At 40.7% G+C, this 72,089-nt stretch overlaps 1 protein-coding gene across 1 annotated transcript; it reads right to left on the reverse strand.

Moving 5' to 3' along the window:
* Positions 1-878: 878 nt before the first annotated feature.
* Positions 879-48,064, reverse strand: STX7 (syntaxin 7). The gene is made up of 10 exons (XM_040965601.1): positions 47,949-48,064; positions 40,331-40,473; positions 14,178-14,247; positions 11,154-11,247; positions 10,354-10,491; positions 9,497-9,549; positions 8,635-8,731; positions 6,862-6,934; positions 3,735-3,817; positions 879-2,203 (listed from the first exon to the last, which is right to left on the reverse strand). The coding sequence occupies exons 2-10, from the start codon at positions 40,413-40,415 to the stop codon at positions 2,111-2,113; spliced, it is 786 nt and encodes a 261-aa protein (XP_040821535.1). The 5' UTR covers positions 40,416-40,473; positions 47,949-48,064; the 3' UTR covers positions 879-2,110.
* Positions 48,065-72,089: the final 24,025 nt, after the last annotated feature.

A 72,089-nucleotide genomic window follows, 5' to 3' on the forward strand; every position in this document is an offset into this window, starting at 1 on the left:
AGACATAGAAATAAAAATCACAATGAGGTTTCAGTTCTCCCTGCATAGACTGGCTATCATGCAAAAACCAAAACACATCAAATGCTGGAAAGGATTGGAACAAAAAGTACCCTAATCCACTGCTAGTGAAAAAATCCTTGCTTAAACTCTTGAGGAAATGTGATCTTGCTACTTTTCACTTGTTCAATGTTACAGTGGCAAATTAAGGCTGTGAGTATAAATGGGATTAAAGTTACTGCAAAAACTGATGAGGAGAGGGTAATGAAGAGGAGAAACTCAGGAGAAAGGGCGGCAGGGAGAGAAATGTGATTGTCTGCTTGGAACTACATCTACGGAATGCATGAAATCCGCTCTCTTTATACTAACGAAGACAATTTAAAAATGAAGATAAAAAGCAGAATAAACCTTTTATCATTGGGACTTGCATGTAATTGAAGATGCTGGTTTAATCATGGGAAAAGAGCAGGTGCTTTTACGAAGAAAGACTATAACGGAGTAGGCCTGGTGGTCTTGTGCTGATCATGGAAGAAGTGGTGCTGCTGTGATTTCTCCCTGAATGGCCCATCTGCTCATTAAAGCAATCAGAATGTGGCAACACCACATCTCAAAGTTCTAATTACACACACACACAAGTTTGTCATGGCTCCTTTTGGGGAGGATTCTGTTTTGTTGACACCCAAAGGAGCTTTGAGCAATTAGTTCAAAACTTGTCCAGATCTCTAAAATAAGAATTGTAAGTAAATAAATCAGATTGCAAAAGATGCAAAATGGTTGCTGTGCAGGTGGCTACAACTCCAGTGTTGAGATTTCAGGGAGCACAGAACAAGTGAGGTTAACTGTCGGCAACTTCTGCTTCATCAAAGAGATCTATGGGGACATCTTTCAAATCACCTTTATTGTGGTTGCAAAGACACAACGAACTTCCTTAAGTTTTATCTTCTCCCATTTGAAGTTTCAGCTTGTCATTTTAAACTGCCTTCACTATGAAACTGCTATATAAGAACATTATAAAATACAAACCAGAAGCTAAGCTAATTCTCTTTACAGTATTCAGATTAGTTAAAACAACATTGATTATAAGGATGAGGGAGCTAATTTGCAAACACCCAATTCCTTTTCTAATGAAGGATGGCACAGGTGACAAACAACATTAACACTAAGTTTCAAGCATTAGTTGTCCAATACTAATTAACTGTGGGAAAGTTATTTCCCAAAAGTAATTCTGACTCACAGATTCGTGGCTGTCATTACATTACAGTCCTTGCAGGAAGGTAAACAATAGCCTACAAGGGCATGTGACAGTGTTCAGGGTTTAGTGGACTACAAGACTGGATTCCTTAGAAGTGAGGCATAGTAAGTATTGGTATTAGTTTCATTCTCTTCCTCCAAATGACATTAAACACTCACAGTATCACTATTTCCTCTGCAAATATCACACTTGAGCATATCATATATAAAAACAGTCTGTCCTTAGTATCTTTACTAGGCCATCTACAGCTAATGCTTACTATATACACATCAGGAGTATGAGATACAATAGGACATTTTTCACTGATTTCATTCAGAGTAATCAGGGGCCTCAAAAGAAAACCAACAGTAAAAGAATGAAAAAGATCCTCCATGCCGTTTGTGAGCCAGACCAAAAGTCACAAACAGACATGTAAGTTCTAAGAGGTGTGGAGAGTATTTCTCTATTGGTCCAAATAAAAAATTAAAAGTGAGATTTTTAATTAAAGTGACACAAATTTGGGTACATTTTATACAGTGACAGACAGATACACACAAAACACTCACAGCTTTAAACTGACAAATTCCAGAAACTGAATCAAACAGGATAAATAAATTATATATGAAAAATCCATACAATTTGCGGGAAAAAAATAGCAGTTATGAAAAACCAAAAGCCTGGGAATTACACCAGCAATATTTAGAAAAACTTTCATTATTAGAAAATACTGGATTTAATGCAAAGGAAATTATCCCCACCCTCCATAAAAATAACAAAAGAATAGCTGTCCTTTATGCAACAGCTTTGAAATAATAAAAATATGGTTACGGGACTTTCCCCATGCGACCAGACAATGTAGTGCAAAAGTGTGCTTCCTGGCCACTAGCTGCTCAGCTTCCAGATGACGACACTGACAATCACAGCGCCAATGACGAGGACAAGAATGATGATGCACATGGTTTTTCTGGATTTCCGCTGCAAATACAAACAGAGCCACAGGTTTAGTGAAAAATCTCTACATACTGAGTTCATATCTGCAGTAAGTCCAATAGCTTATTGCCTTCAAATTGAGGGAGAGCGGTATAATTTTTGTTTTTCAAACATTTGTCAAAATACATTAGAGCACTATTTCAAAAATATTCTTCTGGATTTAATGCTATAACTGAGTAAATTTTTCTGAGCGTGTTGGTTGGGTTTAACAAGTTAAAGGGATTATAGTTACTGATTAAGCAGTAGATTGAGGTAACGTAAAAATGCTCAGAACAGCTTGAAAGTTTCACTTTCTTAAACTTTTATCAAAAAGTTACTATTAAAAACAAGTTCTCCAAAAAATGCTAGTAGGTATATATCTTTGGCAACATTTTTCTACAGTAAATTTAGCTTCCAAAGTCATTTCTGTTGTTTAGCATTAACAGAAACTGCCCTAAAAAGCTCAACACACAAGTAAAACTACACAGCTAACAAGGCATTCAGCTGGTATTTAAAACACAAAGATTAGGACCTTTGTCCATTCTCCATCCCTGGCTCCACTTTAGGTTTCTCTCTCTGTTTTAACGCCTTGTATTCCTCTCACCAACATGTAGAAGTTGTTTTTACTTATTAAAATAGAAAAACTTGCACATTTACGTTGTCAATTAGAAGTTGCACAAAATTTACTAAAAGATAGCACTTATAACTCTTTAATTATCCTGAAAACCACCAATACTTTTAGACTCCACCTATTCACCTGCTTTTCCACTGAATACTCTCTGCACATTAAATACAATTTCTCTAATGTTTTAATGTCGTCATGTGTAACTATTTTCTCCCAACTCAGTTAAACAGCAAACAGGTAATGTGCCTTTCTGAGAAATCCCAGGTGTGCCACTGTCATCTGCTACCGAGGGACACTCCCCTGGCACTGGGTAAGATTAGGGCCTTTCCTTTCTGCTCGCAGTTCATCCAAACTAGAAGGATCCATGGTTTGCAGAAGCTAAGGTTTAGTAAATTTAAAACCCAGGTTTCCAGGTAGAAATACTGGAAAGCTGCCTCTTTGCTAAGCACTGTGTTGTCTTACTCTCCTCTCACACTAATTCTCCAAGGCCTCTGAAAATTTGCTTAATGGGCAAGCCCTGGTCCTAGGGTCCAGGATCTGCAAGGAAGAGAAAAACTGAAATCTGGATATTCATCTACGGCCTCCAAAAATCCAAAAGCAAAACAAAGTCACAGATCAGCCTCACCACCGAGGAATCCTGGTTTCAAGTAACTAACAACCTTAGGACTCCAAACCCTGAATTTCCCAATCCTTTGTACTGCAATAACTCTGGTTCAACCCTTAAGGTTATGCAGATGAAAACCAATCTTAAATTGACTAACATATTGCTGAAACCTTTCACAAGGTATTTTAAAACTTAACATCTCCAGGCACCTTAAATGTGCTTATACACATGGACGCTCTTGTGCACTCTCCGCTTGTTTCTCTCCAGCCCCTGAATGCCTAGCAAAAGGCTAATTTACAGGACCTTACCTGATAATCGGCTGCCCTTGACAACTGCTGATTGGCTTGTTGAACGTGCACCTCTGCATTTTCTACATTGGCTTCTATACTATCTTTAAAACAAAATGCACATGCACAAAATTGTTAAATACTGATGATATCCCAATAATAGATCACTAGATTTCATTCAAAGTAAGATTACGTATGCTTACCAAGTTAATGTTTTACTGTATCATAAGGCAGATTTGTTTCCATCTAGCAATAATTTTTCTCTAAACTATTTCACCAGTGACTCAAACAACATACACAGCATTTGAAGGAAAGAAACCTGATGATCTTCACAACAATGCCAACTACGGTTTGACCTGGCAACCCCTGGGAAGGTACTGTCAGACTGCAATGACCAAGCCAGAGTCAGCACAAAGACTTGTCTTAGTCAAATATTACAGCTTGCTCCATGTCAAGACCAGTGTGCAAAATCTTCCCACCACCAAAGATTTTCTTCACCATGTAGGAAAAAACAGTATTTTGACTTTCCAAAAACATTATTTCCTCAGAAGAAAACTGACAAATAAAAAAATCTGAACACTAAAACTTGGTCATTATTAAATTATCATCTTGTTCCACAAAATTTCCCACCCTGGGTCTTTGGAAATGCAATCTATTTTAAATGCTTAGAACATAATACCTGTGTCTTATCTAGTTTGCATTCCCTGATGGCTAACTCACTACTAGGCTTCTGATGACTATCATCAGAAGTACCCCATTACTTTTTCACTGTCCATCACAAAACTCATGACCTAATTCCCACCTGGCCTTAGACAAAAGAGCAACTGTTTCATTCATTCATGCTTTTTCCTCTCTAATCTAGCCACACTTACATGACAAAAACCTAGTTAGCATCCAGGTAGCTGAATATTTATGTACAAAATAGCTTTATGCCTACTTATTTCACTGTATAATCATGGCTGCCAAGTCAGCATCATTTCTGTAACTCCTGGAAGACTGGCAACACTTTCTCTTTTTCCCTGCATCCTTTGTATGCCTTCTAAAGCATTATAACTCTGAGTCAGCATTTTGATTTCCAGCTCATTTAAACAACATGAATGGGGCCCACATGGTGGCTCAACAGATAATCCCTCACCTGTAAGCGTAGACATCCCATATCGGTGCCAGTTTGTTTTCCCAGCTGCTCTACTTCCCAATTAGATCCCTGCTTATGGCCTGGGAAAGCAGTGAAGGACAACCCAAAGCCTTGACACCCTGCACCTAAGTGGGAGACCCAGAAAAAGCTCCTGGGTTTGGATCAGCTTAGCTCTAGCCGCTGAGGCTATTTGGGGAGTGAATCAGCAGATGCAGGATCTTTCTGTATCTCTTTCTATCTGTAAATCTCTTTCCAATAAAAATAAATAAATCTTATTTTAAACAACTTCTTCTTCTCCTCCTCCTCCTCCTTCAGCAACAGGAACCATCAGAAGGTATTTCTGCACTCTCCTAAGGATCTCCTTTACCAACGGCTGCAAGGTTCCTGTACTCTGATTTCTTTCCTGCTGTGGGGAACTTCCCATATCCCCAGCAAGAGTTAATCTCTCCACTATATATTTCATCGCAATCCTTATCACTTAACTCAAGGACATCAGCCCATTAATCTTCTCCACCACTTATCATTAAACTGACATACCCAAGAATTATTGATATATATACTCATCCAGACTTGCTCTAGCTGCAATTCTCCATCTTGGAAATCAAATCCACCATTTCAGAATGGGTCAGGTCCTTAAAGTAACCCTTCAATTAACTCTCTCTCATGTACATAGTTACCCCCAGCTCGTCATCCTTTCGGGCTTTATACCTTTAAAGATACACACAATTCCTTTACCACTTTTAAGTTCCTAATCAGATGTAAGAATCACTGATCCAACATGAATGTTTACCTGGATTACTGCAACAGCCATTTAAGCAGTCTCTTCACTTTTAAGTCTTGCTATCCCAAAGTGTTTTCTCAAGCCAGGAGCCAAGGGAATTCAAGTTAGCTCACAACAGTCCTGAACCTACATCCTTCTATGGCTTCCCACTCATAATCAATAACCACAGTCTTCTCAATAGCTCAGGTTGCTACATGATTCCATTCCCTCTGATCTACAGACATAAGCTCCATCTCCTTGCTCTACTTAATTTGCAAACTGCCTCATGTGCTTCTGCCCAAGCACCAGAGGCCTTTGCCCTTGCTGATTCCTCTGTCTGGAATGTGTGCCTGTGCTTTGCCCCTCACCTCTCTGAAGACTTCAGCATTCTTCCATCTTCCAAGACTTTCCGTCTATCCTACATAGGCAGCAACTCCTCTACCCATAATGCCTAGACACAACAGGTCCTTAATAAACATCTCTTGGATGAATGAATAAATTGAACTTTAAAATTTTACCTTGTGATTTACTGGGGCCATAGAGAATGCTCAGAATGCACAAGTAATAATTGTATTAAACTAACAGAGCATGAGCTTCAATTGAACTAAACAATATATTTGAGTTAGATGTGCCCAGAGAGGTATCTTCACATTTCAAAGTGATAAAAATGAGCCAGATCTTGATGCAATTACACATTAACAGAAAAACTATCACATTAAAAACATAAACGGATTCTGAGTTTTTCTTTTCAAAAATACTTTCAAAAAAGAACTCATAGCATCTAAATAATAGTATTAAATTAATCTACCAAAGTCTATTAGAATAAAAGATGAAATGATTAAGTATTCCTTAGAAACTAAGACAAGACAGCATACAACTACAAAAATTACAGGTTTCTCCAACTCTTTGGTGCAATGACAATTAAATTGGGATAAAACTGAAACTAGAGATTCTGGAAATAAGCTGAGGTTATGTTACAGGGTTCCTCCCCAGGTCTCCACAGTGGTGGACCCTGATTAAATTTGGGGCATCTGAAATAGAGCTGGTCTTGTCAACGAGGAGGAGCCAACTCTGAGGTCTGGCATAGATTACATCCAGACTGATGCTTTGTCTGCAGAAGAGACTATGCTTCCGACTTTAGAGAATTGAAAACAGCAAGAAAAGAAACAGTTATTCTTACTTGAAACAGTTGCCACAGGTAAACTGCAGGTTGCTTGCCAACACCCTGCGAAATCTACATCAGTACAACTTACCTATCACGTCTCCCTGCTCATGAATCATCATTCCCAGATCCTTAAATATTTCATTGATATCCATGATATCAGCCTGAAAGAAAAAGGCACAGTGTCACCAGAAATTCATTCCCTGCTCCATCAACAGGGAAAGTCCAAACTGACACAAGGAAATGAGCATGCATCTAACTCTAACACATACATTGTGAAAATGTCAGGAAATTAATTTATCATGCAATCATAAATAAGCAAACTTTGAACAAGAGTTACCAGTTCTGTAAAATTAATAACAATAACAATAATAAAAATAAAGAACCTATCAGCTGAGGCAGGGTGGAAATAAAGTTTTTCCAGAGAGGAATCATGGGTGGCTGAGTTTATTTTATGCAATCCCATAATTCTGTTATCACAAGCATTTCTGCTTGTAAGAGTATCAAACAGACTTATGACACCCTTCTGTAGGGAAAAATAACCCATTAGCTTGACAACTGAAAATAATAAAATCTTAGGTATAAATTCAAAGTTTTATATTACAAATTCAAACATGTCTGTGTGAGCAGTGAGGGCAGCACTTTGGTTCAAAGGGCTAAGCTGGTGTATCAAAGCACAGGTTCGAGTCACAGGTGCTCTGCTTCTAATCCAGCTTTCTGGTTACCACGCTCAGGGATGCAGGGAAGGATAGCCCGGGTACTTGGGAGAGTGCCACCCATGTGGGAAACCCAAACGGAACTCTGGGTTCCTGGCCATCACTCTGCACCCTTAAAATAAAATAATAATAACTGACTATTCAATAGATTATACTGAAGTCATAAATGTCACTGCTGGATAAGGAAATTAAACATTCTCTTTTCTTCAATACATGATAAAGCTTTTCTTTCCCCAGTTAAAGAGTAAAGTTCAAATGTTTTCCTCAGGTAGGTCATGAAATCCACATATTCATCACGTGCCCGAGTCTCCCCTCTGTAAAATGGCAATGGTAATGACATAGTGAACTACAAGGAACATCGGTTTTAAAAGCTCATGAAAATACACATTATTTTAAAAAAATCCATAGACTTCAAATAAATTTGCAGCAAAAAACATTTTAATTCCATTCCTTCATGACTGTTTAAAGTCCTGTCACAGTTCATAGTTCTTATGAGTGAAGGAGTTAATTAATATAAAGAATCAATCATATCCTGTCCGGCACAGGGAAGATTCTTGACAAACTGTAGCCATTTCATTTGTTCTTAGATCACCTTCTAGGACCTAGATAGGACACAGGAACTGTGACCTTAATCTCTTGGTTGCCCACCCACCCACTCCACAGACCAGAAGAATACAAACAAAAGAAGAACATCTGTGCCACCCACCTCCCTCCATACTCCAACCCTCCCCACCCTAATCGCAGACCCCTCTCGGCTATGTAAACAATATTAAAATACATTTTAAAAATATGATGTCTTAAAATCCCCTGGATAGTTTTATTTTCACTGTTAAGAGATGTATCATGTTCCGACGGAGATAATCAGATTAGACAGACTGACATCCTCTCAACACTGCGGTGACTTGAAGATGAGTAAAACTAAAAATTTTAAAAAGGTAGATGGGGAATTATACTCTCTAACCTCAACACAAATACTAAAGAGATATTTTAAGAAGAAGGTATTATTCTAATTATATATTAAAAATACCACAAAACTGATAAATTCATTTGATTCGCTTTCTTGATTCGTCTCCCAGCATTCCTGAGGAATCCAGAAAACAACTCCTGAACAGCAGAAGAGCAAGCCAACCTTACAATGCAAGTCTTACTTCAAGTCGCCTGATAGAAGACTCTCTCTCTTGAATCAAGTGCAGGTCATCCTCGGTGATATCTTCATCCTGCACCTGCACTTGAGGCTGGATTTGGCTAGTAAAAGGAAGAGAATATGGAGAAGGAAAACACTAGTTTCCAAAACAATGGGACTTAACCTCTTTTTCAGAAATACTCACTAAGTAGAATACTTTGGTCTTCAAAATCAGATATTTGCTCACTTAAGTTCTCTAAAAATATAACAAATAACCAAATACTATTAATTTTCATTCCACTAATATTATCTTATTACAGGTTTAGAGTAATTTAATTATTGAAAGCTGTACTTTGCCAATTAGGTTTCTTGGCTGACTTAATTTCTTATGCAGTAATAATCTGATTAAAAATTAAGCCAGGACTGGCACTGGGCCTGGCAGTTAGGACATCTGCACTCCAGATCAGACTGACTGAACTTGATTTCTAGTCCAGCTTCCTGCCTTGGTAGGTCCTGGGAGACAGAGGTGACAAGTCAAGTCATTAGATCTCTGCCAGCCATGTGGGAGACCTGGGCTGAATGCCTGGCTCCATAGCAGACGTTTGGGAAAGAACCAGCAAATGGGACTTATCTCTGTTTCTCAATTAGATATTAAAAAGGCAAAAGCAATTTTCATAATTTATAATAAGTAATTTTCATCATATTTCTATATCATAATAAATATTTCATTTTGAAAATTTCCCAAATTTTCTATTTTCAAAGTATAAATAACTTTATTTATAATATAATACACTAAATTAGTACTAAAACTTAGTATTGTTCCAAGTAACTATAATGCATGCTTTGTAAGATTATCTTGAAATTGACAAAGTGTTTATATTTCTTACCTTTCCCAGGACACAAGATTCCTTTCTTTTGAGCTGTCCTCGGGAAAGCCACCCTAAATAATTTAGTAATGAGATGGTTTGAGAACGGACACAGAAACTAAGGACACACAAACAATAAAAATATATTTTCCCTAATAATCCAAACTGATTTTTTTTGTGTGTTTTATGCATGTGTACAGAAACAAGTTTGTGTTCTAAGTTATTAGATTAACTTCTTTAAGTAATATTAAAATTATGTCCTAAGCTGAAAAAGGAAGGACTTCAGCAAAGAGGCTCAGAGTCCAAATAATAAACATCATTGGCTTAGAGCAGGGAAGGAACTTTTACAGTAAAGAATAATGAAATAATTTGTGTAGGTTTTGAGGGAAATTAAAATTAGATGAAGTCAAAATTCTACATTCAAGTCATGATTTCATTGATGGTTTCCAGGTTTATATTCATTTTTGAGATTCACATGACACACTCACTCTGCTCCCGTCTATCACCTTGGTGTAATACAGAAGAAAGTTCTGTCTACGTTAGCATGTTCACAAGTGGAAGTCCTTCCTATCAAGTGAATTTGAAACTACTACTTACTCAACACTCCAGTCTGACATCTAACCTTTTTAGAGAAAATGCCATAATATTCTTATCTCATCTGTAATCTTCTCTTCTACAGCATGGACAAAATAAGCACAGTGACACATACCCATCTCCCTGCTACAAATTGAAAAGAAAAACTTGAAAATAAGTATTCCACTGCTCGCTTCCAAGATAGATATTCACAGATCCATATGCCTTGAAAAAAATCACACTAATGCAGCCTTTTATGGAGCTTTTGTCTGGTTCATTTTTACAATGCCTTTTCAAATACTTACAGACACTCTGGAACTGGCTCTCACTCGAGCAACAAACTCCTTCTCTCTCTCAGCAGCTTGCCTCTGGACCTTCTGAAAGTTTGTCAGTGATGTTGTGAATTCGGCCACTAAGCGATCCTTCTGTATTTTCCTTTGACGCTGCAGGAAAGAGTGGGAGAGAGTGCTAGAATCCAATCCTGAAGACCAACAGCATCTGACACAATTGTTCTACCTAGCCTTTCTTTTTTGTTATCCAATCATTCACTCTCCAAGGACCAGGACTTCCTGATCAACCAGTGGTAACATTTCATATGTTCAAACTCTGTATATTTATTTACTTTATTTACTGCAGGATTTCTCACTTCAAATTTTCATCCTGCTAAAAAGTGGGTCATGAGTTTTTGTTGTTATGATTTCGCAGCAGTACTTTTTGAGATCAACAAAACCTTATATTCTTATGAAAGTAGTAAATTCCGCTGAGTGAATAAGGAGCCAGTTGCGTGAAACTGTGCACCCCACAATCCTCCCACGATGAGTGTGTGTTACATGCAGCCAGTCCTGGAAGGACAGGAGACAATTATTCAGGAAGCATTTTCTGACTACTTATTTAATTATGGCTCAGGGAAAAGGCTTGGAAATAATTTTTTGCTTTATTGAATCACAGGATATACCTGAGCAATTAAACATAGCTTTGTGCTCTGTGAAGTAAGCTCAAATGGAATATTTTACCCCTTAATTTCTTCTCTAGCATAACAGTTCAAAGATCCCACAAAGCATTTGATTTCTTTGACATATCAGCATGGGTTTTAGGACTTTGATACCTGTTCACTAGGGGTGGTAGGCAGAGATCCAAATTCTTTAATGTACTTATCAGTTTCTTTGGCAAGTTGGTTAGTATACTGCTGCTTCTGTTGCCTGAAGTGAGAAAACATGCATTACAGCCAAAATATTAATATGCTTTTTCAAAGCTGTAAATCTGCTACTCCAATGAGCCCTTCACAGTTCTATTGTTTTTATATAACTACTTATATGTTTACAAGCTGGCTTTACATTTTCCCTATCACAACAAAGTGTTCACATTCTACTTTTTGATCAAATATTGAGCAACCAGCACATGGAAGGTTCCTCATGTACGTAGGGCAACAGGGCTCAGAGCAGTGAGCTGTAGCAGTCAGCTGGGAACATGTGACACCAGTACTGTCACTTGCTCCGTAGAAGACTGCTTGGTGCCTGCTCCTTAGTGTTTAAGTCCAGCAAAGTGGGAGTCCACTGTGTAATGCTCACACCTGGGAGCCAGCAGAGCCAGTAAAGTTCAGTGCCTTAGACTTTGCCAAGTTTCCACATCTCAGGCACATCTGGCCTCTCCCACCTCCCTGGAGCAACGCCTATAACCTAATGATGCTTAAAAAAAATCAAAAAGGGTGGTGAAGAGACAATAGTAGTACAGTTTAATTATTATTTAACTCACTGTGGAAAATGCAGCCTGTCCTTATAAAGGGACTGGAACTTAATAGAATTAAGTCGCGTCTGCATCTATAGGACAGCTCATGGAGAAAAAGCAGGATGTCTAAAGGAAAGACATGACACTGAAAACGTAAGCCTAACACGATGAATACTTTATAAATGATAGTATCAGTCCCTTTCATCTCACAGTACCTCTCACAGTAAACAGGGGTTGGTCACACCAAGGATCCTTTAAAATACTGAGATGCTGTGCATGAATATACTTAATTGGGCCAATAATGTGGCAGGTTAAGCTGTTGCTGTGCTTAGTAGGCTTAACTGGCATCTGCAGCACTGACATCCAGTCCCAGCTGCTCTACTTCAGATCAGCTCCCTGCTGATTAGCTGGGGAAAGCAGCAGAGGATGGCCCAAGTGCTTGGGCCTCTGCAACCACGGGGAATGCCCCAAAGAAGCCCTGGGCCCCTGATTTCTGCCTGGTCATTACCATCATCTGAGCAGCAAACCAGCAAATGGAACACTTCTCTCTCATTCTCTCCCTCTCTCTGCTTTTGCCTCTATCTATAACTCTGTTTTTTTTAAATTAAAATTAAAAATCATTTAAAGATGCCAGCCCCCCCAAACTCTTAAATATAGATACTTATATCTGTACTTATATTTGACTAATAAACAAAACCCATACATATCTCTACTTACCAAATCCCTGTCTATGATAAAGATTGTTTTTTTTTTAAAAAAAATTATTTCTTTTTATTTGAATGGCAGATTCACACAGATAAGGAAATACAGAACGAGAGAGAGAGAGAGATATTTCATCTGCTAATTCACTCCCCAAATGGCCATAATGACAGATGAGCTGATCGGAACCAGGAGCCTTCTCCGGGTCTCTTATATGAGTGTTGGGTCTCCAGGCCTTGGACCATCCTGCACTGCTTTCCCAGCGCACAAACAGGGAGCTGGATTGGAAGTAAGGCTTCTGGGACTAGAACTGGTACCCACATGGAATGCCAGCACCTGCAGGTGCTCAACAGACTAATCTCTTTGGGAACAGTAATATAATCAAAGTTCTCTGAAGAAGATCTTGACAAACATTTATATATATATATATTTGGAATGCCTACTGTTAATTCTATCAAAATACTGTTAAAGATTTTGTTCTTATATTTTATTTTGATAAATATTTTTATAAATAATGATGTATAAAAATATAAGACAATCATAATTTCTTCAAATTAATCTTCACTAATATACGAATTATTATTATGTATATTTTAACTTCTTCCACTTGTAAATTTTATTTCTATAGCTAATGTTGTTTGGAAATAGCACTTATTAAATATTTATTACTTAAAATTTGTAGCTGTTTCGCAGTATTAAGATTTAAGAATTAAGTTCTGAAGAGTATTGCACAAATGATTAATCTCCTAGAGATGTATTTTTCTGCAGCATGGAAACAGTTCTTTTGATCTGTCAATGTCACTCCAGTGTTTCAAGGTTCAGATAAGAAAAAAATATATAAAAAAAACTCTGGACCCAGTGTGATAGCTCAGTGGCTAAACCCTCGCCTTGCAACCACTGGGATCCCATATGAGAGCTGATTCGTGTCCCAGCTGCTTCACTTCCTATCCAGCTCCCTACTTGTGGCCTGGGAAAGCAATGGAGTATGGCCCAAGGCCTTGGGGTCCTGCACCCGTGTGGGAGACCTGGAAGAAGCACCTGGCTCCTGGCTTTGGATCAACTTTGTTGCAGCGACTTCAGGAGTAAACCAGTGGAAGGAAGGTCTTCCTATCTCTTTCTCTCTGTTAAATCTGCCTTTCCAACAAAAATAAATCTTAAAAAAAAAAAAACACTCCGTAAAATCTAAAACATACCAAAAACAAGTATTGCTATGCTATTCTAACTTGATACTAATTTGCTGAAACATATATTATATAAATTCATTGTATTTTTTTTTAACACAAGCAAATCCATTCTGAAATTCAACACTGCAAGTATAAAAATTAGGGTGGGGATAGTTCATACAACTAGATATGTATTGGATTTAAACCAAATAAGTCTAGTGTTTGTGAGACTGTAAGCTTCTGGAAAAAAGGCCATATAAATGCACAAGCTTAGAGTTCACTGTTTCAAAAGCCATCAAAACCAATTCCTATCTTAAAAGTACAAGAAATGCACCAGAAGAAATTCTTTGACTGGATAAACCATATCTTTTAAAATAAATCAGACCCATGCCTTTCTTGCAGAACAAAGAACGTGTGAAACACCTGGCATTGCCAACTGGGTGAAGCAGCTGGACAGTGAGCCTCCCACGGCTTCCTCGAGGCAACGGACCGCCACACTCCCTCAATGCCACAAAGCTTTCCTCTCCCGTGCTAATACTTACAGCTGTTGCCTCAATTCAGGGGAATCTTGGGGTGTCCCGAGCTGATTCAGGCTCCTTTGTATTTCCACAGCTATTAAAACAGAAAATTAATGTGCAATTATTACAAACATTAGTACAAGAGAAATAACGAGTGAGAAATTAATGTTAGCAACTGGGTAGGTAAAATAAGACAAAAGAGAAAGAAAACACTGAGGAAAAAGAAAAACTAAATGGTTTATTTCAATCTAGTAACAAAATGGGTTAATTTTCAAAAGGAAATTGTGTGGGAACATTCATGTGGGAAATTGCAGTAATAAGCCAAAAAAACATTTTCTTCCAGATTCCACTGAGACAATAAGTAAATATGACCACAATGGCTCGAGGACTTCCACTTTATTCTCACACACACACACACACACACACACACAAATCACTAACATGTAAGTGACAAGAATTACAAAACAAAAAGAAGTGGAAAAAATGTCAACAAATGGTGGAACCCAGGAATGGTTTCAAGGTACTTGCTATTCCTTCTGGAGCGTTAGAATATGTAAAGAATCTCAAATAAAGGGTTTAAAAGTCATGCTAAGCTCATAGTCTAATCTTATGACTGGTGCAGTTAAAAAAAGCTCTTAACATAAATGAAATGTCCCATAGCATTAAGTTTCACATTCCCATGAGTGAAAGAAAACAATCCAGTTCATTCACTCTTCGTACGGGAAGTAAGTGTTTTCTGAAGAGTCTTTACTTGTTTATGGGATCAAGAGAATGATGGAGTGTTCCACAGTGTAGGACAGCTTCTCTTCGCTGAGGGGGCTACACTAAACGGTGCTGCCAGACCAAAACTGAAGAGTTCAAATCCTGGAGAGGAATCACACAGCTAACAACTGCTGTGCCTCAGCTTGTTTCGAAGAAACGTCTTTTAACTTTTGTTGGAGTTCTTTTTCTTTAGACAGGACGGACATTTTCTGTGATCCTTTTAGCTATGGCTGCTTGAAATTAGTCAAACATTTTCCTTTCAACCTCAACAGATTTTACTGAACTGCTGCATTATAAGGACTTTACTAAAACTCTTCCCTTTACTCTCAAATGCTATGCTGGATAATGAAAACAACAACCAAACCAAACCAAAACAAAACAAAATCACACGAAACCCAAAACTGCATTGGTTTCTGGAGGCTAGAAGTGGACATTCGTCTCCATCTTAGATGGTTTCTGCTTTGTAAGAAGTGGCAGGCATCAGTTAAGCTTCTACCTGAAATGCCAGCATGTCACCTGGGCACCGGTTCACGTCACAGCTCCTCCGTCCAGCTCCTTGTTCATGGCCTGAGAAATGCAGCAGAGACTGGTCCAAGTGTTTGGGCCCCTGCTGCCATGTGGGAGCTCCAGAAGAAGAAGCTCCTGGCTTTGACTTGGCCCAACCCTGATTTTTGCAGTTGTCTGGGGGAGTGAACCAAGGAATGGATGCATTCTCTCTCTCTCTCTTTCTCTCTCTGTGATTCTTTCAAATAAACAAGTGCATCTTTAAAAACAAGGGATACAATGAAAGCTGATTAAGTATTAACATGCACTTGCAGATCAATTAAAGGCATTTTTGATTGGGAAATCCCATGCTAGCATAAATCTGAAATTACCAAATGTGGAAAAATGAACACAACCTTCAATAAGGTTGATATCAATCCAATTCTATTTTACAAAGATGTTTAGAACCAGAAGAAAATGGCTAACTGACTTATCCAAGGAGTTAAAATTAGAGAAAATTTGGAGTCACCATGCTGATTTCTTGGTTTGCAAAATGGTATTTTGCAGTGTGCCATGAAAGTTTTGTTTTTATTCATTCATTTAAAAACAATTTTGTTTTTCTTATTAATTTCCTCACTGACCCATGGACCACACAACAACATTGTTTCCTTTGGAAGGTCTTTGATTTTTCTTCAGCGACACTGATCATTCAGAAGCAGGTTATTTAATTTCATGCTGTTGTAAATTTTCTATTTCTGTCTGTTGCTGATTTTGTCTTGTGGCTTTTTATTTCAGGTGATGTATAGTAACTGTGTAGTAGAAACTATCACTTACAGATGTGAGGATACAGTGCAGTGTGCATCTCTACTTCCAAATCAAAGAGAGACTACCAATGAAACTGTTGAATGTATCTTGACAATAGGATGCTCAACTCTCTGCCGTTGTCCAAACCTGCAACATCAGGATACACTTACATGGCAGAATGATAGACTGATGACTGATTGTGAAGGACTATACTACTGTGATGATATGGGGGAAACTGCTGGGGAAGAGCTTGTGGAGGAGAGGAAAGGAAATCCAGGAATCTATGGAACTATATCATGGAATTATAAATTAATTAATTCATTAAAAGTCCTCAAAGTCAAAGACTCAATGAAACAGAATTCAGGGGAGAATCAAGATGGCAAAATAGGGTAAGGATACTTTTATTTTTTATTTTTTTTTTTTTTTAAAGATTTATTTTTATTATTTTGTCATTGGAAAGGCAGATATACAGAGAGGAGAGACAGAGAGGAAGATCTTCCGTCCGATGATTCACTCCCCAAGTGAGCGCAACGGGCCGATACTATGCCGATCCGAAGCCAGGAGCCTCTTCCGGGTCTCCCACACGGGTGCAGGTTCCCAAAGCTCTGGGCTGTCCTCGACTGCTTTCCCAGGCCACAGGCAGGGAGCTGGAAGGGAAGCGGGGCTGCCGGGATTAGAACCGGCGCCCATATGGGATCCCGGGCGTGCAAGGCGAGGACCTTTAACCACTTGCGCCACCGCGCCGGGCCCAGGTAAGGATACTTTTAAACAGACGAAGAAATATTAGCCAGTGTGAAGCAGAGAGGGCACATTCCAGGAAATAGAAGAGGACAGAACAATAGCAGAGGGGTACCTGGAGACTGACAGACACAGGAAAGCAGTAAAAACAATGGTGTGATGTTGCAGTGACTGATATCCTAGTGGTATTCAGCTAACGGGTGACCAGTGGATATTTACTGGGAGCTCCACAGGTGAATCCAAAGAACCACCTGTCCTGCTGGTCTGTTTGATTTGACCGAGCAGAGACAGGGCAGCAGCTCCCAGAAAGAGGAGCAGTGCAGGTCCAGGGCAGATTTCAAACCCCAGCCCGTCCCCTAGAGGCGTATGGGTGCCATTTTGCTTAAGGAGGCAAAGGGCTATAGGGCAGGACTATGCATGTATAGAGCAAGGAGTGAACTCATTTCTGACTCAGTGAACTGCAACAACATGGCATTCTACAGGTTCCAACCAAGACAGGTCCAGGTAGCCCTCAGACCTGACAGCCACTAGAGAAAGAGCTCTGGCAATGGCACATCAGGCAAAGAAATTAAGACTGCAGGGACAACAGTGAGCTGTGCATGCAGTAAGCTCAGTGAAAATTCACTGAGCTCACTGCATTATGCTGGTCCCAAAGGAAAATAATACCGACTATGGCATTGCACAGGTCGAAACAGATCCGTGTATCCCTCAGACCTAACAGCGAACAGGTTCCAGCAAGATCAGCACCAAGAACCTAGCTATACAGGACACCTGGTCTTTCCCTAATCCTGGGACCTGCTCCAACAGGAAGTGGGAGAAAGGTTGTAGAGACAACAGTGCAGCCTCAGCACAGTGTCACAGGAGGTGGAGAGTGGAGAGCCAGGAGCTGGGGCAACAAAGACCATAGTAGAAATCTAACATAAGGACCCAGACCTAGAACTTGCTGGAGGGAGGGGCACAAGTGATTGCAAACAAATAACCATGTGCCAATTGCAATAAGTAAAACTGAACTGTAGACTTGTGATGACAGAGCTTATAAACCTGCTCCAAAGAAAAGAATCTGATAACCAGAAGTGCAATGACCAAGAGCAAAAGGAGAGACAGACGCACATTTAATATTACTGAAGAATCCCCTGAAATGGAGCAAAACCCTTTGCCAACCTCAGAGTTCACTGAGGAAGACATTGAGAAAATGGGAGATACAGAATTCAAGACACTTGTTATAAAATTTCATATTAACAATGAGAAGCAGGTAAAGCAGGCATTCAAGGAATTTAAGAAATGTGTCACACTAGAAATGAATCAAATGAAAACTGATATAACAGAAATGAAGAATACAGTGGAGCAAATTGAAAGTGCAATGGAGAGTCTCCAAAATAGAATGAAGGAGGCAGAAGAAAGAAGCTCAAAATCAGAAGATATTTCCTGTCACCAGGCGAAAACAAAAAAAGCTGGAAGCAGAGCTGGATCAGGCTAAAAAAGTACTCAAGAATTGAAAGACACTATTAAAAGGTCAAATATAAGAGTTATGGGAGTCCCAGAAGGTGCAGAAAGAGAAGCTGGGTTTACAGATGTATTTAATGAAATATTAAGGGAAAATTTCCCTAATCTGGAGAAAGAATTGGGAAACAACATCCAGGAGGGGCACAGAACTCCCAACAGGCTTGATCAAAAGTGATCTTCACCAAGACACATGATCATGAAGCTCTCTTCAAATGAAGCATAAGGAAAAGATCCTTAAATGTGCACGTGAGAAAAAAATCAACTGACATATAAAGGAATGCCAAATAAACTCACAGGAGACCTCTCACAGGAAACTCTACAGGCCAGAACAGAACGGAGTGACATATTCCAGATTCTAAACACAAAAAATTGTCAGCCTAGGGTAATGTACCCAGCAAAACTTTCCTTTGTCTTAAAAAATGAAATAAAATTCTTCCACAGTAAAGGAAAGTTAAAAGAATATGCCTCTTCCAAACCTACAAATGATACTTCAAGATGTTCTCTTGACAGAGAAGAGGAATAGCACCCACAAAACCAAAGGCAAATGCAAAGAATATCCCAGTAAAATAACAACAGAAAACTAAATCAATGAACAATTCATTGCTAAAATGACAGACTCAAATTACCAACTGTTTGTATTAACCTTGAATGTAAAAGCTTAAACTCATCAATCAAACATCATAGATTATAGACTGGATTTAAGACAAAACCCATTTATTTGTTCCCTATAGGAGACACATTTCACCAAAAAAGATCAGCAGAAACTGTATGTCATGGATTTTGATATTTTTGTTGTTAGTTTCATCTCTTCAAAACACTTTCTTCTGATTAAACTCTTCAATGACTCATAGATCATAGAGAAGCATCATTTTCTCCAAGAAGGTTCTTTAATTTCTTTTTCATTTCTTCAGCGACACATTAGTCATTCACCAGCATGGTATTTAGCTTCATAGTGTTGTTAATTTCTTTTTTTTTCCTTCCCGATCATTTTTTTTTAAATTTATTTATTTTTATTGGGAAGGCGGATATACAGAGAGGAGAAGAGACAGAGAGCAAGATCTTCCATCTGATGGTTCACTCCCCAAGCGGCCACAAGGGCTGGAGCTAAGCCAATCTGGAGCCAGGAGCCAGGAGCTTTTCAGGTCTCCCACGCGGGTGCAGGGTCCCAAGGCTTTGGGCTGTCCTCAACTGCTTTCCTAGGCCACAAGCAGGGAGCTGGATGGGAAGTGGGGTTGCCAGGATAGAACCAGTGCCCATATGGAATCCTGGAGCATGCAAGGTGAGGACTTTAACCACTACGCTATCCCGCCAGGTCCCTTCTTCCTGTTCTTCATTATGATTTGTGGCTTTTCATTTAAGAGGAATTATAGTAACTGTGTAATGGAGACTATCATATCCAGTTGCATGTTATGTAACTTCATGGTATTGTAAATTTCTATTTTTCTTCCTATTGTTGATTTTGTATTGTGACTTTTCATTTAAGGGGATGCATAGTAACTCTGATGGAGACTATCATATCCAGATATGAGGATACAATGCAGTATGCATCTCTACTTCCAGACAAAGATGGACTCCCAATGAAATTATTTACTATATCTTGACAATAGGATGCTGGACTGTCTGCCATTGTCCATGCCTGCAGTGACGGACATATGATTGAGTATTAACAACTATACCATAGTAATGACATAGGGGAACTCACTGAAGGGGGAGGGATCTGGGGAGGGGATAAGGGAAATCCCACGATCTATGGAACTGCATAATAAAATGATAATAATAATAATTAAAAAAAGAAAGGTGAATTCGGGGGCCAACACCCTAACCAGTGGGTTAAGCTGCTACATATAGTGCCACATCCCAAAGAAGCACCGGTTCAAGTTCCGGCTGCTCCACTTCTGACCCAATGCCTTGTCAACGGGCCTGAGAAAGCACTGAAGTTGGCCCAACTGTTGGGGCTCCTGCCACTCCCATGGGAGACCAGGATGGAGCTCCTGGCTCCTGATTCCTAGCTCAGAATGACCCAGTCGCAGCCACTGTGGCCATTTGGAAGAACGAATCAGTGGGTAGAAGGATGATCTCTCTGTGTAACTCTGCCTTTCAAAGAAACAAATGCATGTTTAAAAATGAATACAAAAAGTAAAATTACATTTGCTTTTAAGTTGGTTTCACAGTCTCACTGTTTGCATGTGTGTGATAGATGCCAAAGCAGGCAGAGAGTAAGCAAGATGTAGTTTAAACACACTGAATGGAGATGTCCGGTGCTTCCGGCAGACCACCCCCTACCTGCCCCACGAGGGATTCCAAGGCTCCTTCCGCTCCACTGAAAGGGACCAGGAACCTGACACTGCCCCTTCTTCAAGTTTTATGAACTGACAGGATTGAGAGATGTCACTTACACATTACTGCACTAAATCCTGTGCACTGGGGTCAGCAAGCGATGGGTGTCAGTGGCCCACAACCCGGCTGTGTGTGCTTTTCAAGCCGAGAATAGCCAATGTATTTTTTAGTGGTTAACAAGAAACCAAACCAAACTAAATCAAAGCAAAAAGAACATGAAAGAGCCCATATTTGGAACTTGATCTGGAAAAACTGACAGTATTGCTAGCTCCTCCCAAGCCCTTATAAAGAGTCCACTTCATCATGCAGCCCGAGATGCTGTGGGTTCGTAGGCTAGTCAGACTCCACTGGCATCAGCCTAGAGCCAGTTAAAGGAAAAGTGAAAATCACGATCCATAACACTAAGAAACAACCTTTCATATTACAACTCCTTCAAAATAAACAGCCTCTTGAGGGAACATTCATCTACTGCATCTAGGATTAAGTCAAGACACATTTGAATACAGTGAACATAGCATTTTTGTATAACCTGCAAAAAAGGTCTCCAGAGAGGTGACTTTAAAGAACTATATTTTCCCTAACAGGAAAAAGTACTCTTTCCCACACATCCAAAAATGATGCATTGTTTCAAAACAATCCCAGCTCTGGGTCCTTGGTTGAGGACCTAGTCTGTTCCATGAGGCTCTGCTGCCATCTAGTGGTAGTTAGCAGATGCTGTTTCTGCTAAAGTTCTCGCCTGGTGCATGCCAAGATCCCATATGGGGTGCCAGTTCCTATCTGAGCTGTTCCATTTCCCTTCTAGCTCCCTGCCTGTGGCCGGGGAAATCAGAAGAGGACAGCCCAAAGCCTTAGAATCCTGCACCTGCCTGGGAGACCTAGAAGAAGTTCCTGGCTCCTGGTTCAGAGTCTCAGCTTCAACCATTAAAGCCACTTGGGGAGTGAACCAGCAGATGGAAGATTTTCATCTCTCTCTTTAAATCTGACTTTCCAATGAAAATAAAGCAAATGCTTTAAGAAAAAGAGATAGAGAGATAGAAAAATCCAAAGAAAACGAGAAGCTGGTATTAGGTGAGGAACTCTCAGACAGACAGGTGACTGGGATGCAGAGGCACCACAGGCCTGACATACAATACAAGGCACCTGTAGTATCTGCTCCACATAACTCAGAATGGAATACAGCTATCTTCTCCTCTAGAAAAATAACTCAGGGCAACTGAGTTGTGCTAGCCAGTCACAAAAACAGACAAAAACATCATGGTTAGAGAAACTTTCAGACGAGTGACTTGAACGTGAGTGCAGTTTAATAGGCATCAGCAGGCAGACCTGAAGCCACACCCATTGGTTTGGAAACCTGATGTCACGCCCTGGCTATTGATCCTGGGTCAGCTACACCATTGCTCTGAGTTCTAACTGCTTCAAGAGTCAGAGAGGAGCCAGTGCTGTGGCACTGAAAGTAAAGCATGGACTTTGGCATCCCACACGGCACTGGTTCCAGCCTCCCAGCTGCTCTACTTCTCATTCAACTCCCTGCTTAGGATCTGACAAAGCAGCTGAAGATGCCTCAAGTCCTTAAGACCCTGTACCCACACGAGAGACCCGGAAGAGGAGTCTCTTTCTGCCTGAACCCAGGAGGTTCTGGACCACCCTAGCTCTGGTGGATGTGGCCATTTGGGAGTGAGCCAGTGGAGCCTCAATGTCTCTCTCTCTCCCACCCTCTCTCCCTCCCTCCCTCTCTCTCTCCCTCCCTCTCTTTCTTCCTCTCATCTTTCTCTGCCCTTCAAATAAATTAATCTTGATCCTTCCCCCTATTCCCTTTTCCGGCCCTCCCCTTTTACTTCCCCTGTGTTTCCCTCTCCTCTTCCCTCCCCTCTTCTTCAGCCTAGGGGCCTGAAGTTGGGGTCCTAGGCAGGTTGCATCCATGGCACACTAGTAGGCTAGGTCTGGTGCCTAAGGTCAGAGTCCTGAAGGAGGGGTGCCCACTGATAGCCCATGGCAGGCTAGGGTTCTGACGCCAGAGTCCTAAGTAGGTCTCAGCAGTAGCATGCCACTGTGCCAATCAGGGAGTGGCAGGCTTAGAAGCTGATGATGTGATCTAGGCAGGCTGTACCCATGGTATGCCACTCAGCTTGACCAGGGTCTTGATGCCATGGTCCTGGAGGACGGCCCTGCTGATACCTTCAGCAGACCAAGTACCTGATTCGTCCTGGGCAAGCCTCGATCTCTGCATGGCACTGCACAGTTCTGAGAGCAGCAGGCCAGACGCCTAGCAGGTTCTAGGCAGTTACAACCTCAGCACACGATGGTACTAGACCAGGGACTGAGGGCAGGTTCGTAAGGGGAGGAGGGGAGCACTGACGGCCTTTTCGCTACCAAGAAACCTGGGTTTTCATGCCCAGCTGGTGCCAGATGAGACCAAATCTCCGCTCTCAGGGACCAGTGACCAGGGTACACGACCTGGCATCAGGATACACAGTGCATGGTGTGCCACCTCGCAAGCTGACACCTGACTGTATCCCTGAATATGGCCAATGTGTGCCTGATGCCTTCACCGTTTAAATAAACTTTAAGGGAAAAAAAAAAAGGAACAATAAGCAAAATGCAAAGTTTTACAAATACATAAGATTAGGCCTACAAAGCATAGATAGACTACACTAGGAAATGACCTTTGTGTTAAAAATAAAATTATGAAATTAACCAATAAATGATTATAAAAAGGAAAACTCTTTTAAAAAAGAGTCAAGTAGCAACAAACCACCTACTGCTCAGCCATCATGAATCAAGAGTGAGAACAATGTAGGTAGGCAGCTTGCACTCGACACAGTTCAGAGGTCAGTAAGTGAGCCAACAGTATGATGCTGCTTATGCTATTCTCCTGGAGGGCAGACACGGATAACGAGAACAGCAGGAGGAATTCGTACCCAAGGTGGACCGTGCTGGAGGGAAGCACTAAAGCTTCGTAACCTACGCTGTTTTATAGAATGGTGGCGATGATAACTATCAGCTGGCGTGAGAGTTACATCCCATAATGAAAAGGGACGAGTTCAGCCACTATTTGACAATGACTTATATCCGATAGTTGCATATAAATGATGTATTTGAAATGGGACTGAAAAGCTAAATATTTTAAAATATGTTTTAGATTCAAATCTGCTTTAGATTCAAATGTTTTCTCATCTATCAAACATTTTCTGCCTGTGCCGAGGGCTGCTTTGAAGTATTTTTAACAACTTTAAAAGGTACATTCATATTTTAGTAAGTATCATTTAGACTCTTCAAGAACCTTTTCATTGGCGATGTGTTTTTTACACTCTTCTTGATAAACACGCCGAATTCTCTCGATACTCATGAGGGACTAGTATTATGGCACAGCAAGTTAAGACGTCACTTTCAGCATTGGTATTCTATGCTAGTCCAGCTACTCGGTTCCAAACCAACTCCTGCCACTGCACTTAGGAAGACAGTGGAAGTTAACCCAAGTGCTTAGTTCCCGGGCACCCAAGCACGGGCTTACTGTAGCCCTCAGAGTGATGCACCAGACGGAAGGGCTCCCTTTCTCTGTCTCTTCTCTCTCTCTTTCAATCTGCCTTTCACATAAATATGCTTAAAATAAGATACACATGAAATATTTTGAAGCAGTGCAGATCACTGGGAGAATATAAGATGCTCTTACTATCAGGTAACATTATAAAGTAAAAGATGCACAAGAGAATATATCATTAGAAAACATTTATATCAAGTGGTTTATTAAAGATAAGTAAATATCAACACCAAAAAGTTTTAAGAAAATAAATCAGAAGAATTTGGTATTGATATCAAAAAAAATTAAGAAGAGCATATTATAAAGAGTGCAAAAAACACATCACCCATGGAAAGGTTCTTGAAGAATCTACATGATAGCTACCAAGACATGAACGTGCTTTTAAAAGTTGTGAAAAATGGAAGGAAAAAAAATTAGTTTATTTTGGTACAAAAAAAACTTTAAATCCATACAGGTTTTTTTTTTTTTTTTTTTTTTGGTTACATGCATTTTTCGTGAAGATCTTGAAGTACCGGCATAAATGTGGCTTTTTTCAGTGTGCCCTGGGTCTTGTGCTCTATCTTGTGACATTCACAGGATGCTAATTATAAAAGCATTACAAATCGTGGAGACCACAGTGGGTGCAGAGGCAGAGGGAGAAGGGGCAGTTGCTGCCTGTGACACCGGCAGCCCACAGAGATGCTGGTTCTTGAGTCCTGGCTGGTCCCAGCAATCCAGCTCCTACTAATGTGGCTGAGAAGCACAGGGAGATGCTCCAACTGACTATCCATGCCACTCACGTAGGAGTTCAGCATGAAGCTCCTGGCTCCTGCCCTAGCCCTGGCCTGCAAATAGTGGCCTCTGCCTTCCAAACAGATAATAATAATAATAATAATAAATCTTTTTAGGAGATTATTAAATTTTATTGGAAAGACAGATTTACAAAGAGGAGAGACAAAAAGATCTTCCATCCGCTGGCTCACTCCTCAAGTGGCCACAATGGCCAGAGCTGAGCTGAACTGAAGCCAGGAGCCAGGAGCCAGGAGCCAAGAGCACCTTCACAGCCTCCTGCATGGGTATAGGGTCCCAAGGCTTTGGGACATCCTCTACTGCTATCCTAGGCCACAAGCAGGGAGCTGGATGGGAAATGGGGCAGCCAGGACACGAACTGCTGCCTAACTTGGGTCCCAGCAATTACAAGATGAGGATTTAGCCACTGAGCCATTGCGAAAGGGCCAATAATAATAAATCTTAAAAAGAAAAAGGAGGAGAAGAAAAGAAGCAGCATCTCTAATGAAGGCTCCCAGTCCAGGACCAGGGACACTGGGCACCATGCTCTCTCTCCCAGCCCACAATCCTGCAGGCCCACTCTTCTTCCAAGAGGCAATCTCAGATTTCCAACACATCATTAAATTTTACATTTTTCACTGTTGTATCTTCTGGATACTTCAAAGACGAACTTTTTTTGGCATTATAAAGTTATTATAGAGTTAAAAAGAGGTTAAATTTGAAGACATAGTACTCAAAACCAAACTAGAAAAACAAGTTTTTTTAAAAACTATGTGTAAACAATTACTTTATGTTTCTAAATGGCTGGAACATTACAAGTTGTCTCTTAGCAAAGTTGATGCTCACATTTTATCACCTGCACCTGATTGTTGACCTGTGCTAAAGCAGGCAGAGAAACAGAACCCCATCGAGGACTTGGTCCCTGAAGGGTGTGATGTGTTAAGAAGCAAACAGCAAGGAACTGACCGTGGTGCAGTGCTGTACCCGCCAGGACTCTAGCCCTCTTGATGCCCTGTTTGCCTGTAGCCCCCTAAGCCTTCTTCCTGTGACCCAATCATTCTCCAAAAGCAGCAGAGGTCGAGCCGGGCCTCAGGCTCACCTTTGATACAGCACTGATTCCCAAACCTTTACCTCTTCTGATTTCTCTGTCAAGACATCACTACCCAGATGTTTCTAAAATTCAGAAAATGGATTTCTGCTCCTTAAAGGAACAATGTAGAAGTGTATTTCTGAAGTTTTCCTCTTCTTCCTTCCTCAAGACATGGAGAACTGAGGAAGGGAAAAAGATGAAGACAAGCCATGAAGAGATATTCTTTTTAGAAAAATCATCACAATAAAATTCTCAAAAATGTATAAATGTGGCCACAAGCAACAGAAAAGAGCAGCTCCTGGGCAGGAAATTGTATGGGTTGGGGCAGGAGGCGAGGAAGGCGAGGAAGGCCGTAGAGGGAGTCAGAGCACCACGCGGCTCCAGGAAATAAATTGTCTGCAGCTTCAGCAGCTCTCATCAGACATTCCCAAATGCCCTCAAATCCAAAACCAAGCATCGATGTGACTCCACACTGGGAATCTCCACACTGTGAAACTTTGTTTCCTGCATAAAAATTATTAAAAATATTATAGTAAAATGTGCTTCAGCCTATGCATATAAGTTATATATGAATATAAGTCACAGCCAACATAACTCATTTTGTACAGAATATTCAAAAAACTTAATGGAAGGCTGGTATTCTGGTGCATCACAGTCTGAGATGCCAGATTCCATAATGGAATGCCACATTGAGTCCTGGCTGTTTACAATCCAGATCATTGATAATGCACATAGGAAAGCAGCAGGAAGGAGAGACAGATCTTCCGCCCATGTGTTCACTCCCCAGATGGCCCCTAGGGCTGGAAATGCAAGAGCTGAGCCAGCTCAAAGCCAGGAGCTTGCAGGTCTTGTGTACGGTTGCAAAGGCCCTAGTACTTGAGCCATTCTTCACTGTTTTCTTGGTTCATAAGCAGGGAGCTGGATGGGAAGTGAAGCAACCAGAACACATATGGGATCCTGGTACTTGCAGGGGGAGAGTTAGCCAAATGAGTCATCACTGTGTCCCCCTGTAATACTCATGTTTTATTAACTTCTTGAAGATCACCTCATATGCACTGAGGACCTGGGGACACTGCCAGAGATAAGGGTGTTGGAAAAGCAGGACTCAGCACCTATGCAAGAGCCCTCAAGATGCCCATCATCCCTGGACAGGGGCGAAACCTTGGAAGGAGGTAGCTGTGCATCTGGTGGCCCATGAAACTCTGGTGTGACAGCAGGAAGGAGAAGCAAGCCGAGCTCTGCCAGGTCAGGTACAGGGAGGCGGAGGTGTAAGGGAACATTCCCTCAGAGAAGAGCCAGCAGAGAAAGCAGAGAAACCAAGCACTTGCTTTGACCTTCCCAGGAATTCCTAGATGGAAAATGAAACTCATCACATTGTGTAGCGGAAAGAAATGGTACAGTCATCACATAAGCTTGGAAAAGAACAGTGAAACTCATTACAGTGAACCTGGGACAGGAACAAATGCTATTCCAGAGTGGATACGGTGAAAATGAGAAGCCCAATCAAACACAACTCAATGAGGCAATGGCAGCTTTAAAGGAAGATCCCACAAAAGTTCCTAGAAACGATGGCCAGCTAATAGGCACTGCCGAGGCTCTAGAGGAGCTTGGGAAAGAAAAAAAAATTGAGAGATGAGGATGAGATGTTTAGGAACACAACAAAGCAAACACACAGGACCCTTCCTTGCCACTCAGGGTAGTGTCATCACTTCCATTCATGAGGCTACACTTGTTCCCAGGTGTTTGGCCACAGTTCTTGCATCAACACCACTCTGCCCACCAAGGCTCTTGCCTTCATTCTCGGTTAGTTCAGTCCCCAGTCACACACACACTGAGGCAGGTACTGTGGTGCAGTTGTTCCAATACTGGAGATAACTTACATCCAGTACTGGTATGCTGGTGAGACGCTGGCTTCCCTGCTTCAGACCTGCTTCCCCATGAACGTTCTTGGGAGAGCAGCAGATGATGGTGCAAGTGCCTGAGTCCCTCTCACCTACAAAGGAGACGTGAGTGGAGTTCCTGGTCTCAGTCTTCAGCCGATCTCTGTCTTAGAAATTGCAGCTATTTGGGGAGTGAACCAGCAGACGGGAGATTCTCTTTCTCTCCCTCTGTCTGTCACTCTGTCTTTTGAATAAAATCAGTGATCCTCTGTGACCTGACCCCAGCTTCCTGCTAGTGCAGACATGGGAAGTAGCAGGTGACAACTCAAATACCTGGGTCCCTGCTACTCACGTGGGAAACCTGGAAAGAGTTCTTGGCCCTTGTCTTCAGCCTGACTGCTCAATCAGTGAACCAGAACTACATCAGTCCATCTCTTTCTGTTTTTCAAGTAAATAAGTGAAAAGTAAAAACTTTGGAAATATTAGCTTGCTGATCTTTCAGAAAGAGATCAGTGCATAATCAGCATATTAAGCAGTATTACACAGCTATGACCAGTAGAGTTAGCCCACTCCATCCCTCTTTTACAACAAGAGAAATAATCCACTGGCTAGCAGTCACCTCGGTAATGTCTGTGGTAATTCACTTTACCTGAGATGAGGAACCAACTAACCCAGAGAACCAGGCAGCCATTCTCCAGATCATTAGTTGATTATGGCATTGAAAGATCATGAAACTGACACTATTACAATTGAATGTCAGTTGAAATCACTTTGAATTCACCTAGAAGGAGGAGAAAGATGGCTCAAGTGCTTGTGTCTTTGGCACCAATGTGGGGTCTCTGGATGCAATCCCAACTTCCTAGAGTTGGCTTTGCTCAGCCCTAGCCACTGCAGCCACTTGGTAAGGGGATCAACAGGTGAACATACCAATTTTCCTGCCTATCATCTCTCTCTCTCTCTCTCTCTGGCTTTCAAATACATAAATATCTTGTGAAAAGAGAGATTTAAGGAGAGAGGAGAAAGAAAAATATTCAGTTTGAATTGAGTACATACAGCAATCACTGTTTAACGAACGCATACTTCTCAGCAAACAAGGACAACAAAAAGAAATCAAAGAGATGAGGATGGCAACTGTCAAAAATTATCATAGGAAATCAAACCCAGCAAGCCTAACTCCTGCTGTCAGATCCCATGTCAGGAACATGCCAACTCAAATGTGTATGGGGGCAACCTCAGGGGACACTTAGTGGCTGTTGCATAACCAACCACAAGCTACGTTTTAATTAAAGAGAAGCTACTCTGCAATATAATTACTGAACATGGATTATATTTATGGTTGCAAAAAAACCCTAACACTTTTTAAATAGGTGTTCTCAGACACATGCATCTATTTCTATCATACAGCCAGCATTTCATGTTATCGTATAGAACCCAAAGGCCTAATTTGGGGAAGTAACATAAATCACTAAGTTCCTCAATTTTAAAACATATAACCCTAGGGTAAAATGTCAGTTAATGGTGAATTGGCTAAATGATGCAAGATACACACAAACAATACAGAATTATTCAAAAAGCAAACCAAAAAAAAAAATCCAAACAACAACAACAAAAAACAAATTCCCACAAGAAAATTTCACAAAAAGAATGAAGTCATGCAAAAATACTTCTGTACCTGGGACACATTAGCTACCTTTCCTTAGGAATTTACGTTAGCAGAAAATATTGCAGTAGATTGCAAACAATGGTATTGTGACACAGTGGGTTAAGTCGCTTCTTGGGACATCCACATTCCATATAGAAATATCCATGACTGAGTCCCACTTCCACTTCAGATCCAGTTTCCCTTGAATTCACAGCCTAGAAGGCTGCAGATGGTGGCCCAAGTACTCAGGTCCTGCCAGCTCAGATGGAGTTTATGCAGTCCTCATTTGTATGGGGAGTGAGCTAGCAGATGATCTCTCTCTGTACCTCCGTCTATCACTCTACTTAAATCATCATCATCTCGGCCTCTCAAATGAGTAAAGAAACAAGAAGAAACAATGCTAAGTTCTCCTTGGCTACCACACAGAGAAAATTGTAGGTGTATAGCAGTGGAACCCAAGAATCAGGAGGTACAAGTACCCAGAGAAACGGCAGTGCCTTGGACCTGGGCACTGACAGGGCACATAGAGAGGAACAGGTGAACGTCGCAGGTTAAATCAACAGGACAGACATTTATTCTGGTAATGGGAAGAAACAAGGGTAAGGAAATTCATGTTCAGGACAGAGGTATGGGATTGTTCAGATGGGAGCAGTAAGACAAAGTTCCTGGAAGCACCCTAGAGATACAGCTTAGAGATTTCATTAAAAAAAAAAAAGGAGTTCACTTAAGACAGCTGTCATGTTTAGTAGGAGCCATCACCAGTGAGAAGAAATGTGGTCATTTTATTCAAATCGCTTAGATATTAAGTTCCATTATTATATATGTTTATGTCAATATCGTAAGCATAAGAAAACTGCAACCTTAAAATCAAAGCCTTTCTCTGCAAAGGGAAGAAACTGCAACCAAATACTTTTAGATGTGTGACATTAAGAGTAGTCACATCAAACACTGCTGCAGAAAGGGAAGAGAGGCAGAATTTCAGTTCCCTATGAACTGCCTTTCCTTCTGTCCAGCAGATGACTCAAGAGAAAAGAAATCAGCAAAAAGAAAGAAAGAGAGCGAGAGAGCGAAAGAGCGAGAGAGAGAGAGAGAGAGAGAGAGAGAGAAAAGAGAGATCATTTTCATCCGATGATTTATTCCTCAAATGCTCTCAATTGCAGAGGCTGAGACAGGATGAAGCCAGCAATGAAGAACTTCATCTGGGTCTCCCACATAGGTGACAGCAGCCCAAGCACCAACAATTATTATTGTTTTCCCAGCTACTTGAGAGGGAGTTGTATTGGAAGAAAACAGCCAGGACTCCAACTGGCACTTAACATGCGATAATGGTGTTCAACTGCTGTGCAACAGTGCCAGCCTCTCGAGTTTATAATTTCTACCGCCCTAGAAAGTTATCCTTCCAAATTTTCTTGATAAAACATAAATACACATACAGAGAAGCATCTATGATAAAATAGTATTTACTGTTATTATTTGGAAGGTAGATAGAGACAGATTCAGAGTTCCCCTCCACCGGTTCACTCTTCAAATGTCTGTGACAATCAGAGTTGGGCCAGGCTGAAAACAAGAGTTGGGAACTCAATCCGGGTCTCCCCCTGTGGCTGACAGGGGCCAATGACTTGAGCCATCACTGCTGCCCCAGGATGTGCACTAGCAGGAAGCTGGAGTCAGGAATAGAGCCGGGAGTAGACTCTGAAATGGGATGCAGGCATCCCAAATGGTGTATTAACCAGGAAGTCAAACTCCTCAATTCTATGTATACTTAAACAGAAACTTCTGTATTCATAAATTCCAGTGAATAGATTTTATTTTATCACCAAGTCTGTTTCATTAATTTTCCACCGGCTAGCTTTTGGCCATTCTCCATCTCTTTTCAGATTATTCATTAACACATATCTAATACCAAACTTCTCCTTAGTGCCGTTGGTAACACTTACTATAATATGTATATGGGAAAAATGTATTCAAGAACCATGTTTTGTGGAAATGTGGTTTTATTTCTATTTCTCAATTCAATGAATAATTTTGTGAATTGTGATATGAAATATTTATCCACACAACTGCCTATCTTCCAATACTTAGAAACGATACATAAGTCCTGGAGGAACTCTAGCCTGTCTTGTGAATGTCTACTACTACTACTAGATTTTACAAGCTGCATTAAGGACCTAAAAAAGGTACTTGGTCTCTTAGCAATAAGAACAATCATGCACATGTCAGCAGAGCTCTCTGAACTCATTAAAATTCTGACTGGAATTAGTTGTTAAACTTGGAAGAAACCATAATCCACCCCCACAAAATCACGTGTTAAAACTCTAGGTAGCATAAGCTAGCTCACCCTGCTGTGTGGATCTGAGTTCAGAAAAAGTCTGCTTGCAACTGGAGTACTACAGAGTAAACCACAATAAGAGAAAAGTATGGCTAATAAAATGTAATAAAGTGTTAGTGCTAAATGTTGGCAAAAAGTTTGAGCTATAATAACTCTGATGCTGGCTGGTAGATGTATAACCTGGTATAATCGCTGAGGAGACTTTAATTGTAGCTACCAAAGCTGAATGCACGGATACTCTATGACTGAGCAACACATATCCTACCTAGCTACATACAAGCCACAAATCCACACACAAGAAAGTTCAGTAATGGAATAGAAAATAACAAAATAACAAAAAAATGAGACGAGTACAAATGCCCACTCCTAGGAGATGGAATAAATAAACTGTGGTGTATTTGCACATGGAATACTACACAGTAACGGCAAAAATGAATAAATACACAGATAAGTATCACAGACACAAGAGAAAGAAGGAAAGAGTCCAAAACAATGTAAAGCACACTATTTAATTCTATTACAAAAGGTTTAAAAACAAGGAAAACAGATCAGTGATGTTAAGTCAGGATACTGTTTATCTGACAAAGCAACTGAAGTGGGCACAGGCATGCAGACGGCTGCAGGAGGCTGCTGAAAGCCTACTTGTTTGTGCATATGTGATGTAATAGCTAATCCATTCATTATACTTGTAAAATGCATGTACAAATCAAAGTATATTGTACTTCAATTTTTTTTAAGTTTGAAAAAAATCCGTTTCGCTTTAACATATTTTAGGTTTTCACATATTTAGTTTCTTTTAAAAACACAATTTCTGCTTGTGTTCTAAAGACTTGTTATATGTTATCTGTGCTTGGGAATGGATGAATGGCTCTGTAAAAACGTGATACTTGGATCTATCTGTATACTGAGCTCAGTCATTTCAGCCCCCAGAGCTTTCCTATCCTTCCCTGTATTAAACACAGGCAGGAGTCAGTCTCAGAAAACACGGGAGAGGGAAGAAAGGAGGTAAATGGACACGTACTTCACTCCCAGATGCTCCTAATAAAGTGTTACTATCAAAAATGCAAAATCAAAGTTCCCAAACTAAAAGAAAACATTGTCTAGTCGCATGATGATTTTCCAGACTTGGGATAATGAAGTTTATTTGTACGGTATCTCCAATCTACCTGGGATGGCTGCCTGCATGAAGGAGATTTGCCAGTATATCGAGTCACTGACAGAGAAAACTGCCCATGCCATGGGCAGACATAAGTTTCTTGCAGTCTCCATTATGGAGTCAACCAAACAGTTTGTTCAATTGGATAAAAACATTTTAATCATATTAATGTCCCACAGAGAAACCCACAGAGGATTCTGTAATAAAATTCTACTTCGCTATTATTATTTTTTAAGGCTTATTTATTTTTATTGGAAAGGCAGCTCTACATAGAAGAGAGATAAAGATCTTCCATCCACTGGTTCATCTCCAATTGGCCCCAATGGTCAGAGCTGAGCTGGTCTGAAGCCAGGAGCCAGGAGTCACAAGGCTTTGGGCCATCCTCCACTGATTTTCCCAGGCCACAAGTAAGGAGCTGAATGGGAAGTGGAGTAGCTGGGACATGAACCAACGCCCATACGGAATCTGGACACTTGGAGGTAGAGGATTAACCAGTTGAACCAATGCACTGAGTCCAATTATACTTATTTTAACTTATTTTCCAAGTGGTCTATTATTTGACATCATTATAATAACATTATATATAAATATCTAAAGTAAGTATTTTATTTTAATACAAGTAATATCACTGTAAAATAGTTCAAATGTTTTCCTAGTAAAGCAAATTCATGTTTATAGATTATCTAACAAAAAAATTGACAAAAATGCGTAAGTTTAAAAACATTTTAGTGTTCCTACTCTTTGTAAAATGCAACTGCTATAAAATAATACTAGTAACAAAATTTCAATATTACCATTTGTTATTCTTGGATTCTTTCGAAAATCAGTAGTCATTTTTCATTTTTTTTAAAGATTTATTTTTTTATTTTTTATTGGAAAGTCAGATATACAGAGAGGAGGAGAGACAGAGAGGAAGATTTTTTTTTTCAGTATAAACTAAACCAGTGAACTCAGTAACTTATAAGTTTTTATTTATCTGACCAAAACAAGTATGAAAATAAACTTTCCCCATAAGGGTACTCAGGAAGACTTTAGCTTCTGTTGAAAAGGCGCCCATAACCACAAGGGGATTCACCTTACAAACATCATGGTCTCTTTAGAGTTATTTTATAAACACTGACACAGACTGAAATGATTAAAATGCAGCGTGAAGAGCAGAAATGTGGTACAGAGCCCCATTTTTGCAATCACTCCCAGTATTACTATAGCATCACCAAAAGAAGGAAAAAGTGAACTGAAATTTCACACTTCCGTTTTTCACTTTCACGTGACTTCTGCACAGTCCTCATCATGCAGCCCAGATGGCAGGTTAGAGTTTTAACAATAACATACTCTATCCACATATAAATTTCTCTTCATTTGAACACTAAGTCTCAACATTAGAAAAAATACACAGTGATGCCTGGCTTGACTCAAATATGTGCTCACTCTGCCAATATTCCCAGCATTACTACTTCCCCGGAATAACCATCCTGTCAACTGTCCAAACCATAAGAAGCCCACTTGCATTTTTTTCTATAAACTTCTAACACAGACCCACCATGCTTCCACTCATATCACATTCAGCCTTGCCTCTATAGAGGGGAAAAGGCAAACTACTTAATAGTGATCCATTTCTCATTCCCTCTCACCTTCAAAGACACTTCTTCTGCAACTAGATTTTCACTAGAATCTTCTTTTTGTTCTAGAGAAATCCCATATATATACATACATATATATTATATATGTATGTATGTATGTATATGTATGTATATATGTATGTATATGTGTATTATATATGTGTATATAACATATATAATATAGAATATATAATAATAAATAATATGACATATAATATATAATGTGCATATATAATATATGTATATATAATATATATGTATATACACATACATATATAATATATAATATATATAAGATATATATATATATATATAGTTTTTTTTACCCTCGGTTACCAACATGGCTGCTTATGAAAAACTGATTCAACTGTTGTATCATAAATGGAGTAATTCCCAATGTCAATAAGTATGTTAAATCCAGCTGACACATGTTTTCAGCCTTTCAAGCTATGTGGTCAAAAGCCCAAGCAGCGGTAAGCAGGACGCTGGGAAGTCTCTTTAAAAATGGGGGCAGTAGGGCCCAGCACAGTGGCGCAAGTGGTTAAAGGTCCTCACCTTGCATGCCCGGGATCCCATATGGGCGCCAGTTCTAATCCCGGCAGCCCCGCTTCCCTTCCAGCTCCCTGCCTGTGGCCTGGGAAAGCATTCGAGGACCGCCCAAAGCTTTGGGAACCTGCACCCGCGTGCGAGACCCGGAAGAGGCTCCTGGCTTCGGATTGCCCATTGCGCTCACTTGGGGAGTGAATCATCGGACGGAAGATCTTCCTCTCTGTCTCTCCTCTCTGTATATCCGCCTTTCCAATGGAAAAAAAAATAATAAAAAAAAATGGGGGCAGTAACTAGTAACTCTTTCTTCCTTTCTCCACCTTCACAATATGGATATGAGACTATGCTTTTCAGAGTCATCAGCTTGCTACATCCAATTGTCAGCTTTTATCTTACTTGGTGTCTCAACAGCATTAGACTGATGTTGCCTCACCCATTCTTGAATCTAATGCTTCATTCTGGAAACTTATTTTTTAAAAATCTCTGGTCATTTATCTCCCCTACCTTTTTTTTTCTCACCTGCTAGCCATTCCTTCTGGGAGTCTTCATGCTGTTTGCTCCCTGTCTTCCTAACTAGTACATTGTGAAACACTCTAAGGCTTCTCTACCTTTAAAGATATGTACTGCTAGACTTATAAGCCAGTTTAGACTACCCAAAAAACAGCCAGGTTCAGCAAAATTATGCTTCAATGCTATAAACTGCTAAATACTATAGTGAAAATAGACACGAGACAGCTGAATAATAATCTATAACCTTTTTAAGGCATATAGAACCCGGTTGTATATAAACTAATAATTGAAATGTCAATGAAGAAGTCATAAGATGTAGTTAAAAACTTGAATTTTTTTTTTAACATATTGGTTACTCAATACTATGTCAATTAATTCCATAATGTTATAAATTGTTGCTGATGTTATGTTGGGGCTTTTAATTGATCGGGATGATACTCTGCTGGCTCTACCTTCAGACCAGAGATGGTCTCCCCAAGAAGCCATTGAACTTACCTGGACAATAAGATACTAGACTCTATGCTTGGTATATGCTTGCAATGAAAGAACCCCAACTGAACTTGAACTGTGGCAATGCAGCAAGGTGGAGGAATCCACCATGGGGGAAGGGTTAGAGGAGGGGTGTGGGGAATCCTAGTGCCTATGAAACTCTGTCACATAATGCAATGTAATTAATAATTAAAAAATGAAATGCAAAAAAAAGATATTTATTTGAAAGAGTGAAAGAGAGACAGAGAAACAAAGGGAGAGAGAAAGAGAGAGCATTCCATCTGCTAGTTAAGATGTTTAATGGACATCTCAGAATCTACTTGGCTTAACAAACAAAAAACATTTCCCCGACTTGGGCTTTATCATCTCAGATGCGCTTGCTACCAACAATTCACCCACTTGATGCAAAAGCTGTGTCCACTCTCTCCCTCCCATGCCAACCCACCTGCATCAGCAAGTCTTAATGGGTCTGCCTCCAAAGTACACCTGTCAGTTTTCTGCATCCTGACTGCTATCACATTGGTACAGGCCACCAACTCTCTCAACAGATGTCTGCAATAAGCAGGATGTCCCCTCGCACTTCCCCTAATGTCTACTTCCTAAGCTGCAAGTAAACAGTCTTCAAAGTGCAGGTGTGGTGTGTCTCTCCACTGTCTAGAACCTTCCAGTGATTTCCACCACCTCCCGAACCAATAGGCCCCCGGGGTCTGCCCATGCTTCCTCTCTTAGTTCCTCCCCTGCTACTCTTACCTGAAATGTTTGGTTTTAGCGACAATGGATTTCTCTTTTTTGCCCTATTTTCTATATACTGTAAGCTTTAGATTGTAGAGTGCTTTAGGATTTTAATTCCAGCTATCATTTTCTCTAAAATGCACACTCCCTGCATTTTCTGTCAGCCCCTCTTCATCATTCAGGCACCATCTAAGCTGAACTTACTTAATCCAGTCCACATTCCTACATCACTCTCATAGGAAATTATACTGCTTATTCATTTTTTAGCTACCTGTTGCTCCTTAGTACGCTGTGAACTACACTGAGAGTTTAGCTTTATAGATTCTCCATTGTCTGAAACACTGCCTAACAAGTGGCAAGTGCTCAAGTTAATTGTTGACTTGTATCAACATTGAAAGCCACTTAATGTGAACCATCATTCCAAGGTTAAAACTCTTAGCTAAAGATCTGATAAGTATATGACTCAGCTCAGTCAGTAACTGCAATCTCTCTCCTGAAACAGGTAATTTCTCCCATTTAAGGCTCTGGATTATTGGAAAGCCCTCCCTCATTTTCAAGTTGGAATTTGATACCCTGTAGTTGCCATATACTTGAGGCCTCTATGTTCATGCAGAACGTGTGGTTTCTCTTCTACATACAACAGTGCTTTAGTTCTAGCCTTCTCACTTCTTCACTTCGGACATTGGGGAGCCACTGTACCATCTTCCCACACCCCAACTTCTGGATCCTAATGTAGTCACATACTTAATTACTGGACAGACATTCCATGAATTCTACTTTGGCCCAATTTATAACTTTTCATCCAAAAAGATCAATCTTCCATACTGAGGTGGCTTGATTTAAGTGAACCATTATCTCCTTCTAGTTCATGTTCACATCAAATCTTTCAAACCATTCAGCGCTTACTACTTCTGTATTCTTGGTATAACACAGTCATTTCACATATTCTTCCTGGAGTTCCTGACACCCTGACACAGTTTAGCTTTTCCAGCACAGAATGCCTGTCCCTTTTTGGGAGGAAGACTTTGGCCTGCTTTCTTGCATGAAAGTTCTGATTTTCGACAAATACAAACATAAATTACAAGCTCCTTTAATCTTTAGAGCCAGCGTGTTGGCACAGCAAGCTAATTCTCTGTCCTACGGTGTCAACATCTCATGCTGGCTCTGCTTCCTCACCCAGCTTCTCTGCTTCTGATCCAGCTGCCTGCTTATGTCCTGGGAAGGCAGGACAGAATAGTCCAAGTTGTTGAGACCTGGAAGAAGACTCTGGCTTCAGATCACCTTGAATCTGGCCATTGCAGGCATTTGGGGAGAGAATCAATAGAAGGAATGCCTCCTCTCTATCTCTCCTTCTCTATAAATTCTGCCTTTTAAACAAAAATTAAAAAGCAAACAACAAAAACAAAAAAAAAAACTTCATTAATTTCCACATAGGTAATCAAATTTATCTGAGGCAGACTGGCAACACTTCCTTTTTTATATATTTTTATTTGAAAGACATACATACACATATGTCTTCCATCCACTGGTTCACTTTCCAAATGGCTCCAAGACTTGCATCGAGGCCAAGTCAAAGATAGAACAATGAAATCCATCCAGCTCTCCCCTGTGGACAAATATTACTCAAGCACTTCAGCTTCCCGAGTACATCACCAGGGAATTGGGCTGGAAGCAGAAGAGCCTGTATTGGAACCAGCAAGAGCTTTAATCTGCTGTTTACCTGCCAGCAAAATTTCTAACCAGCAGCATGGGAGTCATAAGGGGAGGATCTTCAGTGGCCACCATCAGAATAAACCTGAAGCTAAAAGAGCCCATCCTGGTACCCATGCCTGCACTGACTGCTGTGCGCAGGAAACCCCAATGTTATTCACTTACCTCCTCCTCTAAGAATAGCCAGAGAAAACAAGAACTGCCCCAAATCAGAATAAGAGTTACATGGTACACGGTGATACATTTTTAAAATCATCTGTAGTTTAATTTTAATCCCTTTGCTCCAAATACATTGGCATTTCACTTAAATCATTTATGTAATGTTCACTGGGAAGTTGAAGACTTAATAAAGAAACCTAGTATGGTCATTTGAAAATATTCTGTGTTTCAGCAGTATGTTAACATTTCGGTAAAGACAGAAACCTTAGGGAAGCAGACCAAAAAATACAATGGGATTAGCTACTGTGAAATACGAAGTTTAGGCATATGCCAAAAAAAGAGCAAAATGGTAAGAATCAACAGTATGTTATTAGCTGTGATCTAGGGACAATTATCAAATTTCTAAAATCCACAGGCCTAATTTACAATGATGAGTCTAAAAAATCGCATATGCTGAGAAGTAACTTCTGATAAAATGCTTCATGGGATCATTCTACTGCTTTTCGGTCTCTGATCACGGTCTAATTACTGGTCTCAATAGACTGAAAACATCCTATCCTTAGTTTTTCCCTGCTTGTTAATAATGTGGCAAATATGTGCCTTTACAAAATTAACTTAAATGCTCTAGTTACATTTAGTTTTTTAAACATTGTCCCTTTAGCTCTTAGCGGTGTTCCTAGTTGTAAACTATAAACAGAGCCAATGTGTCATATACTCATCTAGAACTAGATGATTTTAAAGAAAATGTTGACATCTGTTATCCTTTTACATCTTCATTTCATCCCTGAAATAATGTATATTTTGTCTACCTCTGGTAGAAAAATGTGGAACACGTCACCTCACCTAATACAGTTATCTCTTAATGTCCATTCTGAGTCCTGGTTGTTTCAAAACTGCTGTTAGGGGGCCGGCAGCATGGCCTAGCGGCTAAGGTCCTTGCCTTGAACACGCCAGGATCCCACATGGGCGCTGGTTCTAATCCCGGCAGCTCCACTTCTCATCCAGCTCCCTGTCTGTGACCCTGGAAAGCAGTTGAGGACGGCCCAAAGCCTTGGGACCCTGCACCCGTGTGGGATACCCGGAAGAAGTTCCTGGATCCTGGCTTCGGATTGGTGCAGCACCGGCCATTGCGGTCACTTAGGGAGTGAATCATTGGACGGAAGATCTTCCTCTCTATCTCTCCTCCTCTCTGTATATCTGACTTTGTGATAACAAATAAATAAATCTTAAAAAAAAAATAAATAAATCTTAAAAAAAAAAAAACCTGCTGTTAGGAATGCTTTCCCCTCTTTCAATCACCAGAGTTGTCCTTTCAGGAACCTCCACCAAATGCAGTTTTGAATTAAAAACAAGCAGCATACTCAATACAAAGCTCAACTTACAACACTGTGTGATCTTCTGGATGTTGGAAGAGATGCGCTGGGCCAGCTGGGCAGGGTCTCCAACGATTCCTGGAGTGTAAGACATGGCTGATCTGCTAATTTCATCAGCTGTTAGTCGGCTGTGTAGATTTCAAAGTAGTCACCTGAAGAACATAAAGGAAAATCAAATAGCTCTAGGAAGTGAAAAGACATTTTTCAAAAGAACAAATTCAGATGGCTAACAGACATATAAAAAAAAAGCTCAGGCTCCCAAGCCATCGAGAAGATACAAATGAAAACCACATTGAGGTTTCAACTAACTCCAGTGAGAGTGGCCTACGTTCAGAACTCTACTAACACCTGCTGGCATGGATGTGAGGAGAAACGCATCCTCATTCACTGTTGGTGGGAGTGTAGGCTAGTACAACCACTATGGAAGTCAGTATGGAGAGTGCTAAAAGAACTGAAAATTGATCTGCCATATGACCCAGCTATCCCATTCCTAGGAATACAACCAAATGAAATAAAAATTGCATATAAGAAAGGAATCTATAATCCCATATCTACAAGCAGCACAATCTACAACAGCAAAGAAATGGAAACAACCCAGATATCCACCCAAAGAGGAGTGAGAAACTGTGGTACATCTTACTCCATGGAATACCACTCAACCATTAAAAAGAATGCAATTCTACAATTTGTGGCCAAATGGTCCCAACTAGAGAACATTATGCTCGGTGAAATAGGTAAATTTCAAAAAGGACAAACAGCATACGTTCTCTCTGATACAAGGCAACCTTAATGCAAATTATAAGATCAACAACCCTCTCAATACTGTTTTTGCTGCAAACCATGCGTTTCCACATTGTTTTTATTTTCATTTCTTCAAAATCGTTGCTTATATTAAATTCTTCACTGACTCATAAATCACACAGTAGCACCGTTTTCTCCAAGAAGCTTTTTGTATTTTCTTTTTCATTTCTTCATGGACACATTGGTCATTCAGTAACATGTTACTTAACTCCGTGGTGCTCTAAAATTTGTTTTAACTTTATTCTTGTTGACTTAGTTTCATGGCTTCTCATTTAAGGAAATGTATAGTAATTGCATAATAAATACTATCATATCCAGATGAGAAAATATCATGCAATACACATCTCTACTTCCAAATCAAAGATGGACTCACAATGAGACTTTTGGATGTATCTTGACAATAGGATGCTGAACTAGCTGCCATCATCTGTGTCAGCAATGTCAGGACACACTTAAGTAACAGAATGATGGACTTGTGACTGCTTATGACAGACTAGCCTATTGTAATAATATGGAGGAAATCAGTTGGGAGGGAGGGAATTTGGGGAGGTGTTAGGGGAAATCCCAGAGCCTATGGGATTGTACCATAAAATGAAAAATAAAGTAGAAAAAAAGTGAATTTTGGCTTACATTTTCTAAATTATCAATCTGGAAGGTTACAAAGACAAACCTGACTAAGGGAACAGGGCTGGCATCAGGAAATCGGTGCATTAAATAGTAAAACTCTCATGTCTATTAAAAAAAAAAAAAAACTGCACTTTTAACGGCAGGCTCATGTTAACAAGTTTAAGCACTAAAATGAGGACCATACAGCATATTCCCTTTGCAAACTTCCTTGGATTATTAAATCCCTTCTCTGTGTAGAAGTTTGTAAATTCAGTTTGCTCCCTGACCTGAACTACAAGTAGCGGCAAGGCAAGGTCCACATGCACACATCTTTCCTTAATATTTAAAACAGTCGTTACCACGAAACAGGCATTTAAAGAACTTAGAAGGAATACAGGCTTCAGGCTTCTGAAACCCCTCCGAAAGCTCATGATGCCTAATTTAACACACACAGGAGCAGCTCAGGAACCTCTGACTCACAGGTCTCGAATGTTGATGGAAAAAAGTTAAAGCAGCAGACCCAACTACCGAGCAGCAAAAGAATGTCCTGAAAAACCACATCACATTTTCCCAACAGAACATAAACAAGCCACTTTCCAGCAGCCACCATTTGGGAATAGAAGGCAAAGCTGGGATGCTGCCACAGAAACGAATGAAATGCAGTTCTTCATTTTCCCACTCCACTCCCCTCTGCTCACTTCCACTCGACAGCACTCTGCTCCACTCATTACCCAGACTTTGAAAAGAAGGTTGTGAAGGGATATTCTGTATGTATACAGTTGTGAAGAGCAAAACACTACAAGTACTCCTACATTCATCTTTTTACTGACTATGCAGTGGCATATTGCTGTCAACCTCACCCGTAAGTGAGCGGTATTAGTTTTGATTTAATGATGAGAAAACTATGGATTATAAAGATGAATTAACTAGATCTAAATGGAAAGCCTGAAACTCTCAGACCAGATGAAAATATTGGGGAAACACTTTAAGACACAGGACTGGACAAGGGTTTTGGACTCAGATCCCCAGAGCACAGAAAAAGGGTATTTCATCAAACTAATGAGTTTCTACCAACAAAGCAAATAATTAAGAGAGTAAAGAGACAACATATACAATGACAGAAAAAGGTTGCAAGCTAAATATTTGAGAAGGGGTTAGAATATATAAGGTAAGCCCACAACTCAATAGCAAAAGAGGGGAAAAAAAAAACCTCCAAATAATCCAATTAATAATAGACAATTCAGGGTGCACATGGTGTGTGGCAGTTTAGTGATCAACTGAGAGGCCACTCATATCACAGAGCCTGACTGAGTCTGACTCATCCGTTTCTGATTCAGCTTCCTGTTACTGTACATGTTGCAAGCCAGCAAGGGAAGGTTCAAGTACTTGGGTACTGGCTTTATTCTCTTAGCACATTTTCAAGGGCCTCCAAGTTGTAATAAGTTTCAGTATGTCATCCCTTCTTATTGCCAAATAATATCCCACTGTATGCATAACACGCTATTCTATTGGCACAATGATTTCTCTTTGTCTCCTTTCCCCCATCCACAGTATCTTACAACCAACACATATGTAATGTCTGAGAAAAGACTCTTTCTTATTAATGTAATTTCTTGCGAACTGCAATGTGCATATGGCTCCATTTTAGCCTAAGCATGCATGAGTCTCATAGCCATACTTCCAAATCATATTCAACTCTCTCTGTTGGCTCCATGTCTTTGAAGCTACATAAACAACTCCCTGTTTAGCTGCCAGTGGAAGTGGCAACCTTGGACAAGACAGTTAGTAGTTGGGTTGCTGCCAGAATCAAAATGAGATAGTGTCCAGAGACCAAGTGCCTTTTCATCTCTCAGGAAGGAAAGGTCTGTTTTGATCCTTCCCTATGTCTAGCCAGCATCAGCCAAGACTGGGCAAATGTCATCTACGTTAGAATCAACACAATCATCTGAGGCTCCCTTTCCCCCACACAGTGAGTGAATTATTGGTCTGAGAAGAGTAGGATAGTTCTTTCCTTAATCCTCAAAACTCATGCAAATGTAACCTAACCCTTCTCACTGTCCTCATTTCAGGCACCTTTTTGCCTCTCCAGGAATTTATTGGATTTCCCTCATCCCTATACTCAAGCAACTACACTTGACTATATTCCTGTTAGTGAGAGAACGAGGCTTTTTCAACCAAGGAACTGCTAGTCTTGGTTGGTGTGGAATTTAGGGAAAAGGCACAGGGCTGCTCACTTCAGTTAAGTTTTGAGTGAACAATGAAAAGCAATCTAGGAATGATGGAGGAGAAAGGAAATGAAAAAATATTAAAAGATTAACATTGGCTAACACTTATTCAGGACTCAATATTTTTTTTCTAATTAATTTATTTTTGTTGGAAAGTTAGATACGTACAGACAGAAGGAGATAGAGAGAAAGATCTTACATCCGTCAGTTCACTCCCCAAACGGCCGCAATGGCCAGAGCTGAGCTTTTTTTATTCCCAGTTAATTTGTGCATGAAGTCTAGCAGGCTGAGTGACTTAAGAAATTGAAACATAATGCGATTAACTTATTTTAAGATAAGCAGAAGGAGTAAATACTAGAAACTAAGACGTAACAAAAGTTCACACTTAAAAAAAAGTAATATGGGGGCTCGGGGCTGTGGCTCCACAGGCAAATCTTCAGCCTGCTAGTGCAGCGGTATCCCGTAAGTGCATAGGTTCATGTCGTGGCAGTCCACTTCCCATCCAGCTCCCTGCTTACGGCCTGGGAGTAAGGGCCCAAAGCCTTGGGATTCTGCACCTATATGGGAGACTCGAATGAGGCTCCAGGCTCCTGGCTTTAAATTGGTTCAGCTCCAGTCATTGTGCTCATTTGTGGGAACGAATCCGTGGATAGAAGATTCTCTCTCTTTGTCTCTTTTTCTCTCTGTAAATCTACCTTTCAAATAAGAATACAAGCATTTTAAAAATTAATATTGTTTTCCTACAAAGCAAGATTAAGGACAGGTTGATTGACCCAATTAAAAAAAAAAACAAAACAATTCCCCACCTTTGATTTGATCCCCAATTCTCTGAAGATGAGCAAGCAGATTCGGTATACTTATGTGAGTCAGTCAAGCAGTACAACTAAAGAGCATTCTTGTTTTCGCTTATTCTACTAATAAGTGGTATCTAAAAGTCAACAATGATTGGCTCTCCTGATGGTAGAGCAGCAGAAATAAGGAAAAAAATGACTAACTTTACTACAAAAATATGCACACACAAATAGTTAACTATAAACTGACCTAGAAGTTTATGAACTTTGCATGCTAAACTAATGGCAAGTTTTTCCACTGTTTGTTTTGCACCTCTGTTCTCAGGATCTCGCTCTGGCTGGCATGGGCTACCCCACTCTCAGGAAATCCCTTTCACGGTCCATCTGGAATTCCTCCTTTGACTCCTCAGAGTAATAATTACATTATCTGGACCTGCACTGACAGAATAGTCACAAACTCTCTAAGCTATTAAAACTGCAATTACATGAAAGGAAAAATTCACTCCTGAGTCATAACAGCAACCTTTTAAGCTTTCAAAGATTGCAGGTGGCCAGCATCCAGCAGCCTGGACAACGCTTGGACCATCCTTTTCCATGCTTGCTGAAAGTTCTATTGCATGATGCTGACCTCATCACCTGGGTAATTACAAAGAGAAAAGAGGGCAGGGAACATCAAAGCCAGCACTCACCACACAGCCTTCTGGAGGCTGTGACCCAAGAACGCACACACAGGGAACAAAGGCAACCTGCATGACAGACACTGCCCCCACTGCCAGTGGCCACTTTCAGGAGCCTTCAAGATTTTCAGTAAGCATACTCCTCATATGCTATAAATGGAGCCTGGACAAAGTGGTCAGTTTCACTTTCTCAATCACTGACACCAGCACAGTGGATTTGCCTCCACAGTGTATCCCAGAACGCATATTTTTGGAGTCTGGGAAGGAAGATGCATTTTTGCCTATTTTGTGGACTGTTCTGTTTTCAGATTCAGGCTACATAGTAAATGCTTAATAAACATGTATGGAACGGGGCCCAGCGTAGTAGCCTAATGGCTAAAATCCTTGCCTGCCATGCACTGGGATCCCATTGGGGCACTGGTTCTAATCTCAGCTGCCCCACTTCCCATCCAGCTCCCTGCTTGTGACCTGGGGAAAGCAGTTAAGGATGGCCCAAAGCTTCAGAATCCTGCACCAGAAGAAGCTCTGGGCTCCTGGCTTCAGACTGGCTTAGCTCTGGCTGTTGTAGCTGTTTGGGGAGTGAATCAACAGACGGAAGATCTTCCTCTCTGTCTCTCCTCTCTGTATATCCGCCTTTCCAATAAAAATAAACTAAATCTTAAAAAAAAATAAAGAAATGCTCTGAAGTATCCTCATACTACCATTTCTGAAGCACTGGAGATGGAGAAAGGATGCCCCAAGGCCACGGCTTTCCTGTGTTGATGCCATTTCCTGCCTCTGGAATTTCTTCCTTGTGATCTGCAGGGGACTGACTTCTCCCAGGAGTCATCACATGCAAAGGAAGCCAAATCTGAAGTGAGAATGCACCACTCCTGCCCCTCCAACCTTCTTTCCCACTGCTCCCCAACACTCATGCCTACCAGAAACACTGCAGTTGGTGTTGCTGTCTATCCTCACCTGTGGAACATCAACAGGAGAGACTCAGCCTTGCCAGCCTGTGCCATGGGCAGTGCCAGCTGCACAGTGGATACTCAAGGGAGAGTGCTAGCGCTCAGTGCAGAGCCCAGATTCCCAACAGGACCCACGGCGTGTGCAAACTCGGCTCACCACCCCCATAGTCTCTCTTCACTTTAAAAGGGTTTCACCCTCACCTTGGCACACATTACACTTTCAAATTACACGGAACCACGGGAAAACCTTATTCAGAATTGCTGCAGACATTTTATATAATTTCTTCTTCAACTGCCAGAACTTGGCTGAAGTTTGGGAACATAACTAAAATTAGAATTGACTTGGTTACCCGCAGCAAATATAAAATATCTGAAGGAAAATGACACAGACTTTGCAGAAGTGAATGTGTGATCGCCCAGCAGCTCACTAGACACCTTCAAGCTGCAGCCTCATTTTTAACTGGTCACATGTCTGAGGTTCACCCACATCACAAGGCTCGCCGTAACATTTTCTTGTCCTCTCTGCCCAGGTGCAGCTCAGGGCAGCTGGAACACCCACCTGCAACATTACTAAACACTACCCCATTGCATAATCACTTCCTTTTCTTCCAGACTCGGGGCAAGACTGAAATGATATATAAACTGCAGTTGAAATACAACAATCTGAAGTACGAAAATAAATATACAACTGGAAGACCCAAGTAGATCTGAGAAATAGGACAGAAAAAAAAACATAGCATTTGCCATAAAGGCAGCGTTTTCACACATTCCCTCACTTTGTCTACATTTAAAGAGAGCAGAAAAGGAGACAGGGGTTGAGGGAGTTAGAGGGTGGTTGGAATTCTTAAAATATTTTATGCCTTTTCAAAGACCATTTTGTAGCCAATTTAAAAAAAAAAAAAAACACTTGCACTAAAAAAAAAGTTGCCATGTCAAAGTCAAATGGAAAAAGCAAGCACAGGGAGCCACTCAACACACGACTAGGATCTGTCTAGGACAAGCATTCCTTTCGGTTCCCCCGTTTTCAGGAAGAGAAGTTTAAAATGTGTGTTTTGAACCCATGAGTTGGAAGGAGGAAGAAGGCTGCGGGTCAGTGGCTCTGACCCCGGGAGAGCAGCGCCGAGAGGCTCAGGGCGCAACTGGCCGAGCTGGCCAGGCCGGCTGACCCGTCCGTCTGCAGCCAGAGCGCCCGGGGGTCTGGGCCGGCGTCCACCCCGCAGCCCCGGCCAGGCCTGCCCACCCGTCATTCTGCAGCCAGAGCGCCCGGGGGTCTGGGCCGGCGCCCACCCGCAGCCCCGGCCAGGCCTGCCCACCGGTCCTAATGCAGCCAGAGCGCCCGGGGGTCTGGGCCGGCATCCACCCCGCAGCCCCGGCCAGGCCTGCCCACCGGTCCTTCTGCAGCCAGAGCGCCCGGGGGTCTGGGCCGGCGCCCACCCGCAGCCCGCACCGGCTCTCCGCCCAGCCAACCCGCCGCAGAGCCCAGGGCGGCGGCCGTCCGTGGCTCAGGGAAGCCACGGAGCAGGTGACACTGCGCTCCGGTCGCCCAGCCAGGGCCCCCTGCCCTAGGCTTCTCTTACCCTGACCTCCTGGGCCTCCTGCCCCTCCTGCGGCCACTGTCACCCAGGGCCCCAGCCCCGGGCTGCACGCTCAGCTGATGGGCGGCGGCGCAGCAACGCCCACTGCGCATGCTCCCAGGGAACCCCAGCACGGAGGCGGGGCCGGCGATGCTATCTCCTCTCCCATTGGCCCAAGGAACTGATTGACAGAGACCCTCTCCCGGCCCCTCTGGTTGCCAGCGAAGGAATGGAGGGACCAGCAAATTGCAGGGGACAGCCCTTTGAAGCCTAGTGTAGGGACGGCGGGTGCCGTAGCCTGCGTGCAGAGAAGAGGAGGAAATGAAGGGCAATCGTCTTTTTGATCGAGTGACTTCCTGGACTCGTGTCTTCACCCCTTCCCATCAGCTCCTGTCTTCTTTCCTCACCCTTAACTTGGCAATAAATCGGACACACAGCTCCATTCTAAAATGCAAACGCAGATACGCCATCCTAGCAGGAACAATGCAAGAATAAAGGAAGTCACTCATGGACAGATAGTTTTCGTTGAACATACAAATCATGCCAGACGTTTTTTCAAGGCAGGGAAAAACCTTTGCAAACTTTAAAACCAGCAGCGCATGTTCCAATAATAAATATTCAAGCAGAACGATTACCGTGAAGAAGCATCTGCTCTGTCAAGAGAAATACCTTGGCAAATCAATTAAAATTAGACTGCTTCGTACTTTGCCTGTATCAAGACAACGCTAAATTCCGAAAAGATTATGAGGTTAAATGTTATCAAAAGTCCAGGAGGAACTGAGGGGGGAAAGGCACACAGATACTATTTTGAACAAGTTGCTACCAAAAAAGGGGGGTGGGGGGAGGTTGGTATAATACTTGTGCATTATATCCACGAATAAGGGCCAGTCTTAACCTCTATACAGCAGGATCAACAGAAAGCGATGGGCTGGCTAGTTGAGCAGAGGGCACAAGCCCACCTAAAGGCAACGTGACCCAGCCGTGATCAGTGTGAATGTTTAAGAATATTGGCCCAACGAAGACAAATCACCTGCATTTTAGGACATGGTAGAAATGTGTGTAAGAGAGAGATGTGTGGAATCTCCTTTTTTGATATTCTCACGTTGTTAGCAAAACATTCTATGATCAGACAAAATGCACATTTGAACTCTTGTAGAAGGCAATATTGCCAACCACAAAGCCGAACAGGCCCTTTAACTTGCTCACTCTGCAAATTGAGGAAACGGAAACCCCCGAAATGATGAAATCCCAGATCAGTATGACCTACACAGATGCAGCTGTCCTAACTCAGAACCTAGAATCCCTCCTATCATGTTGTTCTGTCAGTGATTCGTAGAGATCCTCACATTTCAATGACTGTGACGGGACTGCGGACATCAAGATGATTAAGGTGTAATATTTTTCCCAAAGGTGCTTAAGAATGGGATCCACCCACAAGACGTGCTGGGACGGAGATTTGCACAATGCATGGTAAAAGCCCAGAAATGGGGGTGCTTTAATGCGTTGTCACCGAGCATTCTAAAAAGCAAGTGTTAACAGAATTTGGAAAAAGTACATGAAGTCACTGGAGGAAGAGGAAGAGAAAGGACACTGTGGCAAAAGGAGGAGCACATGAAGCTTAACCAGGCTGTAGCAAAGGCGATGTTTTAGGAATGCACGTATAAATGTACTTACAGAAAGCATACTCACTGGATTGGAGGGGTAGGAGAATGAAAAGGCAAGTGGAATTTATATAATGGAAAGCCTCTATGCCATGCTAAGTCACAATCTAAGAAAAACTGAATAATCAGAAGATGTTAGTCATGGGTGCAGTGTGTTCATAATTCCATACCATGGAAAGTGCCAGAGAATGGCCCGAGTGCTTGGGCTTGTGCAAGCATGGGAAGACGTGAACGAGCCCCTGGCTTCTGGCTTCTTCCAGCTTATCCGCAGCCATCCCAAGCATCTGGGGAGTGAATCAGTGGATCCAAGATCAAGCGTTTTCTCTCCCTGTAACACTGACTTTCAGATAAATAAATAATATCTTTTTTAAAAAACTAATTTCATGCAATTAAGAAAAACTTTGAAAAAGCAGAGGGAATGAAAGGGAAATGACATTGAGAATGAAGGAGAAAAGACACAGAAATCTCTTAGGAGGTGGTTGTAATGAGAGTATTCCCCAATTAAGTTTCTCTGAAATATCAAAGGTATTGAATACTAAGGCAAGTATACTGGAGAAGGAGGGGAAAATTACTTGAGAAATATTGAAGAAGAATTGAGGTGGCCAGTATGACACAACAGTGTAAGCCACTGCCTATGACACCAGCATTCGCTAAGATTACTCATTTAAGTCCTGGAATCTCCACTTCTGATTTGGCTCCCTGCCAATGTGCCTAGGGAAACAGTGGAAGAAGATCCAAGTGCTTGGGAATCTTCCACCAATGTTTGAGACTCTGATGGAATTCCAGGTTTCTGGCTTTGCCTTGGCCCAACCCTGGGCTGTTGTGGCCATTTAATGAGTGAACTATCATATGGAAATACTTGATATTTGAAATTCACTGGATGTATAAAATTAAAAGGGGGGGGGGAAGATCATCTCATCATTTCTGAGACAGCTCAAGCCTGCTAAAATCTTGTGTGAGGTCCAGAGGCAAACCTTATGGGGCCATTCTCCCTGAGGCACCATCTCAGCACCATCTCACTGCCCCATGATTGTACATACACTGTTGGGAAACTTATCATTTGTCAATACATCTTCAACTGGGCAACACAGGAATTGCCCAGCCACTTACTGATTGGTTAAAAACCACCAATGGGAAAGGTCTTCTGCACATTCCCACCCAGACAAGAGTCCGGGGAACCCTTCAAAACCCAAGACACTTTCAGAAACATTTCTCTCTCTTTCTCCCTCTCTCTCAAGAGATGCCACATCTTCTGAATCCCTTCTGAGGAGCGGTACTTGCCCCAGCCTTCTTTTTATGTGCATTTGCTCACTTCATGAATGAGACTTCTCTGTCTTCAACCAATTCTGGGCTTTTTATTTCTATATTGAGCTGAGGAGAGAAGATTTGCCAATAATAATTCTAATCTTACGATAAAATTAAATCAATCGCAGTTTAAGAATGGGGGTAGTGAGAAGAAGGAACAACGTGACAATAAAGTTAGTTTTGTACTTGCCTTTTTTTAATGATTATGAGATACCTATTCTGGTATTTCACAGGTACCTGAGACTGTGAGCTATGGGTCCCAGCAGAGTTCCAGTTGGAGCTACTGAAGGAGATGTGCTGATTCACTAAAGCTGTGGAGTAGTACAGACTGCCTGTTTTAAAGAAATAGGCAGAAAAATAAAAAACCTGAAAAGAAAGGGGAGACAGATAAGAAATAAACCAGGGACAGATGAACTAGACAATGAAAGGAAGAATTTTTAAAGAAAGGAACAGTTCAAGTAAATCAAAAACTTTCAGTTGCGCATTCGACTTGAAGTGGTTGAGGAACTTGAAGAAGAGGCAAAATTTCCATCATTCAAGGAACTCTCATGCAACTTGCAACTTTAGAATTGGACCATATTTCATTCCATAAGATGGAACAAGTGTTCCTGTGGGCTGAATAGAAGAGGTTTAATGTTATAAGCAGAGAAAGCGTAGAGAGAGCCGAAGTCAGATCTGTGTCTTTAAAGATGTTTGCTGGGAAAGGTAGGGATGGGGAGGCAGAGCTGTGGGAGAAGGTGGTTTCAGTCAGAATAGTTCAGCTTGCTTGTTTTATTTAAGGAGTAAAGCAGAAGGACTCTGCTTGCTAAACCATTTGAGATTGGACTGTTTGGGAGATTTAGTTAGTCTCTCCCTAATCCTGATTTCTCAGAAGTCAGATAACTTGCTGAATTTTAGCACCACTGACTCCACTTTGATTTTTAACCTGGTCTGTTGGGGCATAGTACTAAAACCTAATGCAATAATTATCTCTTGTGATTTGTATTTCTGCACACTAAGTGTTTACAATAATCCCATGTAGTAGGAACAGAGTAAAAGGGAAGGGAGGTCAGGAAGGAGGGAGAGCAAACATAAAATGGCTTGTCTCCAAGAAAGCATGGCTCGGTCGCTTATGATCAATGACTTTGGAAATGTTTCAGACAAGCCTTGGAGAATCACTACGACTTTGGACAAAATGTAGAGGTGTAAGGGAAAGGAGATAAAGGACAGGACACTACTGCTGCCTTCTTTCCCTCTATGACTCAATCAAACCCAGCCCGGGGACATTAAGTACCTACACTTCTGTGTGTGTTACCCAAGCTTTCTGGAAAGTCAGATCCAAATCAGAACCATGGGTAGAGATGGGCAGTAGGTAAGGGCTGGTGTTGTGAAACAGTGGCTAGGCCATCTCCTGTAAGGCTAGCCTCACATAAGAGTCCCAATTGCTCTACTTCTGATCCAGCTTCCTGCTAATGGGCCAGGGAAATCAACAGATTTTTTATAAGCCAAGGTCCCTGCTGACTGAGACATCCTGGGAATGAGTGATGAAAATAGTGGAGGCCCCAAGGCCTAAGGAAATCCAAGGAGATTATAAACTACAAAGGAAAAAAAAATCAAATAGCCAAAACTTACATTTGAATATCAAGGAAATAAAAGCCCACTTACAATCAAAACAACACTGAAAGAGCTTCCCAGAATAGTTGGGAAGAAATTAGGATTCCACCTGCTGCCTAAAGTGTGAACTTTGGTCCCTTCCACCCTTTGATCTCCAGTATCTGTAACAACCAAGACCAGAAGATGGTTACATTGGAACTAGAGGTTCCAGGTGCATGTCAGGAAGTCACTAAACTCTCAGTGGCTCAACATTTCCATTCCATCTGTGCAGTTTTTCTTCTTTCTTTCTTTCCTTCCTTTTTTTTCTTTCTCTCATTCTATTTTTTCCTTTCTCTTTATCTGTTTTCTTTGATTCTATTTTTCTTTCTCCTTCATTCTATTTTTCTTCCTCTTTCTTATTCTTTCTTTCCTTCCCACTCTCTTTCTTTCTTTTATCTTTTCATCCTTTCTTTATTTCATTAGTGGTACACCCTTGTTCTTCATTAAAACATGAGCACTTACTTTGCCAACCCTCCTCAAAACACTGATGCAAAGCTATCTGGGTCTGTGTCTCTCAAACTGCAATTCCTATGAACCCCAAATAACATCTTTTTACTTTTGTAGCTTAATACATAAACATAAGTGAAATACAGATAAAACATAATGTTTGTGTATTTTGCTTCAACTTTTCAATACAATAAACAAACTTGGACTTGATAAGGACAAACTTATTGAAAAATTACTACATTTGGGGGAAGGAATTATTGTAATATCGAGAACCCTTAAATCACAGCTCTACAAATGGGGGCCAACATTGTGATACAGGAGGTTAGGGCACCACTCCAATTGCCCTGCTTTGTTTTTGATCCAGCTTCCTGTTAAGGCAGGCACCTGGGGAAACAACAAAAAATGACTCAAGTGTATGGACTCCATACCCAAGAGGGAGACCTACATGGAATCCAAGACTCCAGCCTTTGCAGCCATTAGGGATTAAATAAACCAATGGAAATTCTTTTTCTCTCTAGTTCTCTTTCTTTCTTCCTGCTGCCCTGCCTTTCAAATAGACACAATAAATCTTTCAAAAAAGAACTTCAGGCCAAAGTATTTCTGCTTTGTAGAGAGTAGGAAAGAAGATTGGGAAAAATTGGGTGTGGGCATGTGACATAAATGACAGTGACAATATCAGACATTAGGTCAGAGAAATTTTATCCCAGATTTAGCTTTTAAAGGAATGGATTGTTAAAAGGGGTGTGTGGTTTTCTGGCTCAGGCTGAGACTAATCCAAAATTTTGGAAACTGCTTAACAAAGGATTCATTAATCAGCAATTGTTTTTCTATTTATCATTGGATACCAGAAGGTCATCAAAAGTCAAGAGTGGGAATTTGAGGGTACTTACATCAGAACTTGATATAGGAAAATTGTGTTTTCTGAGTCATACAAGTAAGGGAAGGGACAACGTTTGCTCTTGTATTCCCTAGTTCATAAAACATGGTTGCATGTGGGGAAGTGTTTCTTTAACCATCACTGTTATCCACAATCTCAGGATTCAAGTAAATTTAACATTATCAGACGTAAGATATCGCTAATATGAGAAATAATCATAATACTTTGTTTTGACTAAGAGTAGGAATATGGGTAGGGGATGTACACTCAGTGTGGCAACTCTGTAAATTGATGCTCTTCTGCGAATTCCAAGTGTAGCAGCCTGACTCTATCAACTCAACCATCAGAACTCGTTGCAATGGATGTATAAGAGCTCCTTGACTTTATAAAAGAGAATTTCAGAAGTTACACAAGGCATCTTAAGAAAGAACAGAGTCCAATCTGCTTTAGACTGGAGTTTTAAAGATATGGATATGGCATTTTATTTATCTTCCCCCATCCATACTGCCAACTGTTCTTGGATACCACTGGATGTAAAACTCATGAAATTCCTTCTAGTACCTTATTAGCACAGTGCTATTGGATCTAATAGCCCCTTGACATATGTAAAGAGAATTCCCTTAAGATTTCCACTCCTTCTTTCCTACCCCACTAGTGGGTTAGTACCCACCTAACAAAGTTATTGCAGGAGGCCAAGACTTTGGATATGTAATATTGACCCACAGAATCTTCAACAACTGGTGTTGGGAATTTTGGATCTCCACATACAGAAATATGAGATAAGACCCTTATTTATACCCTATACAAAAATCAACTCAAAATGGATCAACAATATAAGACATTAAACCATCAAATTGCTAAAGAAAAATATAGGAAAGATGTGGCAAGATATTTGATATGGACCAAGATTTCTTGGATAACATTCCAGAAATATAAACAATAAAAGGTAAAAATAAGCAAAAGGAATTACATAAAGCTAGAATCTTATACACAACCAAGGAAACACTTAACATAGTGAAGACACAACTGACAGAATGAAAGAAAATGTCTGCAAACTATACACCTGATTATGGGTTAATATCCATAATATATATGGAGCTCAAGAAACAGCAAAAAAAAAAAGTAATCCAGTTAAGAAATGGACAAAGGACATAAATAGGCATCTTTTTAAAGGTTGAAATACAAATTATCAATGGAAACAAGAAGAAAATGCTCAGGATTGTTAGCCACCAGATAAATTCAAATAAAAATGATCATCACTTCAGCCCAGTCAGAATAGTTGTCATTTGAAAATCAAGAAGTAGGCTTATTTACAAGGATGTGAAGAAAAAGTTATCCCAAATACACTGTTGGTAGGAGTGTAAATTAGCCCAACCAGTATGGAATATAGAGTCCTTATAAAACTAAAAATGAATATACTATACAACCCAACTATCCCACTCCTAAGACTATACACAAGGAAAGGAAATAAGCACACAAGAGCATTATGTGTATCCTATGCTTACAGTGGCTCAGTTCACCTAGCTGTGGAGTCAAACTAGTTGTCTGTCAGCTGATGAATGGAGAAAGAAATTATGGGGCATTGGTATTGTGATACAGCAGGTTAAGCCACACTCTAATTCTGGCATCCCACAATGCTGCCAGAGGCCCACCCGTATCACTTCCAACACATCTCCTTACTCGTTAGCTAAACAGTTGGAGACCAGGTGGGAGAACTGGACAGAGCCTTTAGGCTCCTGGTTTCAACATGATCGATTCCTGGCCATAATGGCCATTTGGGAAATGAACAAAGGATGAAGATCTCTCTTTCTCCATCTCTCTCCCTCTCACACTCACTCTGTCTCTCTATTTCTCCTTCTTTCTGTAATTCTGCCTTTTAGATAAATAAATATTGGCTGGACCAAAGCCAGGAACCATCTTTCACTGCTTTCTGAGCTGCATTAGCCAGAAGATGAATTAAAAGTGGAGCAGCTAGAACATGAACTGGTAGGTATATGGGATGCTGACATCACAGGAAAGTCCATTACTATGCAATACAATTTTTATACAAAAAACAAAATGTGGTTTGTATACATCATGGAATACTACATAAGCACAAAAAAGAATGAAACTCTGGTAACAAAAGAAATGCAACTGAAGATTACTATGTTTAATGAAATAAGACATAGCAATAAAAGTAAATATCACATCTTTTCTGAGATTTGTGGTTGCTGATACATAAAAAGTCAAGGTATAGGGCCTAGCAGCTAAAGTCCTCTCCTTGAATGCGCTGGGATCCCATATGGGCACCGGTTCATATCCCAGCAGGCCCACTTCTCATCCAGCTCCCTGCCTGTGACCTGGGAAAGCAGTCAAGGACGGCCCAAAGCTTTGGGACCCTGCACCTGCGTGGGAGACCCAGAAGAAGCTCCTGGCTCCTGGCTTCGAATCGGTGCAGCTTCCGCAATTGCAGTCACTTGGGGAGTGAATCAACGGACAGAAGATCTTCTTTTCTGTCTCTCCTCTTCTCTGTGTATCTGAGTTAAAAATAAATAAATCTCTTTTTTTTTAAAGTCAATGTATATGAGTGAAATAGACATCTTAGAACTTGATTATTGTTTACAGCTCTCATGTATATTTCTGTCAGTGTTCTTTCTGCTTTTTTCTTGTTGAATTGCTTATATAGAAAGGCATTAATACTTTGAATAAAAAGTAAATTTAAAGTACATTATCACAAAAATTAAAAAAGGACAAGAGTATTGTTATATTCTTGGAGTTATATCTACAGAATACATGGAATGCATATTAACAAAATGTAAGTTAAAAATACTGATCCGCTTGCCAGGTTTGCTTGTACATTTGTTCCATTTGTATAATAATCAAAAATTCCTGTTTTCATTTACTCCTCTACATGCAGAGACTAATGTCTACCTTGCTACCTGACAGAAATACACAGACAAATGTGCTGAAATGACACAAAACTATATTTAAATAGCAAGCATTTGGAAAGAATAAATATCTGCCTTTGGGATTCATGAAAAACACTTGCATAAACAGCAAAGGAAGATTATGCTTCCATTGACGAAGCTCGCACAACGAAGCATGTTCTCTTTCTGTTGAACTGCCTGGGTTCAGATCCTGGCTCCAGCACTTCAGCACGTGTGGTGTGGGACAGTTCAATTCTCCATGCCTCAGTTTTCTCGTCTGGTACTTCATGGCCTTGATGGGAGGATGAGACAAAAATGTATCTTTGCAGTATTGGGTGGTTATGATTTATCTCTGTGAATTAATGCTGACATTTGATTTCCATTGTCTAATATTAAAAGGTGAGCCTGAGTAGGATCTTAAAGAGATGATTAGGGTTCTGCACTAATAACTGTGTTAACCCATTGTTTGGTTAGCGGATTAGTGACCCGTGGATTACCAGGATTGGGTTGGCTGTAAAGGTCAGTTTGGTGAGTTCTGTTGCACATTCTTTATCTCATACTATGGGATATACTACACCATTTTGGGACCCTCAACTTTGGCCCAAAAGTATGTACCAAAATAAAACCTAATTTTTTCCTAAGAATGTCCTTTTTAATTGAAAGAAAGAGAAAAAAGAAATAGGAAAAAGATGATATGCTGATATTTATTTATTACTTTCATCTGTAGCAGCCTCTTATTAGTTTGGACTTAGCTTCAGAGTTTTATTAGTACCTTTCAGAAATGTAAAAGGTATTCTAATGAACTCAGCGAATTGCATTTTAATTAGCAAGACGCTAAAAGTTATGATCGAGAACAGAAGCAAATGTAGAAGTGAAGGTTAGGATTGGAAATTAGACTAAATCAGGTTATATTTTTTATTTTGCTCTTTTTAACCATGTTGCTGTAAACATGGTTTGGATTAAATACACAGGCACATCACTTTTAAAACACAAAAATTATTAAAAATGAAAGTGGCAATAGAGGAAGTAGAGCTGTAGGGCTGACACTGGTAACAGTGAGCTGTCTTACCGATCCACAGTCATCCACAGAGCATCGGTTAATTAGATTGCAATCCTGACAATAATGACACTTCCTTCTGTGACAGGAATTCCATTTCAGAAGGACTGAATATTCAGAGAACAATGTTATTCCACAATGTTATTCATCCCTTTATTCTGTTCATATTTCTTTGCTAAGGAGAAAATAAAGGAAAGCTATATTTTCCGTCCAAATTTCCTGGGTTATTAGATCTTTATGCTTAAAAGGTTTTATGCATTTATTTATTTAATCTATTTGTTTCTATGGAGGTTTTTTTAAAATAACTTACCCGGTGGCATTGCATTGTTACTAGCCGATAACGGAGTAAGATACTTAGTGTTATTAGACTTCTGTCACCGCCATTCAAAGGTGTCTGTGCATATTAAATATGAAAATTCTGCCACAGGGCAGGGTTTGTGGTTCAGCACTTACGTTGCAACTTCACACGCTGTATCCCACCCCAGAGAGCTCGCTATCCTGCACTTCCTGCTAACACGCGCGTCCTGGGAGGCAGTGGGTGGGATGTGAGTGCTTGGGTCTCTGCCACCCGCATGGGTGACTCAGACGGAGTTCCTGTCCTTTGACTTTGGCCTGCCCATCCCTGATATTGTGGACATTTGGGGAGTGAACCGGCAGATGGAAGTTCCCTTTCTCTCTCTTTCTGTCTCCTTCCTGCTCTCTGTTGCTCTGATTCTCAAATAAATACAAATAAATAGATTCATTAAAAAATCTGGGTACAAAATAAATGTTTGTCGTGAGTCACTTAAAAATATATCTATAAAAATAATATCTGAAAAATATCTTTGCAAACTTTAAATCTGTAACTTGTTATTTTACTTCAGAACTATTCGTTTTTATTTAAGTATGAAAACATGTGGAATACATGTGAAAAATGCTAAAGCATTTGTAAAATTAATCAGATAATCCTCAACATAAAAGTTAGAGTACGCACCTGCCAGAAATGCAAGGCTGGATCTGGGGGTGTGCCTGGAAGCACTCCTTAGGCCCACACCCAAGTCTGGCCCTCACATGTGTCAGCAGGTACTGTGGGCCAGCCCAACTGGGTGACAGCACCCACTGGTACAGGAAATGGTCAGGTCTGGAGGTAGGCTGGGCAGGGTAGCAGCACCTGCTGGCACATGTGGGGACCAAGCCTGGGTGTGAGCCTGCCTGGATTCTTTAGGGATTGCCTTGAGCAGGTCACAGCACCTACTGGTGCATGTCAGGCTGTGTCTGGGGGCAGGCTGGGCTAGGCTGGGTAATAAACCTGTCGGCATACAAACGGACCAGGGCTCTAAGGATTCAGCCTAATGGGTCCACTCCACATGATTCCTAACATAATGGAACACCACATGGGTGGACATCTGGGCTTGTCTTGGAGCACATGTTGTGGGATTGGGGTGCCCTCATTGTTGACTCCATGGAAGGGAAGACAACCTATCAGGTTGTATACAAAGCACAGGACAGCCAGTCTCTTTGATTCAACAGAGATCCTTGAGTGCCATATTTAAAAATGGAAAGAAGAGCATGTTGAATAACACTACAGGCCGAAATCTCCACCAAGCATCTAAAGCTATGGACATACGAAAACAGATACAGACCATCTGCAATTACGGGAACTGGCTTCACATACCTGGCACAATGAAGCCAGCACCACCTGAAAATTGAGACTACTCAAATAAAACCCAGGACATTCATCACACCATCAAGGTCGCTGGAATTATATCAGGAGACCATCCCTGTCCACTGGCACTAATGTGACCTGGCAGCAAGGAGTCCACATCTCCCTCCCACCTTACCCCTCCCACATCCCACTCTCCTATCCGTGGTCCCAGGCGGGGGTCTTTTCCCTCCCCTACTCCTTCCCCCATCCCTTCCTCTCTCGCCCACATACCTGTATAGGTCTATAATCCCCTTACCTATGTAACAAAGATTTTAAAATAAATAAATTTGAATTTAAAAAAAAAGTTAGAGGCTGCTACTGTGGGAATTCAACAGGAAAAACGAAGGTGACCTTGATTGTTTTCTCATATGAAAGAATTTTCATATAAAAACTTCTATGAGAAAAGCAAAATCACTAAATGTATTAAAGATGGACTCCCAAAATGGAAAAAGGAGTATTTTTAAAGTTTTAGGTGAGCAGAATAACTAGCAACTAGCAACTAAGAGGGTGGCGACAAAGCCCATCACAAGACCAGAAATGCAAACCTGTCTGCCTTGTTCCTGATAAAAAGCCACACAAGCATGTGATGGGTAAACTCTTCCCAGTCTCATGACAAAACTAGAAATTTAGAATGGTGGGATGGCACTTTTATCTTGTGTTCCTCTGGGTAGCAGCAGGCATCATACACATTTTATTTTAAGATTTATTATTTTTTTTTAAATTGGAAAGGCAGATTTATAGAAAGAAGGAGAAACAGAGAAAGATTTTCCATCTGCTGGTTCACTCCCCAAATGGCTATAATGGCAGGAACTGAGCCGATCTGAAGTCAGGAACCAGGAGCTTCTCCTAGGTCTCTTACACAGGTGCAGAGTCCCAAGGCTTTGGGTCATCCTCTACTGGTTTGTCAGGATATAAGCTGGATGGGAAGTGGAGTAGCTAGGACATGAATTGGTGCGGAAGGAAGGAAGGAAGGAAGGAAGGAAGGAAGGAAGGAAGGAAGGAAGGAAGGAAGGAGAAAGAAAGAAAGAAAGAAAGAAAGAAAGAAAGAAAGAAAGAAAGAAAGAAAGAAAGAAAGAAAGAAAGAAAGAAAGAAAGAAAGAAAGAAAGTTCATGTATTATAGATCTGTGCTTGGTTGATGACTGTGATATGAAATCCAATGTACAGTTAGGATTATGTTCTAGTTGGAAGATTAGCAAAACACCCCTGATATGACGTGTGAATCATACACATAAACAAGGTCGTAAAACACCCGGTCAGCACTGCTTGATGTCTTGAGCTGGTTATTCTATCTTTGTAAATACACCCAACAACTTTCTAGTGAAAACACATTTAAGGAAAAGAGAAATGCACCATAAGTACTCAAACACATTTAACTCTGCTTGTTTATAATTGGCAACGTCACATCAATTGACAATTTGAATGCTACTTGTTGTTACAACTCAGTTTAGACTGGAGAACTTTTCTGCGTGAGTCTCCTTAGCCTGGCTCTTCCAGACCTTCCCTGCACAACTCCTTTCTCCCGTCAGCACCTCAGTCCTTGCAGACTGCTTATCTCAGAGTGCTGTAATTGTTTGCTTGGCCTCTCCCAAACTAGACTCTGAACTTCACTCAGGCCAGGGACGGTGGCTTTTATCGGTACTCTCCGCACCTGCTGCAGGTGCGTGGATGAGCCTTACTCAGCAAGTGGAGTGAATGTATCTGATATTTCCAACACCAAGTTTCTAGTCCTTTCCTTCTTACCATGTTACTTCTCCTGGAGCAGTGTTCCTCCAAAAGTGATCTGCACGTATCCTTTCAGATGTTGGATTTGAAAGGGGAGTTTAAGTTTCACTTTAGAGTCAGAGATAACAACTTACAAGTGAAGGATCTAAGAATCTTAACAAAGCATCTCATAAACCTCATCTTCTAATAAAGCTACGTGTTCAAAAACTTTTTTGATTGATTTTAAGGGGGTGGGGCAACTTGAATGCAAGAGTGAATAGCCACGTAAGTGGCATGCTTTTAAAGCGTTTGTGTGGGGCTCTTGTTTAGACTTTCCTCATTCCTCATTTACTTTGGAGTTCACTTGATGAGTGCGGTAATTGTTCAGATTGGCCACAAGGGGGCGAAAGAGTCCGGAAAATAGCACTGGCGGGGAAGGGGCGTGGGAATCATACTGATTCAACTCGAATCCAATCAAAATCCTAACAACAGAAATAGAAACGGCACAAGATTTCAAGACATATTAAATGGCAGTGGTCATCAAAAGAGTAAGGTACTGGTACAGAAAGAAGATCAATGAAACAGGATAGAAACCCCAGAAGAGAGCCCACACTTGTGCACCCAGCTAATCTTTAACAAAGTAACTGAAAATAGTCCAGGGGAAAAAACTGGTTTCCTCTACAAATGCCATTGGGACAATTGGATAACAGCCTGCGGAAGCAAACCCACATGTCACCTTATATATAGAAAAAGCAACCCTAAATGGATCAAGGACCTAAATCTGCATCCAGATACCATCAAATTATTCCAGAAAAACGTAGGAATCACTCTCCAAGATACAGGAATTTGCAAAGACTCCTTTGCAAACTTACCAAAAGCACAGGCAGTCAAAGCCAAAATAAACAAATGGGACTACATCAAACTGAAAAGCTTCTGTACAGCAAAGGAGACGATCCACAAAGTGAAAAAGCAACCAACAGAATGAGAGACCATCTTTGTACACCACACAACTGATAAGGGACTAATATCCAAGATTTACAGAGAACTTCAGAAACTCAATGACAACGAAACAAACAACCCTGTGAAGAAATGGGTGAAGGAAATGAACATTCTTCAAAAGAGCAAATTCAAACGGCTAATACACATATTAAAAAAAATGCTCCGGCTCCCGAGCCAACTAAGTCCAGTAAGATTGGCCTACATTCAGAACTCTACTAACAACACCAGCTGGTGTGAATGTGGGGAGAAAGGTATCGTCCTTCACTGTTGGTGGGAGTGTGGAGTAGTGCAACCATTATGAAGTCAGTATGGAGACTACTAACAGAACTGAAAATTGACCTGTTGTATGACCCACTTCTGGCAATATGTCCAAAGGAAATGAAATCTGTGTATAAGAAAGGGATCTGTAATCTTATATTTACAGCAGCACAACCTATAATATCAAAGAAATGGCAACAACCCAGAAGCCCATCCAAAGAGGAGTACATAAAAAAAAACCCTGTGGTATGTCTACTCCATGAAATACTATTCAGTCATTAAAAAGAATGCAGTTCTACCACTTACAATAAATAAATGGACCCAACTAGAGACTATTATGCTCAGTGAAATAAGTCAATCCCGAAAGGACAAATATCATTTGCAAAATACAAGATCAATAGCCATTTCAATACTGTTTGTGCTACATCTCGGGAGGTTGGTATTTTTGTAGTTATTTTGATTCATTCAAGAAAAGTTTTTTTTTTTTTCTTAATTTCTTCACTGACTCATAGGGCACACAAAACTTTGCTTCAAAAAGTTTTTTGATTTTCTTTTTCATTTCTTCAACAATGCATTGGTCATTCAGTAGCATGTTATTTAACTTCACGTTGTTAATATTCTATTTTTTGTTCCTGTTGTTGATTTTGTTTTATGACTTTTCTTTTAAGGGGACGTATAGTAACTGTGTAATAGACACGATCATATCCAGATGTGAAGAAACAATGCAGTATGTATCTCTACTTCCAGATCAAAGATTGGCTCCCAATGACACTGTTAAATATATTTTGACAATAGTATATTGGACTCTCTGTCATTGTCCACACATACAATGTCAGGAAACACTTGTATAGCTCAATGATTGATTTATGATTGTTTATGAGGGACTCTACTATTGCAATAATATAGGGGAACTCAGTGGAGGATGGGAACTTGGAAATAGGGTAAGGGAGATTCCAAAGCTTATGAAAGTGCATCATAAAATAATAAATAAAATAAAATAAAAAGAATGACAGGAATACATTTAATAAACTATAAGCAAATGCTGAACAATTATGAGCTATATATCCCAACTGAGACCATTCAAACCCACTAACATCTTGTGTTAAGTCCAGGGGCAAGCCTTGTGAGTCTGTTCTCCAAGGGTCACTATCTCTGCCCTTGTTTGCATATCCCAGGAGTACTGGCAGTGTTGACAAATAGGATGCTGCTTAAATCCTAAGAAGCCTGACACCTGTGTCTATCTTACCATTGGAATGCTTACATAAATGACACTGTCTTACCAAGCTTTAAAACTCCCTCATGGACCTAGCATAATGGCTCAATTGTCTAAACTTTCTCCTGTAAGTGCTGGCATCCTATATGGGAGCTGATTTCTGTCTTGGCTACTCTACTTCCCATTCAGCTCCCTGCTAATGGCTGGAAAACTAATAGGGGATGGCCCAAGGCCTTGGGACCCTGCACCCAAGTGGGAGATCCAGAAGAAGCTCCTGACTCCTGGCTTCAGATCAACTCAACTCTGACTGTTGCAAACATTTGGAGAATGAAACAGCAGATGGTAGATCTCTCCCTCTCTCTCTCTCTCCATCTTTCCTTCTCTCTGTAAATTTACCCAACACTGCTGCACAAAAAAGAGAGCCACTCCACTCTTCAATTCTTTGGATGTATGCCCTGTAGCAATAGTCTTCAGTCTCTCAAAGAATCAATGCTTGTCTTTGCTTGGAAGCAAAAACACTGCGTAGCAATGAATACTGCTGAGACCCACATCTTAGTGTTCAACACTTAAAAAGAAAAAGTACTGATCACTTAAAAGGTAGAGTTATAGAGAAAGAAAGGTAGAGATCTTCCAACGCCAGTTAATTCCCCCAAACGATCATAACAGCTGGAGCCGGGCAGGTCTGAAGGCAGGAGCCAGGAACTTCTTCCAGGTCTTCCCCATCCATAGAGCTTTCCCAGGCACATTAGCAGTGAGCTGGCCGGAAGTGGGGTAGCTGGGACTTGAGCTGGTGTTCAGATGGATGCCGGTGTCAAAGACAATGCCTTTACTTGCTACACCACAGCCCCCACCTCCACAGTGTTCACAGATTTAACTGGAGCTTTTCAGATAAGTTATTCAAACTGGTGTTGGGACATGGAAGACCCTAAAAGAAATTGCAACACATTTTTATGCTGGATTCTAAAAAAGAACAAATTTTGAAATATTTATGTATTTCACAATAAACTGTTGCCCACATGAATGGAAAACCTTTGGCCAAATTTGGGATAATACGAACACCAAATATTTAGAAAGTAGAGTGCCAACCAATACATACATGCTGAGTTTTGTACATGTGGGCATCTGCACTTCAGAGCCATCAAGTTAATGAATCGTTAGGAAGGAATCAAGGTTTAAGAAGGAGATTGAGGTGGAATTTTAATGAAAATAAATTCTTTGAAAAAAAATTCCTACTAACTCCAAAATTAAAAATAGAATCCATACAGTGAAGAAAGCAAACAAGAGCTTGACTGGAAGTTCGAAACGAAGTAGATTGGGCAATAGACCATGTAGTATGTTTTGATCCAGTGTTCAGAAAAAAAAAAAAACAAGCTTGATTTTTCAGATGATTTTTTAGTAACTCAAAAGATCTTTCTCTGAAGGGTTTGCTGGACCTCAATAATACTTTGGCAGAGAGGTTAGGGACCAAGTAGGAGAGAGCCATATTCAGCAAAGCGTTTCCTCTGAAACAACCTCAAAACAAGCCTTCGGACATTACTTTTCTGAAGTCACATAACTAATTCTATTAACTGAAAGAACCATTTATCTGTTTAACCTGTTGATAAATATGTTACTTTATAACTATCAATGAAAGCTGAGGGAGAACCGTGAGTTCTGCTGCAAGAGCCACTTGGCTGACGCAGAAAACAATGCTAACTTAGGAAAACCTCCAGAGAGAAGTGATAACTCTGTCTCCCTAAGAACAAAGCAGAAATCCAAACGCACAGATTGAAGACTACCTGTAGCTACAGAAATAAAAGGTTATTTGTGTCAAGTTCTTATTTACATTCCTTCCCCATGGGTGTTTACAATCAACATTCTGTTCTTATGGTTAACATTACTTATGTAACTATTAATAAGGAAATAAGCTCTGGAGAGGTGCATGCCCCAGATGCTAGAGGTGGAATATGTAAGCCCCTGTTTGCTGATTGGCTAATGTTTATCATTATTATGACCCAGTTAGAAAAACCAACAGCATTTCTTATCAATGAAAGTTATGGATTATATTTCCAGACATGACATGGGAGTTGATGTTTATCCTATTCCCCCATCCAGTGCCACCTTATATCCTGAGGACATTACCAAGATGAGCATTGTATAGCACATAGACCTTTTACAAAAATAAGAATACATACAAATTCCCTGATGTGATTCATCCTAGTTAACTAGGCAAAGCAGGCAAAATTCAAGACTATCCCACCTTACCGTGTCTGTGCTTTCTGCTCTGTACCTTTGTACTCCAGCTGTAATTAACCTGCTTGTACTGTGTCCTTTTCATCTGATAATACATGCTGATAAACTATCGATTTGCTGAATGAACTAAATTGTTCATTGGAATCATTAATAACAAACACACTATTCCCACTTTCTGAACTGATAGCAAATGAAAATCCAAGAGAAACTGTGGGAGAAGTTAAGAAAAAAAATCATTTGTAGAAAGAATGAAATACTATGAGTGTATTTAGGAAGATTCATCCATGTGGGACAATTTTCTAGTGTCACCCTGTTAATATCAATCAGGCAAATTCAAATCCACTGCTATTAGAAGGATTCTCCATTCTTGTGCAGAGTCAACACTGAATGTACTTATATCACAACAACATCCATTTGTGGCTTGACACACATTCCTAGGTGAGCCCTCTAGAAAACAAACCTGAGTATTCCACCTTTCTAGTTACATAAAGTGTGAGACGGAGGGGATGCTGGTACAAGGGACTAGGTAACAGGAGCTCTGGATCATCCAGTCATGTTGATCTCCTGGCCTGATGGTGCTTGGTCACAGATGTATCATTTCTGTTTGAGTATTCAACAAGACCTAATTTGTAAGGGCTGTGATCACTTGGTATTACATGGTCCAGTGTTCCATCACTTCCTGGGCTTAGTAGTGTAGTAGGAGCCACCTTTCAAGAATAATCTTACCTTCAAATGACTTCATCTTCCAGAGTCCCATAGGGATGCCTTGTGTTTCTCTCAGTGGAATGACCTGTGGATCTCCTGGGACTTGGGCTATTGAAGCACTGTCACATGAAAAAGACACAGGGGACCAAGGACCAACATTCCACAACCAAACGTCCATTATAAACTCTCCTTACATCCATTCTACCCATATCTCTAAGCTGTTTTCAAGAATAGACAATCCTAAGAATATTTTGGCTACAAGAACATCTGGTGTTCTAGTTAGTGAGGCATAGTTTACTTGATCCTGCAGTTCTCCTAAAGTGTTTCCTGGTTTCATGAACTTGATTTTTTTTTCTAGGTCATTAGGCTATAGTGGTTTCCATGGACAATTGCAGCACAGGGAGGAGTAGACCAGAGATTACTGCTACAGAGCCTGTCAGCTGTCGCTTAGGTCGCATTCCAAGGGGGCCTTTTCTGAGCCCACCTTCAGTCGGTCATCTCCAAACCTTCCTGAAGACTGAAGGCTCATCATCTGGTTATTAGGTCTCAACTTGCCCTTGTACACGCCCCTCACACCCATATCTCTCCCTTCCGTGTTTTGTCATATGCAGAAAGGTAGCTAATTCTGACACATAAGCTGTTTGACTATGCTTGCTTGGAGACATTGATTTCCTGTAAGGAAAACACGGAGACATATCAAAAGAGTTACTAAGGTACTTCCTGCATTATTAACAATACATTCTGCCCATGAGGGCCAAGGTCCTGTACAGCAGCAGCAGCAGCAGCAGTATCCTTAGCTAAGTTATAAGTAGACACAGGTAAACATTTGCTAAAATTATTAAAACTTTTCGTAGTAACTGGTTAACATTTAGAGACAGCTTGGATCTTAAGTCCTGGAGATGATGTTTGATCATGTCCCAGGAATGCTGGTTTGATTATACTTGGCATGAGTGATGCAATATTGTGTCACAGTCCAGTCAAATCTTAGAGATCATTGCTTTTGTAAGTCAATAACCTGATCCCCAAACATTCTTTTGTTTGTTATAAATTGCCCACTTTGGATTTTAAGTCTTGAACAATATTGAGTAGTCTATAGTTCATGAGACTGCTTATGCCATTGAGTCACAAAGTCAGTCATGAGTTTGTACTGATTGTTGGATAGCCACGCCGGCTATAGACTTGGTAGCTGTGTTAAAAATGAGGCTGATTAGGGAAGCAATCTCTAATCCAATAAATCATATAAAGTGAGATAGCCGCTTGGCAAAACCTCTATCCATAATGCCCACAAGGGAACACTCCTCCCAGCAGTGTGTCATATTAATTGGCAGCCACATTCCTAATTACTGGATTAACAATATCATACTTTGGTCATTCTGGATTATAGAAATGAAGTTATTTATACATGTATATAATTTACAATTGATATATCCATCACTCCTAAGGGTATCATCAGTTGCCAATGACCCAATAGCTATGACAAAAAGCAGCCTAGCGTTTGTTCGTGTTGAACAGGAGATATAATAACAAAATCAGCATTTGGTCAGAGAATATTCTGTATCTGAGAAATTACCCGTGAATGTTACCATTCCCTGAAATGCTGCCAGGAATTTCCGTAAGTCTTGTTCAGTCTCTATTATTGATCCACCTGGGGAAATTAGTTGGGGCAAAGTGGAGCAAGACCACTGTCACGCCATGTTATTAATCCTTGGTGTGTACTGGAAGGCTTGTTGGAAATCTCTTCCACACTCTGTGAGTTACACAATCACATACTGTGGCATTTACACCTTCAGAATAGTTATGAAGAAGATTCACATGGCATCCCCAATCTATAATGTAATGGGAGCCTAGAGTCATCATTTCCCTTCTCCCTTTCCTAGAATGCGGCCAGGGTACAGTGTAACTCCTAAGTCTGTGGTACTAAGAGGCTAGAAACTTAATCTTATTATGGTGTTTAGATGGTGGGTCTAGCAGGAGGCCTTTAGGTCTTCCATGGCGAACCCTTTGAAGGTAATTCTCATGAAGCATTAGTTATAAAAGCTATATTGGGCTCAGACCCCATCTCTTCCTCCTGGTCCACCGTGTGATCCATCTTCCACAAGCTTCCTGCCATTATCTTCAGTTGCACTGGTCAGAGGCCAAAACCAACTGGGCCTGCCGGATGGACTGTGAATCTCCAGAGCCATGAGCATCGACTTCCTGAGTCCACCACAAAGACATGGAAATCAGTAAAAGCATTATTTTTGGAGGTGTTCTACAGCACATCTCAAAGGTGTATTTGGCTAAAAACATAGAATTTTACTGAAAATGTATGACAGCATCAGGATATTATATGTAAGGAAGATTTTCCTAGCCAAATGGCATGATGATGCGCTGAAAATAGGTCATATTACAGACTAGAGGTTTTGATCAGTTTAGTATCCTGGGTAGTCAGATTGAGTTGAGAATAGTCATTGCTTTGGTTATGAACCGTATTGCCGATTTTCCTCTGCTGTTGCCAAAATTGAGCACTGTCTGTCTGTTCTGCAGGTGGCAAGCAGGATGAGTCACATTCATCATGCTTCTGTCCTTCCACATCATTTGGAGAAAGGTGTGTTTCTTCATATATTGCGCAGTTGCTTTGATTTTCAAACTGTTTACCCCTATAGTCACACACTTTGCTATTCCAAGCAGTTCTGATTACAGGAAAAAGAAAGCAAAAGCGACAATGTACTCGCTGCTTCTGACCCTAAGCCCAATCATGCCTTATTGTTTTTATTTACACTCACCATCACTGTAGCCACATGCTCTGGAAGCCTGTAGACCCGAGGAGGACGGGAGACACGAAGCATTACTGTAGTATTGACTTCTCTCCTTTTCCCACCTGCCACAGTCTTAAGTAGAACCAACCCAACCGTAAATTCACATGTGTGAGGATTAAATGCTTAATATTAAATGCGTGATTGTTACTTGCAAGGACTACCTGATGAACAGTTTGCTGTCTTTTTCAGGTTAAAATAGAAGTCTCATCAGACAAAGTCAAAAAGCTGAAAAATTTTTACAACTAAGGGGTAGTGGGTGATAGCCATCTGTGTTTGATAACTGGTGTTACAGGAAGTATTCGGGAACGTTCTCATGATAGAAGGTAGCTTTTGAATGCCAAGAAATGCAGCATCAGAAATTAGATTCCTACCTCCCTTTAGAAACTGGATGATAGGGAGTTTTCTCTCTCAATAATTACACTTTAAAGGTCCTTGAAAAAGATATATCTGGGTTGTGAAACTGAATGGAATCCCTAAAAAATATTTACATCTAAAAAGGACGGAGAACAAATTTACAACTACAGTTTTTCTGAAGTCAGTACTCTAAGAAAAGAGAGGGCAGGAATGTGTCAAATTTAGTCATGCTCAGGAGGATGTTGAAGCTCTCCTGATCAAACATGATTGTTATGTAATGTAAAGCATATTACCATTATCACAGATGTCATACACAATATATATACTCCCCAGTCTGACCTACTGTAAGATCCATAGGTTACAACATGCAATGCTGCAAAAATGATTGGGAAATGTAGACCCAAACTCAGGTACAGATAGTTTAGAACCAGTACTCATATCATGTGTTGGTAATGCAGACAGAGGCTTAACTTGCTGAACCACAATGCTGCCCCATCAAACCATCCCATTGTATCCATCTTCTATTGATACAAACAAACTCCCACAGATTGGGATATTTGTAATGAAAAGAAGTAAACTAAACTCATGGTTCCGAGAGTCAAAAAACTTCATGCCTGGGCCGGAGCAACAGCTCAACTGGCAATCTTCCGCTTGTAAGTGCCAACATCTCATATGAACACTAGTTCGTATTCCAGCAGCTCCACTTCTGATGTAGCTTCCTGCTTATGGCCTTAAAAATCAGTGAAGGATGGTCCAAAGCCTTGGGCTCCTGCACCCACATGGGAGACCTAGAAGAACCCTCTGGCTCCTGGCTGCAAATTGGCTGAGCTAATGGCTGCTGCGGCCATTTGGAGAGTGAATGAAAGGATAGACGAGCTTTCTCTCTATCTCTTCTTCTCTCCGTAAATATGCTTTTCCAACTAAAAAATGAATAAATATTTAGGAAAGCATGATGCCACCCATATCATAATGCTTCGGCAACAGGTAGGAGGGGAAACCTGGCACTGGGTGGGTCACGTGCAAGTTAAGACTCAAAGCAGAACACATGCTTTCCTATTTCAATGAAAATCATTTTAGTATTTTTAATGAGGGTCTTATATCTTTGCTGGGCGCTGAATCTTAAAAATCAGGCAGTCAGTCTTGCAAGTAAACTACTGCCAAATACTGAGCTAGACAGTTTTGGTAAGGCTGAATATAAACAAAAATCTATATTAAAAGCATGAATTTTTACAAAGTAGCACATAATACAGAAGCATATTTTGTAGAAGAATTGACAAAGTATAATGATCAGAGTCAATGGCCTTCATTATACTGTAACTATTCTTTATGAGAAATGCATCATGGATGAAGTTAATTGGCTGATCTCCTAAAACATCCTAAGAGGCAGAAACATATTCAAAGTCAACTTTTCAAAAATGCAACTACATCATTTGTGGCCATCCAATATTATGATTTTGGGCTAATACAAATTTCTAGTATATTTGCTTAGGGGATAATTCTGTCCAAACATGATAACAGAAATAATTATGGGATTGAACACAGAAGCAATGGTCTTCTGAGGTTTCAAGCTTTTTTCCAATTTGTGTTATAATACAAATGGAGGGGTTGTAATACAAGCAGCGGCAATGGGTAAAAGTGGTGGCTCAGATAAGTTTGAATTTTCAGAATTCAGTATTATAATTTTCCACCACAAGAAAAAGGAGAGCACAGCATGTACCCCGCATGGAGAATCATGCACAGCAAATTTTTTTTTAGAGATTTATTTTATTTTTATTGGAAAGTCAGATATACAGTGAGGAGGAGAAACAGAGAGGAAGACCTTCCATCTGATGATTCACTCCCCAAGCAGCTGCAATGGCCGGAGCTGAGCTGATCCGAAGCCTGGAGACACGAGCTTCTTCCAGGTCTCCCACATGGGTGTAGGGTCCCAAGGCTTTGGACCATCCTCAAATGCTTTCCCAAGTCACAAGCAGGGAGCTGGATGGAAAGCAAGGTGGCTGGGATTAGAACTGACAGCTATGTGAGATTCTGACGCATGCAAAGTGAGAACTTTAGCTGCTAGGCTACTGTGCTGGGCTCTCATGAGCAGCAATTTTACATACCATGCAGAACAGCTTTGCTTTGAGCATCCCATATGGTGCTGTTTTGTCTCCCCACTGCTCAACTTCTAATCCAGCTCCCTGCTATCGGCCTGGGAAAGCAGCAGAGGATGGCTCAAATCCTTGAATCCTTGCTTTGGAGAACAACTTTTTGATGAAGTGATACGTAGAGCTTTAAATAACATGGCTGGGTTAATGGAAAAGTAATAGATTTT

The sequence above is a fragment of the Ochotona curzoniae genome, unplaced genomic scaffold (genome assembly GCF_017591425.1).
Source record: "Ochotona curzoniae isolate NIBS_2020 unplaced genomic scaffold, NIBS_Ocur_1.0 scaffold_3890, whole genome shotgun sequence".
Lineage (NCBI taxonomy): Eukaryota > Metazoa > Chordata > Mammalia > Lagomorpha > Ochotonidae > Ochotona > Ochotona curzoniae.

Bases quoted from the DNA above. Each gene is read 5' to 3' on its own strand.
- STX7 (XM_040965601.1), bottom strand. From the start codon at position 40,415: ATGTCTTACACTCCAGGAATCGTTGGAGACCCTGCCCAGCTGGCCCAG. The intron at 10,492-11,153 runs GTATCAAAGTCC...TCTTTCCTGCAG, and splicing joins CTACCACCCCTAGTGAACAG to CGTCAAAGGAAAATACAGAA. The intron at 9,550-10,353 runs GTAAGTATTTGA...TAAATTATTTAG, and splicing joins GAGCCAGTTCCAGAGTGTCT to GGTGGCTTTCCCGAGGACAG.